Source organism: Hyaena hyaena, unplaced genomic scaffold (genome assembly GCF_003009895.1).
Source record: "Hyaena hyaena isolate Hyena2069 unplaced genomic scaffold, ASM300989v1 scaffold_884, whole genome shotgun sequence".
In the NCBI taxonomy this organism is placed as follows: domain Eukaryota; kingdom Metazoa; phylum Chordata; class Mammalia; order Carnivora; family Hyaenidae; genus Hyaena; species Hyaena hyaena.
The window spans coordinates 357,132-429,220 of record NW_024081519.1 but is presented as its reverse complement, the minus strand read 5'-3'; the positions used below and the strand labels follow the sequence as shown (position 1 = coordinate 429,220).

Genomic DNA, 72,089 nt, shown 5'->3' with positions numbered 1-72,089 from the left:
AACATTAAAAAATTTTTTAAATAAATTAAAAAAATTTAAAAAGAAAGAAACGCCCATGGATAAAATGCCTGGCACGAGTATCACTTAGATTTTTTTTTCTTTTAAATTTATTTCTAGGAGAGAGAGAGAGAGAGAGAGACAGCGTGAGCAGGGGAGGGTCAGAGAGAGAGGGGGAGATACAGACTCCGAAATAGTCAGCACAGAGCCCGATGCGGGGCTGGAACCCACCAACCACGAGATCATGACCTAAGCAAAAGTCGGACGCTTAACCGACTAAGCCACCCAGGCGCCCCACGAGTATCACTTAGAGTGCATTAGTTGCAGTGACAGAAACCCAACTCAAGCCAGTATATGCAACAGACGGACGGCATTGCCCCACGTAGCTGAAAACATAAGGCCACAGCTGACCTCAATGTGTCAGCATGAAGGGGTCCGATGGTATCGTTAAGAATATCATATGTTCTCCATCTCTCAGCTTTGCTTTTCTGTGTCTGGGCTTTATTCTCAAGCAAGCCCTCCCCATGTGGTGCAAAGATGGCAACCAGCAGTTTCAGCTCATATCATCCTTACAACGAACTGTCGTACAGGGAGGGCGCTCTGCCTCTTTCCCTGTTGCTTCTAAAGAAACTCACAGAGGACTCCTGAAGGTCTCGAGTGTTGCCCACCCCTGTTACTGCCAAGTGGAAGCATTAGTTCCATCAGAGAGGACATGAATGTTTTCCCAGAGGAGAGATGTTCTTTGCCACCAAAGGAGGTGGGAAAGGACAATGTGCTCAGAATATAACAAAAGCTGCAATGACTCCATCGCTGACTAAAAGTTTGTTAATCAGTCAAACCTCCAATACTGAAAAAAGAGAGAAGGAGAGAGATCCTTGCTGTTCCTAATGCAAGAATAGCAGGAGGAAGGGCTGGAAGCAGAGATATGATGGGTGACTGACACCTATGATTGTCTGAAGCAGTTAGTACTCATAGGTCAAGGAGAATAAAGAAATAATGAAAGTAATGTTTGCAGCCTTTATCCTTCTACCTGATGTAAGGGGGAAACCCTTGTGGAGGAAAACCTCCATAAATAATTAGGCATCACGAGGGCACCTGGATGGCTCAGTCACTTAAGTGGCCGACTTTGGCTCAGGTCATGATCTCACAGTTCGTGGGTTCAAGCCCTGTGTTGGGCTCTGTGCTGACAGCGCGGAACCTGGAGCCTGCTTTGGATTCTGTCTCCCTCTCTCTGTCCTCCCCCACTCATGCTCTGTGTGTCTCTCTCTCTTTCTCTCTCAAAAATAAATAAGCATTAAAAAAAACAAACAAACTAGGTGTAACAGAAAACAAAGTGGTCTCAGTGTCCCTCAGGTTAAGGTCACTAAGGACACTAACTGGAACTGGAAACATATCAATGTCATACAGAAGAGGGAACTGAAGTCAGATTTAAAACATCAAGTTCAAAAACATCACAGTCCTGTCCACACTCCTCCATAAGATGCCCCCACTCCCAAGAACACATAGCTTCAGGAAAGCTGCCTTCTCCTCATCGGGTGGTCATGTCTGTGGGAGATTTTTCTGAATGGAAGAATTTGATAATTATTAAGTGTTGCAAGCTTGAAACTCTTTGCTTTGGTGGAAAAAACATTTCCAGTGACCATTCATCCCTGAAATTAAACAAATAGCTTAGAATGATAGCTAGAAATGGGGGCTGGGAAGCAAGTGGAGGGAATGCCTTCCATCTTTTTTTTTTTTTTAATATTTTTTATTTATCTCTAGGAGAGAGAGAGAGACAGCATGAGCAGGGGAGGGTCAGAGAGAGAGGGAGCCACAGACTGAAACAGGCTCCAGGCTCTGAGCTGGCAGTCAGCACAGAGCCCAACGCGGGGCTCGAACCCACGAACCGCGAGATCATGACCTAAGCAAAAGTCGGACGCTCAACCGACTAAGCCACCCAGGCGCCCCGGGAATGCCTTCCATCTTGAAGGAAAGAGAAACTGAAATTCATGTAGAATCCAGATAAGTGGATCTGAGGTCTAATCCACAGATAACCCCTTTTAGGAGAGCAGGAAAGATGCCTGTGGCTTTTTTAATGGGAGCATTGCACAAAGAGGGAAAGTGTGGTGCCCCAGGAGAGTGCCCAGTGAAATGTGGACTCTCTCAGGTCTACCCCAAGTCTGCACCCTGGTCCTTCTAAGTTTTCCACAGTGTCCCTGACAATGAGAAGAGCTTGTCTCTTATGACATTTGGTGCACGTGGTCTCAAATGCCAGGCTAAGAGTAAGTAAATGTATGAAAAAATAACATGAGAAATATTATAGTTTATAATCAGAAGAATTATTTGTGTGCTTATGAAATGTAACAGAGGAAAACCTGGGTGAAATCATGTTTCAAGTTGTTCAGGACATTATTCAAGGAGACTTTATTCCCTTTTAAAGCTTGAATTCCTATAAAAAGAATAAAATTGCCTCTCTCTGATTTGTGTTTTTCTACAGATCCCATTTCACTTTTCCTGGGTTCTAGAGAAACTACCTTCACTCCAAATTTAAGAATAAAATGCGAGGGGGGGGGGGGAGGCGCACCTGGGTGGCTCATTTGGTTAAGCATCCAACTCTTGATTTTGGCTCAGGTCATGACCTCACATTTGTGACATCGAGCTCCATGTTGGGAGTTGAATGTGGAGACTGCTTGGGATTCTCTCTCTCTCTTTGCCCTCCCCCCAGTAAATAAAAATTAAATTAAAAAGAGTAAAAACAGGGAAAACCCAGAAAAAACTCACACTAAGGACATGGGGACCAGAGACCAACAATAAATCATTCTAGAATTAACATTTTACTGCAATAAGTCCCGGGGAGCCCCACCTGACCCAGACTCTGCATGGAATCACATTCAAAGGAAACAAAAATCAGAGCTTAGCAGCATTAAAGAAAAATGTTGTTTAAGAGGCGGCGCGAGTGCAGGGTTTTTTACACATCTCATTACTCAAAAAGCACCATAGAAATATCTTCAGACATTGTTTTTTATCTCCCGCTCTCATGCAAGCAGCTCTCACACCACCTGCTCTCTTTCCCTAGGCCCTTCTTCCCTCATAAGCACAGGGCACACATAGCCCTGGCACCTGACTTATGCTCCTACCGGGGCCTGCTGTTTGCAATACCTGGTCATGTTCTTTCAATCCAAGAGAGGCTGAAGGAGCCAGAAGTGTCACACCTCCCTCATCTACCTTCCCTCCCCACGGGAAAGCCACTGGATTACCCTTTGTAGTGCATTCTTCTCTTGCTCTGAGCACCTTGGGGGAGACCCTTAGGAAGCATTCCCCCCTCATTACAATCAATGCTCCTTCTCCATCCTCCCAGAAGCACACAACGAAAAGGAAATTGAGAGACAACAGTTCCACAAATAAAAGTCACCAAAAAAAAAAAAAAAGCCCTCCAAAAATTGAGGGGAGTGAAGGGAGAAGGCTAACTAGTCCAGGTGAAAGAATATAGACCATCTTTGTAGAACAGAAATTCCTGTTGGCCACCCTCGACAGAGACTGGCTGGGTAGAGAGTAGAAAAATCTGCCATGTTGTTGTTCTCTGGATGGGAGAAAGGCAGGGTAGACTCAGGAGATGGGACTTCATTCAAAAATGATATGGTTGGTTTGTACACTGATGTTGATAGCAGCATAATTCACAACAGCCAAAAGGCAGAAGCTGCCACCCAGGTGTCCATCAACAGATGAATGGATAAGCAAAAGGTGGTGTATCCAGACAACGGAGTATTACCCACCCTTAAAAAAGAAGGACATCCTGTTATATGCAACAACACACATGAACGTTGAGGACATTGCGCTAAGAGAAATAAGCTAGTTGGTCACAAAAAGACCGTATGATTCCACTTATGTGAGAATCATACAATGAGAATCAGTGGTTGCCAGGGGCTGGGGAAAGGAGAGACAGGAAGTTGTTGCTTAATGGGTGCACAGCTTCAATTGTGAAAGATAAAAAAGGTTCTGGAGATTGGTGGCCAACAACGTGAAAATACTTAACACAACTGAACGGTACACGTAGAAATGGTTAAGTTGGTAAATTTTATGGTACGTGTATTTTTAATACAATTAAACATTTTTTTAGCTTGCTTTTTTAAAATGACATGGTCAGGAAGACCAAAAGAATATGACCATATAACCAATATGTATTGGATGAGGAGAAGATAGAGGTGGACAGTATATAACTCTCCAGTCCCTCAGCCACTCAGTCAGGAGCCCCAGTGCCACTGCATGTCATTCTCCTGGCACCGCTGGGGTCAAGATCTAGCTAGTCATGTGACCAGAGAGAGGCCCTGTCACATGGCCAATTCCCATAGGAAAAAAAAAAAAGGAATAGAACTATGAAAGGAAGCCATTCTGGACACTAAGCCACACCAGGCTCCATGCCACCTCTGCAGGTAAAGGAAGGCGGGTGTATGCAGGGGCCCCATTTGAAGACCACTGCAAGTCTGGGCTGTCCGTCGATCTAAAAGATGAGAACTTTTTTTTGTTGTTTTTAAGTTTATTTATTTTGAGAGAGGAAAAGAGAGCTCAAGTAGGGTAGGGAAAGAGAATTCCAAGCAGGCTCCATGCTGTCAGCGCAGAAATTCACAAACCAGGAGATCGTGATCTGAACTGAAACCAAGAGTTAGATGCTTCACCATCTGAGCCACCTAGGTGCCCCAAAATGAGAACTTTTAAACAACATCCCACTTTACCTCTGGAAGCTGCCCACATATTGTCTGCTCCTAAACTTTACTAGCCTGCTGCAGAACAGTTGAATAAGATTGTTATATGTCCCATTCATATGTCCTCACCTATTTCCATTTATTCTTACCACCCTCACTATCTCTCCATCTGTTCACACAGCCACCAAAGACAGCTTTCCAGAATACAAATCTCATAAGGTTATTCCCTGCTTAAAGCTCTGTCAAAGACTCCCCAAAGGACACAGGATAAATTCCAAGCTATTCAGCCCAGGTCACAACCCAGCACACCCCCTTCAGTTCAGCTTTGCCTTTGACCAAAACTTTCTCAGCCTGGAACATTCTCCCACCTTCCCCAATGCCAGTCATCCTTACCTAATAAACAATGACACATCCAGTTAGCATAAGTCAGCCTCCGCTGGGAAGTTGTCTCTGGCCCTATCCCACCCAAGTGGGATTGGGTTCTTCCAACTTCTCCCATGGCTCCTGATTCCTATCTTGCCCAGAGCACTTGCCAAGGAACTGGATTGATACATAAGAATGCTCAATGTTTTCTAAATGAATGAATGAATGAATGAATGAATGAATGAATGAATGAAAGATAAGCAGACAGGACAGGGAACAGCAGGACTGAATATTTGGGCCTTACTCAGTCCTCTGCTCGATACCATTCTAACTAAAAGAGCCTACTCTGCCCATGTGTTAGAATTTCCCAGTTATGATGAAGGTAAATCTGGCTTTGTATTTGGATTCTTTGTGCCTACGTGCAGTTGAGGCCACAGTGGTATATCTGCTTGTGATCCATCTAATGCACAGATAGCATCAGCTCAGCTTCGAGTGCTTAGGACGGCATAATTGAGAACCAGAAAGTCTCTACATGCATCCCTTTTCATCCGCATCCAAACTTGCACATGCTGTCCCTATGAGTAAAAGCTTTGTCTCATCTCAAGCACTGTATAGAGTGAGCTGGGATATAAGTAAAGAGTCATCCAAACCCAAAACACCGAAACAGCCATGTTCCCAAACAACAAAATCATGCCCGTTGTCTTCCAGCAATGAACTGACGCATCCACAAAGGAAGCCCAGCCCAGCCTCCCTCAAGGTACTGATTTACTCCCACCCTTATCTCAGAGCCTGGGTAGAGACCAAAGCTTGACCAGTCAATGTCAAAGACGTGATCAGGTAGAATATTGCCTCCAAGAACCTTAAAATTTAGTGAGTAAAACTATAACTAAACAAATAACTGGCAACACGTGATAAGCATAACAAAAATTTTCATTGTGTCCTGCTCAGTCTCCATATCCTCATTTTACAGATGAAACTAGAAATTTCAAAGTAATTTGCGCTAAGGTTATGCAATTATTTGGAGTTCTGTTGCTGGAATGTAATTTGTTAGCATGGGAAATTTGTGTACATTATAAAGTAAAAAAAAAAAAGAATTATATTAAAAGCTAATCCAGGGGCGCCTAGGTGGCTCAGCTGGTTAAGCGTCTAACTCTTAGTTTTGTCTCAGGTCATGATCTCTCAGTTTTGAGAATTTGAGCCCCACAAAGCCAAAGCCTGCCTAAGATTCCCTCTACCCCTTCCCTGCTCATGTTGTCTCTGTCTCTCTCAAAAAATAAACTAAAAATAAAATAAAATAAAAGTTAATATCAACAAAATTTTAAAAATAAATTAAGGTATATACTACTTGTAGACAACTTTCTATGCTTTGAGTTTCAGAAGCAAAATGCCAAAACCTTAGTTTCAACCACATTCTATATTTAAAAAAAAATTCTCTAAAATATTTCTTGCTAGAGGAGCCATTAGCAAACTAGCACCTTCATATCAGCCATGACTGGGTGTGCGGTCGTTTGTACACAAGAAGGTACTAGTCAAGGTACTAGTCAGGGTACTAGTCAGCTTGGGCTACTGTAACAAACACCATGGACTGTGTGGCTTGGACAACAGGTATTTTGTTTTCTCACAGTTCTGGAGGTTGGAAGCCCAAGGTTAAAGTGCTTGCATATTCTATTCTCTTCCTGGTCTGTAGAGAGCCACTCTCTTGTTGTGTCCACACATGACAGAGAGAGTGAAAGCTTTCTGGTATCTTCCTAGAAAGGCACAAATCTTGTCATGGGGCCCCCACCCTCACAACCTCATCTAAACCTTCCAAGGGTCTCATCTTCAAATAACACTACATTCTTAGGGGTTAGGGTCTCAACATGTCAATTTTGGAGCCACACAAACATTCAGTCCATAACAGTGCTCCATAAGTTTAATTCAAAAAGTGGCAAAAATTATCCTTGTCATAAAAAATGTTCCGAACCTTTTGAACAGACAAGAATCATTGTAGCAATTTTTGGTTAAGATGCTTTCCATTGAGATCGTAAAAAGGGGAAATTTTTTTTTTGAAAGAAACACATAATCTGAGTCCAAAAGCCCAGCTTCTGGAGTCAGCTAGCCAGGGCCCTAGGGAAGGTCATGGCCACTGCCCCCATCCTGTCCTCTTAGGGCTAGATATTCTGCTCTTCCTTCAGATCCTTGAGTCTCACTAGTGTTTTCTTTCTTTCTTTTCTTTTTTTCACTCACTCACTCACTTTTTTAAATTAAATTAAATTAAATTTTTAATAGTTTATTGTCAAGTCGGTTTCCATATAACACCCAGTGCTCATCCCCACAAGTGTCCTCCTCCGTGCCCATCACTCCCTTCCCCTCCCCGCCCCCACCCCCATCAGTCCTCAGTTTGTTCTCAGCATTCAAGAGTCTCTCATGGTTTGCCTCCCTCCCTCTCCCCCACTATTTTTCCCCTTCTTCTCCCCCATCTCTAGTGTTTTCTAGTGAATTCTCGCCTTTTGCTTAAGTTAGCTAGAAATTGTTTCTGTTGTTTGCAAAGACACAGGGGGTTTCTAATTCAAGTTTACGAAGGCTACTGAACCTTAGGACTGACTGAGCAGAACTGGAAAAATGAAGTGACACAGAAATGAGCTCTTGTCTCAAGAATGTCAAATTTGCTTTTCCTTGAGAAGTTATGTGTTAATATGTGATATTCATTTGTGAGCCTCAATTTCCCCATCTCCAAATGCTAAATGGTCTCCCGAATGCCTTCCAACTCCTACACCCTCTGAATTCTTGCGAGCCCAGAATGAGAAAATGCACATTTCTGTTTCAAGCCCCTGTACTAATTGGTCCCCCAAGAGCCTGCAAAACTGGCAAGGCTCAGGGCCACCCCCAGATTCTGCCAGAAACACAGCACAGGGAAGCAGTCCAGACACTTTCATTTGTTTATGTGCAAAACCAAAATGTCTATTTCCTTGAAGCATGCCTCTGCCTTTTGACCCATCTAATAAGACATCAATCTAACTGCAAAAACCTTGAAGGGTAATACTTAACTTTAGTGAAGGCTTTTTAAGAACTTAGAGGAATTACTCCAATATAACACACATCATTATGTCTTCTGCCCCCAAATTTGATAATCCAGACATTTCACTCTCCATGTGGAGCCCTCACCACCAAATGCCCCCCAGTCTCTGCCCTTCTGCATGCCACCCCCATCCCCAGCCATGCACTCTACTGGTCCCACCAAATCCTTTTCTATGATTAAGGATTTTCCCCAGGACGCCCTAACGTCCTTTGCTATCTACTTCTTGCTCTGACGTTCTTGCAAGATGAAGCTTCCTAGAATTTTGGCAAAAAGATTGCACTTTCATTTAACAAACATTTATTGGGCTTTCCTCCACCCCCATGTGTACATAACTCAGAGGAGGAAGGAATGCCACAGGGAATATGCAAGCTGCATTTCACACTCAGATGCCAGCCCCATTCCACATTTCAGTTCTAAGGTTTAATGATTAAAAAAAAATTAATTAATTTAAAAACCCTAGTCCATGTGGCAGTTACAAGTGGTCTCATTTAACCCAGACTGCATGTGACCCTCAGCTGAGCCACTGGTGTCAAAGCCTCAGCGCAAACAGGAAGCTACCTCAGGCAGAGGTCCCCAAGGTCAAGGACAGAGGAGGCTGCCACCAGTCCTGGAGACACTAGGCTATCTGGAGGGGGCCTTCCTTGGCTGCTGGGGGTACCGCCGCATAAAGATCTGAGGACACTGCTGGCAGAGCAACTTCCTGGCTCCTGCCACCCATGGGCATGGGGGGGCGGGGAGTGGGGGGAGCGGGGAGCGGAGCCCACAGAGGAATCGCAGGAGGCAGCCTTATGTAGCAGCAAAGCAGCGTCCTCAGGAAGATTCAAGTTAACTCATTTCATAAATTTCCTTGATCTGAGGAAGAAATGGGGCCCACATAACTGAACAGTCAGGTTACTCCCCTCGGAGGGGTGAATTTAATTATTTCAACATAAATTGATTGACTTTTTGTAAAGTGACCTATAACCCTCTGTTCTCAGCGGTTATCGGGCATACTAACAAGCTGGAGCTCTGAACTAGCACCGCCACACGCTCATGTTCTCCTCCCTTCCTGTTCTCCACACCATAAGACAACATGAAAACAGGATCATGTCATTCCTCTGTTTAAAGCCCTTAAATGGGGGCACCTGGGTGGCTCAGTTGGCTAAGCGTCTGAGTTCAGCTCAGGTCATGATCATGTGGTTCGTGAGTTCAAGCCCCATGTCAGGCTCTGTACTGACAGCTCAGGTTCTATATCTCCCTCTTTCTCTGCCCCTCCCCTGCACACACTTGCACTCTGTCTCTCTCTCTCTCTCTCTCAAAAATAAATAAACATTAAAAAAATAAAACTCTTAAACAACTTCCCATGTACTTGTGGGATCAAGACCAGAGCCCCTCGGTCGATCCGCCAGGCCCTGCGCGTTCTTCCCTGCCCCCACCCAGCCTCACTTACGCCCCCCTGTTCTGTGTGGCTGCCACCCCTGACTTGCCAAGGTTCCTTCAGCGCACTGGCTGCCTCTCACCAGGGCCTTTGCATGTGCTGTTCTCTCTGCCCTTTAGCTAGTTGGCATATATTTTTCCTTCAATGTCAAATTAGACCTCACTTCCTGTGGGAAAATTCTCATTTTATGTTCTCATGCCAGCATTTATCACAAATGCAGTTTCCACTTCTTCTTACAGCACTTTGATTAACGTCAGTCTTTTCCCCTAGAGTATAAGTTCATGAGACCAGGGGCTGAGACGTTGGGTTTGTTTGTTTTTTGTTTTATTTTGTCTTGTTTTGTTTTGCTTACTTTTATTTTCTTACTAAGTAGCACAAGACATGGGAAATATGGAAATTTGGAGAGCAGGAAGGCAGCAAGGAAGAAAGAAAAGGGGAAGGAGGGCTGATATGGGCAGCTCTGGGTCATGACATCCAGGCCTTTGGCTGGGGTGACTGCGTGGACAGTGCTGCCATTCCCAGAAGCCAACAGGACTGAAGGATCATCACCTTGGGAAGATGATGAGCTCAGTTTGGGACTTGACCTGGGAAATCCCAGTGGGGGTGTTCCATGGGAGAGTTCTTTGTCCCTCTGAAGCTCAGGGGAATGGGTACGGAAACAGAAATGTCTGCCTCAACCTCTGGTGTCGATGGGAAGAACATGGATTGCAAAGAGAGCTATGGGTCAAAGGTAAGCGTGCACAGAACCCACCTTTAAGTACTCGGCAGAGAGTGAACAACCCCTAAAGAAGACAGAGAAAGAACATTCAGAAGATTATAAAAATCCAGACAGCAGGGTCAAAGACAGCAAGGATAGTTCCAGAACCAGGAAAGGACCAAAGCTGCCCAGATAGATCAGTGTGGTGTGGACTCGAGTGTGCAATAGAGTGACTTTGGTGAGGGCAGTTCCAGGAGGCTGATATGAGGTGCGAGAAGGCACCCGACCACAGGATCTGGAAGTACAGGTACCGGAGGAGATGGAAGGCTCGAGTCAGACAATTCTTTAGAAGCCTGGCTCAGAAGTCTAGAGTAAAGTGATAAAAGGAAGGGGGTGGAAAAGGATGGGAATATTTTGGGCATTTTTATAGGACTGAACAGTGAGGAAAAGAGGAGGCATTAGTGACGGGCAAGGGGGTGAAAGATGGATGGAAGTCCTGAAGGAAGGTGGAAGGTCCAGCATTGAAGACCACGGAACGGCTACTCCCCAGTGCCCAGTGTTGGGATAATGGGTAAATAGAATGAATGAATGAACAACAAGCAAATGGAAAGACAGGTGAAGAGGCTGGCTTTGAGAAAGGCTGACTTTCCTAGTCAGTCAGAGAAGGACATGTATCATATATTTTCACTCGTATGTGGATGTTGAGAAACTTAGAAGACCACGGGGGGAAGGCAAGGCTAAAAAAAATAATTACAAACAGAGAGGGAGGGAGGCAAAGCATAAGAGACTCTTAAATACAGAACACACTGAGGGTGGATGGGGGAGTGGGAAAGTGGGTGATGGGCATTGAGGAGGGCACTTGTTGGGATGAGCACTTGGTGTGGCATGTAAGCGATGAACCACAGGAATCTACCCCAAAACCAAGAGCACACTGTATACATTGGATGTTAGCTAATTTGACAATAAACTATATTTAAAAAAGAAAAAAAAAGAGAGAAAGGTTGACTTTCCTAGCTGGAAAGAAAGCAGAATGGGTGCAGATATAAATAAATTGCTACAGATTGTGACTAGTATTACAGCAAATGCTTTCATTTTGAACGAACACTTACCTCAGAAGCTATTTGGTGGTACCTGGGGGGCTCAGTCAGTTAAGTGACCGACTGTTGATTTTAGCTCGGGTCATGATCTCATGGTTTGTGGGTTTGAGCCCCATGTCGGGTTCTGTGCTGACAGTGTGGAGCCTGCTTGGAATTATCGGTCTCCCTTTCTCTCAGCCCCTCCTCCACTTGCTCTCTTGCTTTCTCTCTCTCTCAAAAGAAATAAACATTTAAAAAAAGAAGCTATTTAGAGATAAAGACTGTGGAGAGGTTGAGGCACTTGTTGCAGAGGGACCCCCAAATAAGACCTCCCAGTTTTTCCAGGTCCCTTAGCTGTCATGGATGCCACTGAGTGAATGGAGGGTGTAATGGCACGGGGAACGTGGCCTTTGAGTCAGGAAGACAGTTTTTAATCCTGTTTAAACCTAATACTTATTTGATTTGGGGAAAATCATCTAGCCCCTCTTTACCTGAGTTTGTTCTTTGTGGAATGCTGCTAACATTTATCCTTTAATCATGAGATTGTGTAAGAATGAGTATAACGAGGGGCGCTTGGGTGGCTTAGTCGGTTAAGCGTCCGACTTTCGCTTAGGTCATGATCTCACGGTTCGTGGGTTCGAGCCCCGCGTCGGGCTCTGTGCTGACTGCCAGCTCAGAGCCTGGAGCCTATTTCAATCTGTGACTCCCTCTCTCTCTGACCCTCCCCTGCTCACGCTGTCTCTCTCTCTCTCTCTCCTAGAAATAAATAAAATATTATTTTAAATTACAATAAAATTTAAATTAAAAAAAAAAAAAAAAGAATGAGTATAACGTGGTGAACACAATGCCTGGCACAGAAATGCTCCAGACATGAAGGTATCGTTGTTATCATTGCTTGTGTTGTTGATGACACTGTTTTGCAGCAAAGAAGCAAGCCCTCTTGTGCCTAAATATTTCATTTAGCAGAAACCTGAGAATCCTTCGTAAAATGATTGCCCTGACTATGCGTGCACAGTGTCCCATCAGCAAACTGACAAGCCAGCCAGTGACTTCTGGAAACCACTAACCACACATAAAGTAGCCCAAGACCTGATCCACAGTCAGGAGAGGCAAAGGCCCCAGAGCCAGCTCCACAGGCAGGACAGCTGATCCGGTGAGCCAGACACATATGCCAATGAGAAAAACCAGACTAGGTCATCAGTCAGGGTGGGTGTAGGGCGACAGACAATGCAGGGTATCCCATTCTCCCAGACAGCACCTGTCCATATGGGGATTGGGATTCCACAAAACTGAGATGGAGCAGCCAGGAACAGCGTGCTGCAGGGCAGTGGTGGGAGAGGGGGGTGACGGGGTGGAGCCTGAGCCAAAGTCCTGAGAGAGTAGTGGGGACAGAGCTAGGTGAACAAGCCACACAGCAGGAGCAGCAGTGCAGGAGGATCCAAGTCAAGAGTCAGGGCGGAAGCCGAAGGGGAGCTGATCACAAGCAAAGCAGGGGAAGCCAGATGACTACAGAAAACCATGTTCAAGGTCTTCAGCTTGCCCTTGCAGGTGTTCATGCATGTGAGATAAAGGTCAGGACAGATTCCAAGAGCCACTCGCTGTGCGCAGAAACCCCACACTTAGTATCTCGCTCTATTTAATTTTTCTTCCACTAACTCTCTTTTGTTCTTTCTCATTATTAGTAACTTCCCGATATTTAAGTTTATAAGTTAAAGTCCTTTGGGGAAGCAGTCAGGGCACGAATGCATATACTGCAGTTATTTTAATTCTGTCATGACGGGTCTTTGTAAACTACTTTAAAACCCTCCACTAAAAAGTGGGAGCACATATAATTAAATAATACATATTTTAAATTTTGTAACTAGGCAGGGTTTCCCACTTATTTTATGCTTGCCACCTTTTCGTCATCTAATCCATTCTTTTTTTTTTTTTTTTAGAAGCCTTTTCTTGGGAACTTTTATTTTTTTATTTTATTTATTTATTTATTTATTTATTTATTTATTTATTTATTTATTTTAACAAACAGTTTATTGTAAGAATTCATTCTTCTCATGTTTCTCGTCTTTCTTTCAGAGAGTTCTGATCAAAATTGGTGGCTGGGGTCAGAGCATGTTCTCTGTATGCTTCCCCAATATTTTGGTGGTGGATGAGGTGGGGTGTTATTACATAAGTAAACAAATAAATAAATGGATATGACCTGTATCTATACTAACAATCGATACCATTTATAGAGCACTTGCTGTTCACTAGGTAAGGTGCCTAGTGCTTTTCACATAACCCTCCCAATAACTAAATTGGATGGACTTCATCATCTCCATGTGACTGATGGGGAAACTGAAAGTGGACGTAGTTACACAGGTCACTCAGCTAGTACGTGATCTGAATCCAGGATTACCAAACCCCCTCCCCACCAAATTCTGGCTTTTTTCTAGAACATGCAAAATGTGTACCTGTGTGCCTACAGACACTCTATAGAATAGCAAAAAGTAGAAAACACCAGAATGTGACAGCAATTGTAACCAGTTGCCCTGACTTCTTCAGGGAAGTCCTCGTGTTCAAAGTCTCCTTCCTGGAACTCAGGCATGGGGAAAATGGCTTTCTGCTGCTCCATGGCCCATCTCAAGGCCATTTCCCAGCTCGGAACCACCAATTGACTGAATTGCACATCTCTTGAGAATTCACAGACAGAAATGATGAATGCCCACAGAGACCTCAAACACACTTCATGCCTCAGAAAGGGGTGGCAGTCACACCTCATGTCCTTCCAGACTTCAGACTCACAAAAACTAAGCCACCACGGGAAAATAAACTTGTCTATAGCCTTCTCTGGTAATGCTTGTTTTCTCAAAACTGGCCCAAGGTTTGGATGTATGGGTCATTTTCCTTCATCATGACCGTGAAAGCTGGCTGAGACTATCAGCAAGCAGAATCCACTTTCATGCCAATAGACAGAACAGAGAGGGATGGCACTGTGGTGTGCAGATATTATGTGCTTCTCTGGCCAACTGCCTGCAGTCCCACAATCCATGATTCTTTCAGGGAAGGAGGTCTCAAGCCTCTTGGGTCTTTATGAGGCTTCTCTGAAAATCAAAATGCCCTTGGAAGGACAGAAGGTTAGGCTGAGCGGGATTCATCCCTGCCCCCATTTTCCTTTAATCCTAATTTTTAGCTTTGACTAATCTCCTATGAGAAAGGGGTAAATGATAGGATGGGAAGTGTGCCAGATGATAAGATAGGGAGGAGTTGGAGGAGACAGTCTGTGCCCAGAGCCAGCCCCACCTTCTGACCTCTTATTCAAGCCCGCGTGCAGTAGAGATGACGAGGCCATGATCTGCTAAGCACTCACCATCAGGGTCCTGACACAGAGATCCAAAGATTCCTTTGTTCATAGAATCAATTGTTTTCCTTCACTCATTGGACAAATATCCACTGAGGACCTATTACCCACTCTTTAAAAACCCACAGTCTAGTGGAGAAAGAGAAACTTACATACACATTTTATAATGTGATGGGAGTAAATACAGCAAGATATAGATAAATGATAGATGATGGATGAGAGGGAAGAAGAAATCCATTTAGGAGCATTAAGTTTAGTTCTTTTATTTTCAAGGATGAGGAGGTTAATTCTTGAGCTGAATCATAAAGGATGAATAGGAGTAAACCAGTAAGATATTGGGAGAGAAATCTTTCCAGAGAGAGAGAGGAGTGTTAAGCAAAGACATGGAAAGTCAGTACTCTGTGTGTGAGTGTGTGTGTGTGTGTGTGTGTGTGTGTGTGTGAACATCATTTTTAGTGGGAAGGTGAAGCAGAAGTGGCAGAAGTCATGTGAGTAGAGTTATGGAGTCAGAACTTCACTCTTGGACAAAGGGTACAAGCGATGGACTGAGAGCGATACCGACACCAACAAAGAGAGGAAAGTCAGTGAGGACTGGGAGAAGGAAGATGAGAAGCCTGTGTCATGATGGTACAGATAGGAGATGTCAACAATTACTCAACAAATCTGGATAAACTGTGGCCACATCACCAATTTTCTTCAAAACAAAATCCACTCATGTTCTCAACTCTCCATTAAGTGTGTAAGTAAGCAAAGTCTCTCCATTTTTTACTATGATATTGACTGAAATTCTGATCTCTACATCTGCAGGTCATAAGTATTCATACCCTAAAGAAATGGAGAGGAAAAATCAATAAACAATAACCAGACAGTTTGGAGAGTTGCCTGTGGCACATGACTAGTAAACAACTGAGCCATGATTGGAACCCAGACTGTATAGCAAGTCAGTGCCATTTATGGTGGAGTACCTCGCCTCAGCTCTGACACAGCATAAAATGTTCACCCTTATTTCACTCTTCAATGACTTCTGACTTAGAGAAATCTCTCCTGATCCAAAAGGACTTCTATACCCACCCCCCCAGCTCTCAGTGACTTTTCTTTCCAAGAGGCCCTTTATATTTGCAGTCCAGACTATGCGATCCCCATATATTAGTCTGATATTATTTCATGACTGTTATGCATAACCCCACATTGAAATTCTAGATTCGTGAGAGTACAGAGACCTTTTGGGAGACAATTCATGCTCACAAGATAAGAAACACAAGAAACCCATGAGTTATCTTCATTCTGAACTACTTTTTCAAGGATGTTTGTAGAGCAAACAGCCTTGGAAGATAGAGTGTCCCCAGATATTGCTTTCCAGAACAAGGGGCAGAACGCTTACTGTTCAGTATAATAAAGGTCATATCAGCCTCTAGAGTGAAGGACAGATATGCTTGCTTCCCATTATAAAAGATCAGTGTTCCCTCAGCTCAGGTGTCCCCTTCAGGCCCATTTTGCATCACCATATGGTGAAAGGCTCAGGGAGGAGGTATAAAAGCCGATTATCAAGTTATTACCATTGCTGCGACTGATAACTGCCCTTTGTCTCCGGCCCACGAATCACGTGTCCTCAGCTAGCATCCATGAATCTACGGCAGACTAACTTGTTACCATGCAAGCAGGGTAAATTTCAGACCCTTCACAATTGTCAACATGATCATGTGGAAAATTTCTCCAGTCTTCTCCCGGATACACAAGTGTCTTCATCGCAGAGCAGGGCCCCAACAATAACAGCAATGTTGAGAAGTAAGAAGCAAACAATTCTCGGCACTCAAATTTGGAAGTCATACTGTTGTATGTTTTTAAATTCAGCCACTTGAGGGGCGCCTGGGTGGCTTAGTCGGTTAAGCGTCCGACTTTCGCTTAGGTCATGATCTCGCAGTTCGTGGGTTCGAGCCCCGCGTCGGGCTCTGTGCTGACTGCCAGCTCAGAGCCTGGAGCCTGTTTCAGCCTGTGACTCCCTCTCTCTCTGACCCTCCCCTGCTCACGCTGTCTCTCTCTCTCCTAAAAATAAATAAAACATTAAAAAAAAAAAATTTTAAATTCAGCCACTTGAGATTCTCAAAATCTTGTCAGTTAAATTTCTAAATAACTATTAGTCATGGGACTTAAATTAGTCATGAGTCAGTGTACTATAGTCATTGAGAGCATGAATTCTGAGGTCAAACCAGGTGCCTGGATTCAAATCCTAGCTCCCTACTTATTAGCTGTGTGACTTTGGGCACGACTTAGAACCCCTCTGTTTTTTAGTTTTCTCAATGGTAAAATGAGGATGATAGCAGCACCCTACCTCATGGGGTTGTCATAAAGATTAAGTGGGTGAATTCATATAAGGCACCAATGCCAAGCACATGTGTAATATTATCATTGTACAGCTGCCATTCCAAATACAGCAGCATTTTTCAATGGCAGCTAAACATCTTTTAAAACTCCAGCTTTATTAGATCCGCTGATTGTACACATTTCCTGAGACAGGCTGAAACATTTAACCATCAGAAATGAAGGACACACTGGTACAGCTCTATTGTAGAAGTCTGATGCTCAGTGAGGGATAGAAACCTTTGACGAAACTTTCATGGACCATGGTGATGACTGTCAGCACTCAAATACTGCATTCATGAAACAGTTATTTTAGGCCCATATTGTTGTTAGAATCCCCCGTTGTTTGCAGACAATATTGGATTCACGAAGGTCAAGTTGCTTAAAATCTCCCAAGGCTCAGGTGTCTCCTGCCTCGTGATGCATATGATCATCAGAGAAAGATGAAAAGGTCTGTACCAGCAATCAGTCAGGGACTCAAGAGGCTGATCTTGACCTCAGAGCGGCATTGGCATTTAATATCACACTGATGGACCACTATGAGTTTATTATCAGGCAAAGCACAAGGTGGAGAGCAAGGAGATTGTACATCTGAATCATCTGGTTTACTATTCATGCTACTCAGATTCACTAAATAGTTATCAAGGCTTTGGTTCATCTTATATAATGAACACTTAGCCAAGAGTGCCATATTAGGGAACAGAAAGAGGAGGAAACTAATTTACTGAGCACCTACTATGTGTCCTTAATATGCATTATCTCAACCTGTTTGGGCTGTATTAGCCCTCTTTGAATAGTTGAGAAAAGAGAGGTTTCAGAGAGGTTAAGTAACCTGACCATAATCAAAGAGAAGTAGATGGTGAGGACAGCCCCTGAACCAGGCTCTGTACTCCAAGGCCTATGCTCTTTCCCTACCCTCTCTTGGGCACCCTAGCCCCAGATGTCCATTGTATCACACCACGAGCTTCCTGTGTGAGCAAGAGAGCTGTGTCCTTTCCACCCATATATCTCCGATACACATATATCTCAATATGCCTTTAATAATTTTTTTGTTGAAAAAAAATTGGGCATCTGGAAAAATCATAATAAAAAATCGGGTTTCTGGAGGGAAATTACCATGAATAAGTGCTCAGGGATCTTTTCTACCATGCTGGGAAGCTGCCACAAATATAAGGGGCTTCATGGACTTGTGTAGAGTCCACAAAGTCCTTTGTAGACAAGTATCTGATCAGGAGGGAGGGCAATTATACTGGAGGAACCAAGAATGCACAAAAGAAGGTGGTCTGTTTAAAGTCCTGTTATACACCATGCAACCTAGCCCATATCTTAGGTTTGACATGGGCTCCCAGTGCTAGCTGAGAACTCTCGCTATGAGATCTGGAATGAAGTCTGATCAGGCCTACATTGATCACCCAAGCTCATGGACTTCAACAGTCTGAAATGTCCAGGGGTCTCCTTGCAGGGCTTGGAGCAGGTGAGGTTGAACCAGATGGCTGGTGTTTGGGGTTGCCCTAAGAGGTTGGTGGGGATAGACATTAAACATGGTCTGAAATGAGGAGACACATAGACTGAGGGTGTGAGGGCAAACTGGAGTAAACAACAGAGAGATCATTTGCTGAGACCCAAGGGCAGATGGCGGACAAAAGTGAAAGCTGAGAATCAGCAGCCAGATCATACCCAGCAACTGGAAGTTGGAAGGGAGCAGTGAAGAGGACCTGGGTCCCTGGTTGCCAACACCTTGAAGGGCTGGCCACTCACTTCAATGGCCGGAGGAGGTGGTCAATCTCCCCCAGAGGTAAAGAGTATAGCCAATATGAACCTTTCTTGCCTCCATCTCCAACAAAGCCAAGCTACCCCCTTGAGAGTCTAGAAAGGACTCAAAAGTGCTGATCTCTACAGCACCCCCAGCAGCTGGGGGAAGACATGCTTGAGATGGCTCTGAATGCTCTCTCTGGCAAGGCAGTAGGAGAGATCAAAGTGAGACCTGAGGGTCCTAAGCTCATCTTCCATGTGACACCATGCACCGGACACCTGGACACCTGGACTCTCCCTTGGCTTCTGCAATCTGCTGGGGTTGGCCAGGGATGGATAGGGCAAGCATCTGACCCAGAGCATTATACTCTATTCAGTGCATGATTAGCAGTGCACGTGCTAGAGTCATCACCATCTACGGAGAGAATCCCTCGTGGCAACAGATTTGCTGACAGAATTTATGAATCCATCATTAGCTGTTCAGAACCGATGCGGCTATTTCTTGCCAGCACTCAGGAATGAATGCATGTGCTGTGCATGCTGACAAACAGCTTTTACAGTTTATAAATACCATAGCACGTGCTCCCTACTCCAATGGGAATATATCCGGTTTGGCTGCTGCAGACAAGGCACAATTTCATCGGATAATTACTACTGGAAAAGGAGCCCTGTATGTGCTTCATACATCTGGCCTTACAGCACCATGGAACTTTTCCATAAAATGTATATTCACGTTGGTACTTGGCAGGATTCATTTAGAAAGAAAGCTGTGTTCAAATAAAGCTACACAACGCTTCAGGAACCAAATGTTCTGTTCATTGATTTTCTTTTAATGATGCAGTAAAACTCATCGTAGACATGAGGGTGGTTGCCTCTTCTCTTTGTCTTTCCTCTCAAGGAAAGAGGGCCTCATGATAGCTTCTTCCTATGAAGTGTTTCTAGAACATATGCGAAGCAGTTTTATATCCTCACAACTATGATCTTGCTGTTCTCTTTTCATACACTGAGACCCTGAGGTTTAGAGAAGTCAGATGGCTTCCCCAAGCCCATTCAGAGAGAAATACACAGATCTGGGATGCAGACAAAGATATTCTGCCTCCAGGTCCTGTGCTGTTTCCTCTCTTTAAATCCATTGCGTCACAGTGATGTTTTCTATTTTCTGGAAACGTTTGCAATCCACTTAAAAGTTGCTCTCACATTAAATGTGATTCTTCTATTTTAGATTTATATTTCTTAATTTTGAATTAGCTTCATGTCTTTTCACACAATAATACTTCATAAATTACCCTTCTCCTGACACCTGTAAATATCTTGACAGTCATCAAATTCTGTCTACTTTCACTAGTGTACTGCAATCAGACAGAAGAATACTTGGTCCTACATGAGTACTACCTGAGATAAGCCTAAAGGAATCTTGCATTACAATTACATATGGAAGACCATTCATGGAGTGTGTACGGTATGCCAGGCGCTGCACCAGACATTGTACAGACAGAGCCAATTTAATCCTTACACTATCCCTGTAAGAAGGTCGTTTTCAACCCCAAATACAGATGACAAGACTGAGGGTCAGAGAGATTAAAGAGCTTGTCTATGATCACAGACAAAGCTAGGATTAGAATTCAATTCTGTTTGGGGCGCCTGGGTGGCTTAGTCGGTTAAGCGTCCGACTTTCGCTTAGGTCATGATCTCGCGGTTCGTGGGTTCGAGCCCCGCGTCGGGCTCTGTGCTGACTGCCGGCTCAGAGCCTGGAGCCTGTTTCAGTCTGTGACTCCCTCTCTCTCTGACCCTCCCCTGCTCATTCTGTCTCTCTCTCTATCTCCTAGAAATTAAAAAAAAAAAAAAAAAAAAAAAAAAGAATTCAATTCTGTTTGATGCCAAAACCCATGTTCTTATCCACTCTTCCTTTTTCCCAATCAATTCGATGCATTTGTATTAGCATGCCGTTAAAATTAAGGCTTCTTAGTAGCTGTGTGCCCTTGGTGAAGGAAGATGAATATTGATCCCTGAAGATATCCAGGTCCTAAACCCTGGAACCTGTGAAAGTCACCTTATATGGCAAAAGAGACTTTGCAGATATGATAAAATTGGAGATCTTGACCTGGGGACATTAACCCGGATCTTAAATGTAATCACACGTGCCTTTAGAGGGAGGCAGAGAGAAGTGTGACACAGAAGAGAAGGGGGCAATGTGACCACGGATGCAGGGACAGGAATGATGTGTCCGTAAGCCAAGAAATGTAGGCAGAGGCTGGAAGAAGCATGGGACGGACTCTATCCCCCAGAGCCTCCAGAAGTACAGAGTCCAACAGCACCTTATTTCAGCCCCTGGAACTCAGTTCAAACTCCTGCCTCCAGAACTGAGACAATAAACCGCTGTTGTCCCAAGCCACTGGGGGTTTGTGACACTATCTCAGTAGCCATAGGAAACTAATACTCAAGAATGTCATTTAAACCCTCTACTAAAACACCTACCTCACTTGGATGTTAGTAAACTTGGGTAACACCTAATAAATATCTTCCTTGCTTTCCTGGGAAAAACAAAAAGCAAATACAGGTCTCAAAGCTGGGATTCTTCAGAGCAAGAGAAGAGAGTACAGAATGGAAACCCACAGGTTTGAGGAGCACAGACATCCCTTGTTCTGGGGCAGATGGCAACTGCTTCTACCTTCTGTGAGCATGGAGAGAAGACAAATGAATTTTTAAGCACCGTTGGCAACACTTCGCTTAAAAGTAAACTGTAAGGTGTGTTCTCTCAGCCTCCAGAGATCTTTAAAAACTGAGGAAATAGTATTCTGTCTCAGCAAATTTGAGGGTCTCAGCAGAAATCATTTCCATTACTCCTTGAGGCTCCCTGCTTGTCTGTGAAGCTTTAATACATAATTTGTGGAATTCTTTTTACCTGAACTGGATATTCAGAAATGCCAAGTAACTGGAGCGTAGCAATTACGCAACAGCTTCTGAGACTAGATATTTGATACTATTAAGAAATTGCTGGGGTGCATGGGTGGCTCAGTTGGTTAAGCGTCCAATTTCAGCTCAGCTCATGATCTCACAGTTTGTAGGTTCGAGCTCCACATTGGGCTCTGTGCTGACAGTTCAGGGCCTGGAACCTCCTTCGGGTTCTGTGTCTCCCTCTCTGTCCGTCCCCCCCTCCCCACACTCATACTCTATCTCTCTCTTTCAAAAATATACATTACAAAAAATATTTTAAAAGAAATTGTTAATTTGGGGCCACCTGGATGGCTGTTGGTAGAGCATGCGACTCTTGATCTCGGGGTTATAATTTCAAACCCCATGTTGGGCATAGAGTTTACTTAAAAAAAAAAAACTTGGGACACCTGGGTGGCTCAGTCAGTTAAGCTTCCGACTTCGGCTCAGGTCATGATCTCACAGCTCATGTCAGCTATGCTGACAGCTCAGAGCCTGGAGTCTGCTTCAGATTCTGTGTCTCCTCTCTCTGCCCCTCCCCTGCTCATGTTCTGTCTCTCTTTCTCAAAAATAAATAAACCTTTAAAAAAAAAAAAACTTCAAGAAAGATTGTTAAACATCGTTAGTTTAATTAATGGTATTGGATTTGTGTTTAGAAGGATTTTTTTTTTTTTAAAGATGCTTACTGGACTACTTCTAGATTAAATGATACACCAGACATTTGCTTGCAAAATAAACTGGAGAGGAAATGAGTTGAGCAAGAGAGGAAATGAGCTTCTAATGAGTTGAAAATGTTCACATGTGACAGGCATGTGTAGTTCCGTGATGCTATGCTTGTAACTTTTGTATATGTTTGAAATATTTCTAATAAAATATAGGCAGGGAAGGAGGCAGGGAGGGAGGAATGCACTGGGCTTGTGGTCCAGCCTGGCTTTAGTCTCTCTCTCTATGCCTCTAGCTGCATGGCCTTGGGTGAGTCACTCCTCTTTCTTACTTGTTAAGTGGGGAGGTGGACCAGATGACCTCCCAGGTGCTTCTGAGCTGTCACACTCCTGGCTTTAAGCACTGCTTAGCCATCCTGCGTGATTTCTCTCTCTCCTTTCACTCCTCCATTCCCCCGTGTTCCTAAATGCTTTGGCATTCTTCCTGAGAAGGGCAAATTAACAGATGCCAAAAATGACCAAACGTTAAGCCTCTGGGTAATTTTTAAGCAAATCAATTTCATGTCAATTCAATTCAAATCAATTTCAAAATCACTGATGTCCAAGAGAACTTTTACCCACTTCACCGTCCAGCGATTTTAGGGGCTTTTACTCCTCATCACCAGATAAAGCAAAAGAAATTACTCTGTAAATGTCTTTAATAACCTGAATTTTAGAGCAAGCCAATTCCCTGTGACCTCAACAACAGTAAGACCTCATTGGCTAGGACTCCACTGACAGAGAAGAAGACCAATTCATTGGCAGGTTAAAATCTGATTTTGCTATGTAAATTTACAACGTAAACAAAGAGGGGAACTAGCCAATTTGCAGAAAGAAAGTAGATTATATAAATGTCAGCGATAGAAAGGATTCTGGTGATTATTACACTTAAATCCAACCTAAGAAAAGAAGCTCAGAGAATGGCCAAGCTGCCTGGCCTCCTGACCATGCAGCTCATTAGCCCTGGTGCTGATACCGAATCCCCAAGCTTCCTGATGCCCACTTCCTTAAAGTAGACATGCAGAGAGGACCAGTCACAAATTTGCCTAAGAACGTAAGAAATACCTTTTTGCTAACATAAGGCAAACCCTCAATATCACATTGAATCATATGGAAGCTGCTATTATTCTACAGTTTTTTAAAAAAATGACAGAATAATGACAATGTCATATGGTACAAAACATCCTTTTCTGAATGTTAGGAAAAGCTTTTCCAATATTAACCAGAGCACAGAAACCCCAAGACAATGGCACAGCAAGACCCTCTAGATGGGGACAGTACCAACTGCCCCCCAAATTCTAAGTTAAATGTAAAATCAACACATGGGGACAAGCTCAGGCATATACAAAAGCAACTGTGACTAACACAGGCATGGTTAAGCCTCCACAGGAGAGAAAGGGGTGGGGAGACAATCACATCCAAAGGTGGAAGATCCTCTAACTAAAGACGGATGGTGGTTGGCGGGGGGGGGGGGGGGGGGGGGGGGGGGGGGGGGGGGGGGGGGGGGGGGGGGGGGGGGGGGGGGGGGGGGGGGGGAAGAAGAAGCCCCAAAGGCAGAGATTAGCACTGTCTGTGGCTGGGACTCATCTAGTAGCAGTGAGTGAAGGTTTTTTTCTTAAAACTGAACCAAACTCACCAGGATCTCAGACTTATGTTCCCAAACAGCTCAGGTATCACCTCCTTCAGGAAGCCCTTCCTCTCGCACACACATACACATACATGGTAGCTGTAGCCCAAAGTCTCCCTGAAGGAGAGACTTTTATTTTACTCCCAGTGCCTGCCCTGAGCACATGTCCCAGTAAGAACTCAGGGAATGCCAAGTGTTAGCATGGGCAAGTTGAGACAGTAAAACAAATCTGGGGACATGGAAGAGACAAGGGATTTGAAAGAATTAAAAGACAAAACTCTCTCAAAGTGGCCTGGTATCACTCAAAGGGACCCCAACGCCCAGGCCTGATCACACAGCGACAGGCAGTGCCAGAGGTAGGTCGATCGGGTTGACTGGCTCCCTCCTCCGCCCTTCAGTCCCCACTCACTGGCCAGCAAACCTGTGCAGTGGCTGTTTAGCGGCCAACTCAACCCTGCGGCAAGAAGGAACCCGCCATCTCACCACCCGGGATGAAAACAGGTGACCTGTATGGACTGTGGGAACACTAAGAGGCACAGACCCGAAAACGCACTGCAGCTTTGTGTCTCTAGAGGCCCAGTGACAAGGCAGGGGTTTTGACTGAAGAGTGTGGCAGGAACTGAGGTGAGAAGGTTCCGGGAGAGAGGCTTCCAGCCAGTGAGCCCAGAGGGAGGCTGCTATCACCACTCACGGCACACGCTGCTGAGTGCCCCGGTAAGCCACCATCAGGGAATTAATTCGAGTTATAGGCAGAAACACAACTCCTATTCTGCTCTGACCAGAAAAGCTCAGGTAGAAAGGTAGAAGATTCTAGCTCTCCTTCAGTACCCATCAGCTAAGACATTCCTGAACTCTTGTGCAACCACGGGCTTCCTGCCTGCCAATCAGGCCCAGGGAGCACCCTCGCTGTCTGCTCCGGCTTCAAGGACATTCTAGAAAACTCTGCTCTGCAAACAAATGTGCCTGCTTTGTGGGTCAGGAGAGGACAGGTACATAGCCAGCATTTTCCCCTTTCAACTCACATACTCAGAAAAAGCGAAGTCTGACAGTCTGTGGCTTTGTCTCTTCAGATGAACTCTGTCTTGATGTGTCCTTAAATCTACTCCCCGACACAGTGGAGCCAGAGGCAGTATGGTGCAGTGTTCAAAACACAGGCCCTGGGGTGGCTGGGTGGCTCAGTTGGTTAAGGGTCCGACTTCGGCTCAGGTCATGATCTCACCGTTCGTGGGTTTGAGCCCCGCATTGGGCTCTGTGCTGACAGCCAGCTCAGAGCCTGGAGCCTGTTTCAGATTCTTTGTTTCCCTCTCTCTCTCTGACCCTCCCCTGCTCATGCTCTCACTCTCTCTCTCTCCCTCTCAGAAATAAATAAAACATTAAAAAAATAAAAAAATAAATAAAAAACACAGGCCCTGGAACCTTCCTCAGCACAACTCCATTATTCACTGTGTGCGCTGTGCTTTTCTTGCAAACCTTGGTTTCCTCATCTTAAAATGCAGACAGAAATAAACCCTTGCTGATAGCGATGTAAGCAATCAGTGAGATTATACAGGCGGGGCGCTTACGTAACAGCTGGTTATCATTATTGCTATTATTACTATTATCATTACCATTACCAATGCCATTGCTGTTACTATTACTATCATTACTAGTACTATTGCTGTTACCATTACTAATTACTATTACTATTACTATACAAGCAGCCTTCAGCTACTTCACCACTAATTGGGAAATCTCTAATAAAACCGGATCCCAAATTCTATTGCTATACTTCAAAACTATATTTATGCCAACATCAAAAGGCATTTTGGGGAAAAGAAAGATTTTTCAAACGGGCAGAGGTGACACACATAAATGAATAAACCTCCAGATTCAAAAGTGGCTGTAAACCCTCCTCAGTTATATCTGTCTCAGAAGCCACAGCAACGTTAAGAGAAGGGATGAGTCAGAGTTATCTTCATCAGATAACCTACAGGTAACGTCCTTCTTTCAATGAAATGTGTCTACAGACATAGGAAGTAGGATAATAAATCCAGGCGGCTTTTCCATTCAAAAAGATCTCAGGGAAAGGACTCTGTCTGACAGCATGAGTTAGAATCACCATATATCTCCAAAATTAAGATTTTCACTAAATTCTCTCCACATGGGACGGAATTGCTCTGTCACTGCTCTGGAAATGAGTATGTACGCCTTCCTTCATTGTGAGGGGCTTTTACAGAAGATGCAGACAGTACCGTCTCGAAGGCTATTTTTAAATGGTGGTTCATTTTATAGCTCCTGGCGTAGCTTTTTCCGGTGATTAAGGTTTCACCCCTCAGGCCATAATGAATCACATCCGTGTGTGTGGGTACCATTTCTCCTTTCTTCCTCTCATGGAGTGTATCTCTGCCTGTGAATGTGGAGGTTTACTCTGCTCTGCATCATTTTCAGGTGATGAGGTTTTATCTGAACAGGAGAAATTATAAAACACAAAATATACACTGGAACATATCTGTAAGGGCACATGCTTCATTATATATGCCAACTTGAGGATGTCCCAAATCTGTACACATTTCAGGAATATTCACTGGACGGCATGGTCTCATCATGGACATGATCCTTCTGCCTGCCACCTACCATCAATGTACTGAACAAAAGAACTAGCCCAGTGTAGATGTATATCCAACATTCAGAAACTAACAGAAAGGACTCTTGATCTCCAAAAAGAGCAGTTCCCTTCCAAACCAAGTTTGAACATCCTGCAGTACATTTACTTGACATAAAAACATACAACCAAGACATTCTCCATACTGAATTAGGCAAGTTTATTAGGCTCCTAATTTCCATGTCTAGAACGTGAACATGGATTTACATGCATTGTCTCGTTTTGTGGATCTTACATGCATGTAGTCTTCAGTCAGCTGGGCCTCTGATTCTACTTGTCAGTAATTTACAGTTAGCTCAATGTGAGTAGATGACAAACACAGGATGATACATAAGCCGTAGCAATAAATCCCACCCAATCCCATTTACCTTTTTTTTTTCCAAAATCATATCACAACTTTCTCTTGTAAAAAATAAATTTCAGAACAAGGCATTTAACTCACTTTACTGAGAAAAATAAAGAAGATTCTATCATTTGGAGCAATGAATGTCCAACTATGGCTGAAAGGTACACCCTGAGAATTAAATTATTTTAACGAACCCATTGAGGTTTATAAAGCTGTGTTAACCTAACATCAGGAAGGGATACAAGATACAGGCACAAATGTCCCTGCTCATTTTGCGCTGCAATTCTCTAAGGACGCCGTGTTATAAACATCCTCGTTGTCTTCAATGCTTGAAGCATCTGTAGAATCTGGATCGCTCACCACAATTCCCACAGAAGATAGACTGGTAATGAAGGCGTGCATCCGCTGGGCATAAATATCCCTAATGTTAAAGTAAGGTAGCTCATGACACTTCTCTGGTGGGTCTTCACTGCACTGGTCCACATCAATGTCCTTCTGCTTCTGGTAGTACTTGGAAAACTTGTTGAAGATAATGGTGATAGGGAGGGCCACCACCAAGATGCCACAGATGATGCACGTGCTGGCGATAAGCTTCCCGGCCAAGGTGACTGGGTGCGTGTCTCCATAGCCCACAGTAGTCATGCTGATGGTGGCCCACCACCAGCAGATGGGGATGCTGGTCAGGCTGGACGTGTGCTCGTCTTTCTCCACAGAGTAGATAAGCACAGAAAAGATGGAAATGCCCACAGAGAGAAAGAGAAGCAGCAGCCCAACTTCATGATAGCTGTGTCTCAGGGTGGCACCTAGGGACCGAAGTCCTACTGAGTGCCGGGCAAGCTTGAGGATTCGGAAAATCCTCATAAGCCTGAGGATCTGGACCACCTTGCCCATGTTCTCAATGTCCTCACTCTCTTCCTCCTTGGTGTCTACAGCCAAGGTGGCATAGAAGGGGATAATGGAGACGAAGTCAATTATGTTCAGAGGGTTCTTCCAGAATTTCTTTTGACAGGGAGCAGCAACCAGCCGGATGGCAAGCTCGCCAGTGAACCAAGCAATGCACGCGATCTCCACACCTTCCAGCACAGGGTCATCCACCTCCCCCTCCTCGTTCTGGAACTCCGACATGCTGTGCACACACATGGCCACAATGGAGGCCAGCACCACGCTCAAGGACGAGATGGCAATGAGCTTGGCAGACAGGCAGTAGGCTGGGTTTTCCATTCGAATCCAGATCTTCTTCCGGAGCTGACCAAATCGTAGCTTGTCAAACTTCTCTAGCTCCTTCTCAAACAGGGACGACTCTTCAAAGGAGGTGTCGGTACTCACGTCATTGCTCTTCTGGTCCCAGTCTTTCTCATGGTTTTCCTCCTTGCGTTCCTGGTAGCGATTACTGCAGCAGGAATCGATGAAGAGCTCATTAATACCCCAGTACTCGATCTCCTGGCAGAACGAGAATACACACAGTTCCTCCATGACATGCAGCTTCCCCGTGTAATAAAAATTCAGAACATATCTGAACAAAGAGGGGTTCCGATCAAAGTAGTACTCCTTATCGGCCACACTATAGTCATCGCACAGCTCCAGGATGGCCTCTTCTGAGTGGCAGGTGAGCAGTTTCCCGAGTCTGGTGTGAGGAAACCGCAGGAGGGTGCTTTGGTCGACGGACTGCTTAAAGCCCCCCACGTTCAAGTTGACAAGTTCCTCGTCTTGTCCAGGGCGATGGAAAAACTCACCAAACACCATGGTGGATATAGGAGGCAGGGAGCTGGATGGGAAGGGAGATGAGGAAGTTCACGCTGCACCTGGAAAGAGCACAAGACGGCATTAGCGCTGCCCCGTCGTGCCGTGCCAAGCTTATTTTTAATCTGCCCTTTCCAGGATGATGGGCTACGTGAAGAGCAAAGCAGGAAATGGAATAAAAAGGAATACAGCATTATGCATTTTAACTAGAAGAAAATGAACACAAAACAGATTATTCTCCAAAAAATACAGTTAATAGATCCATTTTTTGGGAAAAAGAAGACTGACGTCTAATTTTGATGAAACTTCGTTCCTATTTCTCTATTTTTTTTTTTCTTTAGGATCCAAAATTCACCTACCAGCCCCCAAAAAGCAACGCATTGTGGATCACTTACACAATACAAGCATCTCCAGCCTCAACCACGAGGCTCCCGCATTTGGCGATGCTCAGTTCAGACACGATAGGCTGGCTGTAGTTCACCTCTTCCTGTGCCCAGGTCTCCGTCACACATCCTCACAAACAGTTCTCTCCTCTGCAATGACCCTCGCCCCCAACCCACACAAGACTGGGGGCTCGGCTCAGCTATTACAAAAGATGTAGCTTTCCCCTCCTGCTCCCATGTTTCACTCCTTTAAGAGAAAGCCCCATCCCTACATTTGGATGTGGACAATCAAGAGGATATAATTATCTTCCTGTCCTTAAGTTGTCCTTAAGTACCCTACATCTTAAAGATATAGTTACACTTCATGGGATAATGTTTCAGGTATATCCACAAGGAAGAAAGTGACTTGGGGAAACCTCTCTAGTTAATTGAACTATCAGTTTCCTGATACAAAAACACTCCTCTCTCTCCCCTGCTCCTGCCCCTCAGAGACAATTGCCCACACACTCCCAATCGCCCCCTACATACTCAGTCTATACTGGCCCAGCACATACTGCCTGTTTCTAGTTCTGACACTAATAAGGATGCACCAGGTCCATTTCTCAGGGAGAAAATAATAGATTTTGACTATTACCCAATACAATGATGCTTCTTCAGAGCAAACGGTGCAGATGAAAGAAAGGTAGGAGATTGTCATAAACTAAGTTCCTATGGGGCATTATTAGATGCTTTGATAGAAATGATGCCATTTAATCCTTCTAACACTTTACAGAAGATGTATAGAAAAATGGATATGCAGAGAGGTTGAGTCAAAGATCACAGAATAGGTAAATGGTAGAGCCAGGATTTAAACCCAGATTATATTAACCCAAATCCATGCTACTTCTACTATATATACCCTCTCCCCCACTTTCTTCCCAATTAAAATCCAATAATGCAATGTGGAAAATGCTATAACAGAAACGAGTCAAGCACCGTTGGGCTTATTGAGAAAAGAACAATGACCCTTGTCATTGGTTACATTTGGCTCAAACGTTAAAGGTTCAAGCAGAGTTGACCAGACAAGGAGAATGGGCATTCCCAACAGCGGGCACCGAGGGTTGAGCATAAGCAAGATTGGGAAGAATCTTGTATATCAGTCTACAGAGTCTGGACTTTACCTGTAAGCAACACCACAAAACAATCTTTTTTAAATTTATTTATTTATTATTTTATTAAGGTTTATTTATTTTGAGAGAGAGAAAGAGAAAGAATCCCAAGCAGGCTCTGCACTGTCAGCACACAGCTTGATGCGGGGCTCAAACCCCACAAACCATGAGATCATGACCTGAGCTGATATCAAGAGTCAGACACTTAACCAACTGAGCCACCTACACGCCCCTAAACAATCAGAATCAATGATTGGACATGGATGTCTTTGCCAGCGGTGACTTAGAAAGACCCCACTAACAGCGGCGTAGGAGTCTGCTTGGGGGTAATGTTCAGGGCCAAGGAGACAGGGCTGCAACAGAACAGGGGAGAGGAAGGGAGAAGACCCCAACTCACAAAGTGGTGGTGTGTGTAAAGAGGAAAGGAGAAAAATCAAAGGAGGTGTTGAATCAGCAGTACTTGGTGATTAGTTTGAAAAAAGAAAAGGAGGGGAAAGTTGAAAAGCAGAAAGAGGAGTGCCTGGGTGGCTCAGTCGGTCAAGCGTCCGACTTTGGCTCAGGTCACGATCTAACGGTTTGTAGGTTCGAGCCCTGCGACAGGTTCTGTGCTGACAGCTCAGAGCCTGGAGCCTGCTTCGGATTCTGTGTCTTCCTCTCTCTCTGACCCTCCCCTGCTCACGCCATCTCTCTCTCTCTCTCAGAAATAAATAAAAAACATTAAAATTTTTTTTAAAAAAAAGCAGAAAGAGAATGTGTCTTCTCCTCTGCAATAAGTGGGTGACATGGGGACAGTATTAGAGGAGGTAAAAAGCTCAGGAAGGAATTTCTTGCCCCTTATGTTTATGAAAAGCCAAGGCTGGAGGGGAGACACGGGACTCGTCCTTTGAAAAGGATGCACTGGAGAACACAGCCTTAAAGTCCGGCCCCTGTCCCCCAGGAGGAAGCCTACAGTCACAAAGCGTGCATGTGCATTTGCTCTCGAGAAGCTAACCGAATGTGCTCTCGTGAGCGTGTTCCCCTGAAACCAGAGACCACAGCAGAGCTTGACATACCACTTAATAGATTTGTTGACCTCTTCAAAATACTTGATTTTTTTCTGCCTCTACTTTCTATTTTTAGTTAGATATCTTCTTTGAAGGACCTAAATCAGAGCTCCTGGCTTGGTCCAAATATTTATGGAACTTCAGATCTCTAAAAGCAGGCTTGTGCTCATGGCAAGTACAGCAGTAAAACGTTTCGTTCCAAGGACCTAGTTTTGGCTAAGCTGGTACTAAGACTTTAATGGACATTTTATTCGGGTGGCTTACTTTTCATCTCTTTGGCTACTCTGGAAAGCCCCAGTGATAGAATGCCAGCATCTGCCTTCATGACACATGCATGTGTCGGGGGGTGTCATCCACTTCCCGATTATTTCACAGTCACTTTACTACAGAACTCTGTTATCGCCCTTTATCGCCCTTGATGCCAGTCTTCCCACTGTCCTCCTCATTTTGCATTTGCTCTGTGCCAATGAAAGAGAGCCCTTCGTGAGGCCCATTAATGCCTCTAAGTCTAATCAGTAAAGCAACACACATCATAAGAGAAGGGGCTCCTTGTTGGGGGCCTTCAGGAGAGAGGAAAAGGGAAGCATCCATGAATCAGGTCCAGTGCTCGAGCTCAGAGGGAGAACTGAGATCTTCTGGAGCACGGAGGCCAGAGGTCAGGGCTGGCTTCCTTGGCTGTGTCCAGCCCACAGCAGCCACCAGGGGCAGGGGAGAAGGAGCTCTCACCTTTACCTTCTGTAGCTACGTTCCCTGGCATGCGGATAGTCCCTTGCCAATCACAGACATCCCTTCTGCCATTTGTCCCTCACTACTACTCCAGCATTTTGCCAATGAGGAGGCAGATCAGAAGAGCTGGGTGGGCAGCATGCAACTATTAATGGTTAGAACAAAGGCACAAGCTGGGGCTCCTTACACCAATTCCAGGGCTTTCTACAGCTCGCTGCCTCACACATCTAAAGTGACATAAAGAAAGGAAGATACTGATCATCATTATTTCCAAGACTCCTATTTCCAGCATCTATTTAACAGCCATTCATTTACTCCTATCCAGAACACATTCACCAGATCGAAGGTATATTTACACATATCTATGTACATTTATGATTATATAGTTATACACTTATAATTTATACATGTAAATATATACATTTATTTATAGATGTAGACATATACACATTTATATATGTATTTATAAATATATAATTAAACTTTATTTTTTTTAAAGTATATGGAATTTTATTTTTTTTATTTTTTATTTTTTTTACAAATATTTTATTGTCAAATTAGTTTCTACATAACACTCAGTGCTCATCCCCAAAGTGCCCTCCTCCATGCCCATCCCCCCCTCCCCCCCCAAACTTTAAATACATTAAACACATTAAAGTATTTTCTTTATGCATGTTCATGTGATCTATAGTCCAAAAATTAGACTGCATCCTCTGTTAATGAGTCTGTGGGAAAGCAGTTTGGGGGGCAAAGCAGAATGAAGGAGAACCCTTTTGGAGGAGAATTTGACAAGATGTAGCAAAACTTCATAGACATTTACCCTTTGCCCCAGCAATCTCTCTTCCAGAAATCTCTCCCAAAGAGAGACAGACAAAAATTAAAAACACTTGCATAACTTGAAACAATCCAAACAGCCACGAATAGAAGATTGGCCAAATATATATACAGATATTTGCATATATATATATATATATATATATATATATATATATGCAATGGAGTGATTTCTAGGATATATTACTTAAGTAAAGGGAAAATATGTGTGTGTTCATACATATACATGCATATACATGTGAACACACACGCATGCATACATGCTTATGTAAAGCAAAAGAAACAGCAGAAGGATAAACCAAGAATGAACAAAGTGCCTCCCTAGATGAGGAGAGAGGGAACAGGAGATAGGGGACAGTGTTGGAAGCTGGACTTGGGAACTATGTAAATGTTACACATAATTATGAAACAAAAGTAAATTTAAAAAAAAGACCATCCTTAAAAATTTAAACTTACTCTATGTCAAATTGGTCATTAACCTCAGAGATATATTATTCCAAGGGTTTTATTTATTTATTTATTTATTTACACCTCAGAGATATATTGTTCCAAGGGTTTTATTTATTTATTTATTTATTTATTTACTTTTGACAGGATGAAAGCAAGGGAGGGACAGAGAGGGGGGACAGAGGATCCGAGGCGGGCTCTGTGCTGAGAGGATGACAGCAGAGAGCCTAATGTGGGGCTTGAAATCATCAACTGCAAGATCACAACCTGAGCCAAAGTCAGATGTTCAACCAACTGAGCCATCCACATGCCCCTGAAGGTTTTTTAAATTTAATTTAATTTCAAAAATCTGACTGTACATCCGTAGGGGTATATACCATAGGACAAAGTACAGGAATCTTTAAATATTTTTAGTGTTCATATTGAAATAATTATTCTGAGGGGCGCCTGGGTGGCTTAGTCGGTTAAGCNATGATCTTACGGTTCGTGGGTTCGAGCCCCACATAGGGCTCTGTGCTGACAGCTAGCTCAGAGCCTGGAGCCTGTCTCAGTCTCTGACCCTCCCCAGCTCACACTGTCTCTCTCTCTCTCAAAGAAATAAAAAAAAAAAAAAAAAAAAGTTAAAAAAAAAAAGAAAAGAAATAATTATTCTGAAACTTTTATGCACACATACATGGGTTAAAGCAAATAAATGATTACATCAATGTCATCAAGAACCCCCAAGATTTTGAGGGCAAAATAAAAGAAATACAAATATAAAATCAAAGAAATCTAATAAAAACCCAATGATCCTAAATCTGAACTGGAAATATCATTATGGACTGATAATTTAATTTTTCTTAAAAGACAATCTTATTTCTACTGAAAAAACCTAGAACAGAATGACTAACTCTAGTGGATGCTGTGAAGCATCACTTATATTTCCCCTTTAGAATTGAAACACTCATTCTCACACCTGCTGGAAGCATTAATAGCTAAGGGCTCTCAGTTAAGTCCCTTTTTGGGAATCACCCTCAGCCAAAGAAAGCTTCCTTGCCCAAGGTCACACTCTTTCCCCAGGCAAGTTCACATCCAGTGGCATGTGTATGGGGGAGCTACAAAAATCCAACATCTTTTTCTCAAGGTGAGGATCCCAGTTCCTGAGTTCCCATAGGATCAGCTAAGATTTCCGCCACAACTCTATCACAGTTCAACTCCCTCCTTGCCCAATCCTACTTCCTTCTATCCCTACTGGTACTGGTCCCAAGGGAGCCTCCCAACAAACTTCCTGCACATAAATCTCTGTCTCAGTCTATTTTCCTGGAACCCAACTGAAGACACCAAATCAAGAGCAAAGCACATCTTGAGTTTGTGCAGATTGAGGCATCAAAATACACCTTCTCACTAAAAGAACAAGGGCTCCTTAGAGAAGTAGCCAATCCCAGGTCTGGGGTAAGAAATACACAAAATAAGCCTGGACTATCTTGTTACATTAGAAAGCAAGGAAGGGAAGGACAAGGGAAGATTCTGGCCAAAGATCTGTACATCAGAAAGAAAAAATCTCCAATGAACTGGATCACATCAAGTATTAAAATCCTTGAGTTCATAATACTATTTTTTAAGAAAGAAAGAAAGAATACATTGCTCACCATTGAAGGGTACTAAAGTACCAACTCATTACTCTGGAATGTGAGAAAAAAAAGAAAATCAAACATTTATCTTGTTTTTCTGCATGAATTATACCTTAGGAGAACCAGATAGTAATTAAAGACAGATATTTTTCTTTATAAAAATATTCCAATAATTCAAAAACAATTGTAACAGAAACAATTAAAATAGGACACTAAAAAATATTTATTTAGATTGAAAAACACAGTTTGAAAGTAAAAGCATGAAAATAGTCACCCAAAGAAAGCAGGAATGGCTATCCTGATAACCACACAAAATAAAAATTTTAAGACAAAAATTGTTACCAAAGGAGCATTTTATAAAAATAAAAGTCAATTGATCAAGAAAACATAAAAATGATAAATATAGATGTACCCAGCAATAGAGTGCAAGAATATTATTTCTACTTGTAGATGACATGATCATGTATTTAGAAAATCTTATGGAATATACACAAAAAATGTTATTAGAACTAATAAATTCAGCAATATTGCAGAATATGAAATCAATATACAAAAATCCATTGTATTTCTGTACACTGGCAATGAGTAAACAGAAATATGAAATTTAAAGAATAATTCCATTTATAATTGCACCAAAAAGTTATTATTTAGGAATAACTTTAACAAAAGTGGTACAAATTTGTGCCAAAACTACAAAATATTGTTGAAAGAAATTAAAGGAAACATAAATAAATGTATAGACACCCCCAGATAGCAGTACTCCCCAAATTAATCTATAGATTCAACACAATTCCTCTCAAAATATTAGCAGCCGTTTCTTTTCAGAAATTGACAAGCGGATTCTAAAATTCATATGGAAGTGCAAGAGACCCAGAATAGACAAACAATCTTGAAAAAGAAGAACAAAGTCAAGAAACTCATACTTCATGATTTCAAAAGTTGTGACAAAGCTACAGTAATCGAGACAGGGTAAAATTGGCATAGGATAGAGAGGGAGATCAAGGGAACAGAATTAAGAATCCAGATACACTACTGTCAACTGATTTTCAACAAGGATGTCAAAAGAATTCAATGGGGGAAAAAACACTCTTTTCAATAAGTGTTATTGGGACAATTGTATAGCCACGTGCAAAAGAATACAATTGGGATGCCTACCTCACACTATATACAAAAGTTAATTTATCAGTGGATCAGAGACCTAAATATAGGTGCCAAAACTATAAAACACTCATAAGAAAATGCAGATATAAATCTTTGTGAGCTTGGATTAAAGTGACTTCTTAGCTACGACACCAAAATCATAATAAAATAAGAGGAAAAATAGATAAACTGACTTCAAAAGTAACAATTGTGTGCCTCAAAGGGCACTATCAAGTCAAAGGACAAGAATCAAGAAAATGAAAAGACAACCTACATGATGTGAAAATACATTCACAAATAAATTATCAATAATGGTCTAGTATCCAGAATAAAGAACTCTTACAACTTGATAATAAAAAGTCAAATAACCCACTTCCAAACAGGCAAAGGGTTTCTTCAACAGACATTTCTCTGAAGATATACAACATTTCTCTGAAGATATACAAATGGCCAAAACATCCATGAAAAGATGGAACATTGTTCGGCATTAGCGAAATGCCAATCAAAACCAAAAAATAACACTTTACACTACAAGGATGGCCAAAATCAAAAAGTAATAATAACATAAGCATTTTAGCATAATGCAAGTGTTAGTGAGATGTGGAGAAATGGAACCGGTAATGTAAAATGGTGCAGCCATTTTGGAAAAGAGTTTAGCACATTTCTGAAAAAGTTAAACACAGAATTACCATATGATTCAACAATTCCACTCCTAAGTATATTTCCAAGAGAACTGAAAACATATGTACAAAGGATACACACTAATGCCCATAGCAGCCTTTATGGATAAAAGCCAAAGAGGGAAAACTACCCAAATGTCCAGGTCCGTTAATTGATGAATGGATAAACAAAATGGTCTATCCATTCAATGGAATATTATTTGGCCATAAAAAGGAACGAATTATTGATAGGACAACATTTTTCATTGTAGATAACAATGTTTTGAAAAGATTATTCTAATGAAGAAGCCAAACCAACACAGGCCACACATTGTATGATTCCATTTATATGAAATACCCAGAGGAGGCGAACCCGTAGAGACAGAAAGTAGATTCGTGGTTTCCAGGGACGGGGAGAAGACTGGTAGGATGTGACTGCTAACAGGTATGTGTTTCTTTTGGGGATAATAACAATGTTCTAGAATTAGAGGACTGTACAACCTTAAGAAAATACTAAGAAGACCCCAATCGCACATTTTTAAAAAGGTAAATTGTATCATAAACGAAGTATATCTCAATAAAACTGTTCTTAAAAATAGGATTCCAGCTAATAGAGAAGGAATGATAGAATTAAAATGTCCCTATTTTGCAAGTCATCATGAAATGACAGATCTAGGGTGCTAACAACCCAGGTAAAAAGCTGATGGGAAACTTCACAACAGCTACATCAGAATAGCAATACCTGAGCTCACGGAACAAGCCTGCAGTAACAGAGAGAAACAAGACATAATATGCCTCTTGGTGGAAGTAAATACACAACTCCGCAGTATTTCGACAACAGCAACAACAACAAATCAGGCCTGAGTTTTACTGAGAGTCTAGATCTGCCACTTGAATCAAATGGAGATTTCAGAGGAACATGTGCAGTGAGTGACACAGCAAAATCCAGACTGTGGGAAACTGTGCGGGACAAACGGCACAGACCAGATAAGTGACATATCAAATAGATCCAATGTGTGGGCTTTGTATGACTCCTGATTTTAACAGGCCAAATGCTTAAAAACATATGAAAAACAGTAACATCTGAGTACCAACCTGATACGTGACAATATAAAAGAATGACTGTTACGTTTTCAATGTGCTGATGGTATTGTAAGTATGCTTTTTAAAAGAATCCTTATCTTTTGCGAATATATACTAAAATTTTATGGATAAAATTATACATTTGGGATTCAGTTCAAAGTAATCCATGGGGAGCGACAGAGTTGGGAGGTGGGGGATGGGGATGGGGGAGGTGTATCTTGCTCATACAAGAGATGGCCATGAACTGATCATTGTTGCAGTTGTGTGGCGGGTACAGGAGTTGAATGTACTATTCTCCCTATTTTGGTACATGTTAAAATTCTCCATCAAAAGTGTTTCAAGAAAAATTTACCAAGCACCTTTTTGGGCCATGTACTGTGTAGTAAGTGCTTTCATACACACCATTGGTTACCCTGGAATTCCCAGCAACCCATGCAGTAGGAGGCAATGAGGAACCACCAGTGAAGAAACTCCTTTAATTCTCTAACAGTCCTTAGTGGTAGATCTTATACCCCATGTTGCAAAGAGGGACACCTAAGGTGCAAGTTTGGTCAACATTACCCAGCTTTTATGTGGCCGACTCTTTTCACTATGCCTCAAACTATGAGTATTTAAGTGGGAGGCAGGAGGGACTGGCTGATCTTTAAATTCACATAGTTTTTCAACATCCTCATTAAAGAATGCTGTAGTCTGTAGCAGGGGATTTGGTATACGCATGCCGAGGACACGTGCAATCTCCAATCCGGCACATCTGGGAGTACAAAAGGCATTTGGCTGCAAAGTTGAAAAATCAACTGCTATTTTTGTTCTCTTTCTCAAGAAGAGCATGGCTCGCCAAATCGCTCCCCCAGCCTACTATCAACCCAAATTACTCATGGCGAGAACACTATCTACTGTATTTGGCTACCTTGTGCCTCTTGGTGTTTACAAGATTGAAAAGAAAGAAAAGATGTCAAAAATCCAAGATATTCACCGGCAGCCTAAAAGAGAAACTGCATTGATCTTCTCTCCAAGTGGCACCCTGTAAAAGGCTTTCCAAAGCCATTAACCTCTTACTCACCTCTTCTTAGTCCACTTCCCTCTCTTTTTGCTTTATGCTCTCAAACTCACTTAAAAAATACTCTCAGAGCAGTGTCTTTTCAAGGCTGACAAACACATACGCACACAAGTGAGCATGAGTGGCTCTGATAATGCTCTTGCTTGGGTCAGAAAAATAACAAAAGCAGAACAAACCCAAGCCGCTACTTTTATGGGGCAGAACCACTTTTTTCAATCAATTCCACAAATGTAAATAAACACCTAGATTCCTTCTGCCCTCTTACTTGCCCAAAATCTACCTTAATCCTCCTATCAAATTAAAACAATGCATTTTTCAGAATTAATACTGCCATCTCTTTGGAACATTTTTCTAAGAGCTGCATTTTGTCCCATTAAATATAAAAGAAAAATCACTAATTTTTAAAAATGTTTTTATTTATTTATTTATTTTGAGAGAGACAGAGAGAGCAGGGAAGGGGCAGAGAGAGAGGAAAAGGGAGAATCCCGAGCCGGCTCCGAACTTTCAGCGCAGAGCCGGATGTGGGGCTTGAGCTCACAAACTGTGAGATCATGACCTGAGCCAAAATCAACAGGCAGACACTTAAATGACTGAGCCACCCAGGAGCCCCAAAAATCACTACTGTTTTTTAAAAGGTTAGGTCACGCTAACTCATATTTCTGCCCATGGCATGTGAGAATATTCCAAATAAAACCAAGCAGATGTAAGCAGAATTAGAAATCTAAAGTCAATCCACACCCATGAATGGAGGCACCTTCCCTGACCTTCTCTCACAGCAAGCTCCCCATGCACTGGTGTGGGTAACGTGTAAGGAAAAGACAATCGGTAACTGATGATGGGCCAGAGAAGACAAGAAGGCGGGGGGAAATGTCAGGGGCACCGCACAGCGCACCCTGTGTGGAACTGGGAATGGAGACGCCAGCGTTCCTTGGTTCAGGCCCTCGTGACACAGCGTTGTCAGAGCCGGCAAAATAGTGCACTTCTGAGAAACAAATAGCTACTTCCGAGACACCTAGAAGGTCATGCCCAGAGCCAGCGTATAGAATACATGAAATTTCAAAGAGCTTTCTGGAAGAGAGGCGGCTCCCTCCACCTGAACAGTCCTATCAGAACTGTGTTCGTTCCCTCCAGACCTCTAGTTAGTGTGGCTGCTCCTCTCCAGGGACCCTGTAATTCGTACAGCTCATCTCCAAGCAGAGGCCGCTCAGAAGGCTGAGTGATTTAGTGAGACACGTGGCCAGAGATCTGTCCTGTTTGTAAAAAGCAAAGAATCACAGGCGAAAGATTTTCCACCTGGACTGGGAAAAACGTGGGTCGGCAACAAGATGAGAGCCTACCACAAGGCACGTTATGTGGAGAAGCCCACACGTTAGTGGTTACGCTGGGGGGGGGGGGGTTCTGGAGTCCAGGGGAGGGGGTTTTAGAGAATCTGAACGCACCTGAGCCAACTTGATAGGTCCCCTCCACCCACTTTCTCACCCCCTCACCTCCTAACAGCCCGCGGTGCACTGTTATCTTAGCATCCACCGTAAGACAGTATAATGCTTTCCCAGCTCTCCTCACCGCCACAGGCCTGACCAGGGCTGTCACTAGCCCCTAAGCCCTTCCAGGGAAGGAACCACGCATCGCCACCTCTACAGTCTCAGCCGTTTCTGCTCATTTCTGCCCATGGTCTAGTGAAAGATACTCTTTTATGGGGAAGAAATAAAGGGCTATCACTGTTTTTGTCAAAGAGCTAGCAGAATGATCTAGACCAGACAAGGTGAAATGAAATGCTTCCAGCCGCCAAACAAGTAAGTTAAACAAATCAAGTGGGCTGGCTGGGACTCTGGTGAACTCTCCAGAGACAGAGACTACTGAGCACCAGAATCCTTTGTGGGAACAGAGGGCCAGGCTCCAGAAGAACCCGGAAATCCTGATTTTTATGTGGGATAGCTCAAGTTTAATTAGAGTTGATCCAGCATGTTCTCAACGTTACTTGGCTCCAACAACATGTGCCTCCATGCCAGCTCCTTCCGATAAGCCCCCAATCTGTGGCCTGAGCCAGACGTATCAACCCAGCTCCACAGCCCATTTTAAACCAGACTGACTTAAATGGACACAAATGTAATCTTATCATAATAACAGTAGTGCTACTTTCTGAAGTCTGAACTATCAATGACAAGAGGGGAGGTGGGCAATGTGGGCTACAGATTCTTCCAGAGCTGGCTTGATGCATCCCCCAAAAGAATCCAACCTATGTCCTCCCAGGCTGGCTCTCTCCCTTCCTCCTTCAGTCATGTGCCCCAGCTGCCAGTGAATTTGAGTCAGAATCGCCTCCCCGGTGTCTGACCTTCATTTCTGTCACTACACTGTAAGGCTCATTCTCCCCTCCCTTTGATAAGTAATGGGGCCAGAGAAAAGATCGGTGGCAGCTCTTACCTTTGTGGTGTCGATATCACACTCTCTGCCCTCATCCTGTCCAGTGGAATGTCCATCATCATCCAAGAAGCTCCGCCCTTCTTCCCTCGCAGGAATGTGTGGTGTACATAGGCATTTAGTGGCCAAAAAGAAAGGAAGAATCCTGTTCTCTGGTTGTATGGGCCAAAGCAATCACTGGGAAATCACTCTCACCTGCCGAAGAAACCATAGGTCAAGTTTTAGTTCCAAGGAAGAAACACACCAACATGTTCTATCTCAAACTCAGCAATCTGGGCATTTCACTGATTAGACCCATATCTTAGAGGCTCATCTCATCTTAGGAAGTGGGCGGTCTTCTCCCCGCCATGGGACCATCATCATTCCCACTGGAAGCATGGACAGAGAGGCGTCTTAGTCCCAGGACCAGACTCACAATTGCTCTCAGGCTCACAGAATCTCAGGTCTTGACTCTAGTGGACACTTGGGTTTCTTCACAGACCTCAAAACCAGTAAAACCTCCAAGGATAAAATGAGCCACTAGAGTTAGGGCTGCAGTCATTCACCTCCCACACATAATTTCTTCTAGGAGCATTATTTTCCTAGCTAATTCATCAAGGATATACTTATAAGCTTCTAAATGAATATATTTCAGCGACCAAGTTCTGAGTGTGACTGCTCTAATAGAATTAACAGTGCTGCTCTAATTTGAAATCAATTTCAAAGGCTGGCCAAATTCAATTTTGCTTTATTCGTCCATTGTTATATTTCACAGATCAGAAATGACTACACAAACTAGATCAGAGTCCTCTGGTTAAAATGTGTGTGTGCATGTGAATGTGAGTGTGAGTGAGTGTGTGTGTGTGTGTGTGTGTGTATGTGTGTGTGTAGGGGTGTTCTGTATCAAAACAAAAGGACAAATTTACATTTCTCTCTCTGAATAAATTAAGGAAACCACAAAAATTTCCAGTTCCCCACAAGGTAAACTGTGTCTCATGCTGATGCATTCCCACAGATTGATACTAGTATCTAAGCACCCATCCATTGATTTTCATGTTTTCAGATCAATGCTACTTCTTACAGGGGGCCAGAGGTGGGGTGGGGAGGAAGAAGAAAAGATGGAGTCCAAGCTCCAGAAAGAAAATGAAAGAAGTGCCTCCAGCTATGTCAGTCATTAAGCAAACATTCATTATAGTTTAAGATCTGCCTGGAATTATCCTAGGCATTGGGATTATGAACAAGATGCAGTGCCTGCCCTCTTCTCCCCGGCCCCTAGGAGCTCCCAGGCCCAGAACCAAATGTAATAAACAAGTAATGGTGTCCTACCAACATTAAAAGGGCAATGGTGAGGGAGCAAAGTAGGAGCACACCAGTCCCCACAATGGCCAGAGCAACTCTTCAGTGTGTTTCTACCTCTAATAAAGATAACAAGGAAAGACCCAGAAAAAAAAAATGCAGCTCTACCCACAGTGAATCTCTGAGATGGGGCTGTTAGCAGAAGAGGTCAAGAAATCTCAGCTGGGAGGGGCGCCTGGGTGGCTTAGTCAGTTAAGTGTCTGACTTTCGCTTAGGTCATGATCTCGCGGTTCGTGGGTTCGAGCCCCACGTCGGGCTCTGTGCTGACTGCCAGCTCAGAGCCTGGAGCCTGTTTCAGTCTGACTCCCTCTCTCTCTGACCCTCCCCTGCTCACACTGTCTCTCTCTCTCTCTCTCCTAGAAATAAATAAAACATTAAAAAAAAAAAAAGAAAGAAAGAAAGAAACCTCAACTGGGATGAGTAAAATCAATTCAGGAGCTAAAATCTCTCCTCCTCCTCCTCCTCCTCCTCCTCCTCCATATCCTCTTAGCAACACATCATTGGGTCAACCTTAGATACTTGTGTTCCACTAAAATGCAGAAATGGGTCTCTGCCTTTTTTAAAGGGTACAGCACACACATATAGTCTTTCCTTTGCCTACCAGATGCCTTTCCAAATGTAGCACATTTTAAGGGAAGGTAAGATTAATCTGGCTGGGAGATAATTAATTAACTGCAAACAGCTTTGACACGACTGTATTAATTACTGAAGAGAAAAAAATTAACAAAGTACTTAAGCTATTCAGCACTTCTAAAAAACCCCAAGCACTGCTGGGCTTTGGCTCATCACAGAAGGGCTGGCCCAGGGACAGACTGTGAGGTGAGCCAAGTGTATCTTTCTTACAGAAACTGGTACCTAGTGGGCCCTCCATCAATGTCTGATGAATTACTAACATCCCAGGCTGCCTTTCTCTTTCCTTCCCTGAACTCAGAATTCTAGTGTCCTGCCTCATTTCCCATCACTATGACTCCTGTACCCCACCCCCAAAAAACTGAATTTTTGGGAAAGATATACCAGAATACCTCTCGGTGTGAATTTATGCCAATTCACACTCCTCCTAGGGCATTCACATTCTATGGGTGACCTTTCCCTTGTAAAATGATAACCAGCACTTTCTGAATCCCTACAACATGCCAGGAACTTTCCAGGAGTTTCACACACATATCACTTCTACCTTCAACCACCGTAAATGTTAACTATTGTTACTCCCTTTTTATAGGTGGGTCATCGAGGCTCAGGGAAGCTATTTGTCCAAAGTCCAGTGAATGCCAGAGCTTCAGCTAAGTCTGCCTGATGTCAATCAGCACAGAAAATCAAGATCCACATTCAGTGGTCAGGGAAAACCAAGGAGTGGGAGAAGTGGGCAAAACATGGCCCAGACCACCAGAATTTGGGAAAGAAAAATGTGTGTACCCAACACATTCTCCCCTTCCTGCATACCAGTCCCACCCAATGGTTCTACTCTCCACGCTCCTACCATCTCTGTAAGAGTGTAACTGTTCAAAAGAAGAGAGTATCGTTTGTGATTTAGCACTGAAGCAGGTTTCTGACTTTGCTGAGTGATTCAGCAGGATTCTGGCAAAACACATCGAGCTCATTGAGGTATTGCTGGCCTCTGTAGAACCCTCTTCACAGTACAAAGGGAGATCTTCTCCAGCATCCTTGCGATAGACCCTCCAGCTCACCTATATTTCCTGGTGGGTTGACCACAGCGTTCAAAAATGTACAAAATGACTTCCTCCATTATTGAGAGGGAAAGGGTGAAGATCAGGTGGCAGACTGGACTCTTCTATCATCCCGATTGCTGACATCCATTCTTGGAACACAATGAGGAAGACCACATGGACAAGCAGACAATACACAGCAGTAATAATAACTCCCTATGCTCTTTTCTTAAGACTCAAGTTAAACTGTAAAACCAGTGCCTGAGAGAATAAAGCAGGCATTCCGGGTGTCACTGCTGCATAGGCCTGTGTCTTATGCACTTGCACAGAATCCTGAATGTACCTGTCACTGCCCTGCTCACATTCTTCTGAAATATTGGCACCTCCGTGCTACCCACTAGCCTGAGAAGCCTCCAGTTAAGGACAGTGTTAAAATATCAATCTTCATATTAATTATCCCTGTTATACAATAGTGCTTGACACATTTTTATTGAACCATTGCATGGCAATGAGACTAAACAGTAAATTAACTAAAAGAATCAATACGGATAATGAAAGGCAGTTGGTCAGCAAAGGAAGCAGAGGAGGAAAGTGTGAAAGATTAAAGTTGGTTGCCAAGACCCATCCCAGCACTTTCTAAAAGAAGTATAATCCTGAAGATGTGGCAGGTTCCAGCCCTGATGGACACATCTCAGGTGGATTTTTAAGCGTCTAGACCTAGAGTTCCAGGTATCATCAGATACCTACCTCCCCTTGTTCCGATTCTAGGCTCCCTGAGGCACCTCCTGGCAAGTTCAGTTCCCAGGCACCTCGCTATGTCCACCCTCTCTGCTAGTTTTATTTATTAGTAGAACATAATAAGATGAGAAGAGGTTTATTCACTCAGTCTTCTGTGAGTTCCTATGAGAGTCAATCTGCTAGAGTCTGGTACTCTGAAAGTGAGTTTCTGAAGTTGCCGGGCTGAGCGAGAGCTTGACCTTGACCTGTGATAAGGTCACCAGGTAGATGGCACCACGAAGCACCATCCTGACAGCCAGCCGGCTTTCCTTGGAGACACCCTGACCTTGCAAATTTCTACACGGAGTTTCTTCACCTTTCACACGACTGACAGCTTGAGGCCAGGGGATCCTCTCGTGGGGGGCTGTGCGATGCACTGTATGATGTATTGCAGCATCTCTGGCCTCTACCCGCTAGACACCAGGACTACATCTCTCTTCCCCCTAAGGTCGTGACACCCAAAATTGTCAAACGTCCCCCAGAAAGCAAACCCGTTGCCAGTTGTGAACCACTGCTCTGAAGTAGACCTCAGGCACCCGTCCGGGAGCTGAGAGTTCAGAAAGCTCGGAATGGCAGATGGTACTAATACTTCATCCGCTGACAGGGGCTGGGGAGAGTCCCCCAGACACTTGTTATTTTAGAATTCAGTCATGGCATTCCTGGTGTCAGACAAGCGAAACTTTGCAAGTGAGGAAAGATAAAAGGAAGGTTAACCTTTTGTTGAAACTCGAAGCATGCTTTGAGCAATTTGAGTCTAGAGTAAGGGTAAGTGATTTTCCTTGAAAATCTATCTGATATTTGCTCACATTTTCGATGGCAGAATTGACACACAGCGCAATGCATTAATACAGCTGGAAAGATGGCTTACTACAGCTCTCCACAGGTACAGGCCCTCCTGCTGACCAGACCCACTCTTTTCTCTTTTTATAATGTTTATTTATTTTTGAGAGAGAGAGAGAAAGAGATCAAGCACAGGAGAGGCAGAGAGGGCGGCAGGGGTTCGGAGCAGGCTCTGTGCTGACAACAGGAAGGGCGAGATCTCATGAAGGGCAAGATCATGACCGAGCCAAAGCTGGAAGCTGAACCAACTGACTCCCCCAGGCACCCATGACCAAACCCATCCCTGACCAAAGCTCCAATCTTGGAAACTCACTGATGTCCCAGGAAAAATGCAAGCATATGCCAGTTTTATAGTCTTGCCACTATTTATCAATCAAAGACTACTTTTCAATAAAATCTAAAAGTGATGAAATAATAGGAATAATAACAAAAGGTGAAATTTGACCCTACTTCTATCTTGATTACTAATGAGAGTTGTGGTATGGGGTTTCACTTAAATAAAATTAAGACATCACAATCAGTCTAAAATTGGATTTAGTGTCCCAGAAAAATGGTAGTTATATTTAAATCCTATAATCCAAAGCAATCAGAATCATACAATACTTGCCAGTTGATTCAGACAGGAGATTACTAAGAATATCCCTGAGTTACTTAGTTTTTCCAAATTATCAAAATTTAAAATGTACATTAATATAAGAAATCCTTGAATTAACAAACACTTTTTAAAAATTTCGCTGTGTCCCAGGAAGAGAATGAACACTCCTCAGGATCTAATACATTCAGGGATTAAAAGTAAATTTATGAAACATAATAATAAAGATAAATTTATTGACGTTCTAGTCTTCAGGGAGGAAACCAGTAAGCACCTTCCAAAGCAAAGACTCTAAATTATATTTGAAAAGTTGATATAAGTTATATTTTCTTGGCCATCAAGAAAGAGTAAATGCAATACCATCTCCAGCAATCCCTAAGGCTTGAAGCACGGGTAACTAAATACCACTTTCCTCTTCTTGGGCTCTCTGTTCCTAGACAACCCTCCCTGGGGGACAGAGGGAGACAGCAGGCTGCTGCTGAGTCACCGAGTCACCTCCAAAGGCAATCTGCAGAAAGGAGAGCAAGGAAAAGTCCTGTGGAAGGGTGTGCACCTCACAAGAGGGAGAGAAACCTCATGGTCACTGATCCCAGCAGGGTCATCCCCGTGTGTTAACAGGGCTCTGGGACCACCCTGAGTGGCCCATAAGGCTGCCACAATTCCACCAGTCCCAGAAAGGAACTGCCCTGCACCCCACACTTGCAGAAACCCTCTAAAGCATGACTGGCTGAAAATTGGGACTCAGGAAACAGGCAGGCAAATCAGCCCCCCCAGGGGCTTTGAACCCTGTGCTCTGTCTCATCAGTCCCCATGTTCTCGACAGTTGATGTATCAAGTGTCTGCACTAACACAGTGATAAAAAGAGCAACCGAAAGCAAACAGTTTTGTAGAGTAGAAGGGGAGGAACAGAGCATGCCAGGCTAATGGTGACTGGAAACCAGTAAAAGGAAACCTTCTGGAGGGCACTGGAGCAATGTGTATCACAAAATTGTCGTTCCACCTCTGAGAATGTATCCTGAGAGAATGGATTAGACAAGTGTGCAAGGATGGGTATCCAAGGATGTTTACTGCTTCCGCAGTTACTCAAAAGAGTAAAAAGTCAAAGGCAAGCTAAATGTCCATCAACAGGGAAATACTCAGATTAGGAGGTAGCCATGTAACGGAATACTGTGTGGCCATTAAAAACACTAAAATAATAATAATAGTAAGAGCTCCCATGTACCGAATCAGGTGTTTCAATACCTCTGAGTGTTTGCACGGCTCAACCCATTTAGTCCTCACAACACTTGAACAGGTGGTATTTTTATTGGATTTATTTCACAGATGGAGAAACTGGTAAATAGAGAAATTAACTAACTCTCCAGGGTCAACAGCTAAGTGATAGCCTCATGGTTTGGATTTGAACAATAATGCTCTAAAGCCATCTGCTTAACCACAATGCTCTACTACCTGTAGATTCATGAAAAGATCATCCCAATATGCTAAGCAAAATGAGAAAATAATTATAATACAATATATGGCATGCTCTGATCCTTATAAAATATGTCTAACTTTATAAAGTGGGAAAAAAAAATCTATAAGAATATACACTGAAATGTTAAATGCATTCTCTCTGGATGATAGAAGCCGGGTTGATTTTTGCTTTCTACTCCATACCTCTCAACCTTGTGTTACTTTCCTTGCAAGCATTAAGAAACACTCGTGTAAACAATCATTTCTATTTGGAAAAATAAACAGTCAAAAGTCGGCTCAGCCAGGGCTTGGGGAAAGGAGGGGGAATGGACATGAAGCGAACATACAGACTTGCGTGAGATGGGATGCTTTCCCGACCGGCTCCTTTGTCATCTGGAGAATCACAAGCTTCTGCGGTTGGTCGACGTCTGCTTTGTGGCAGGCACTGTCCCAGAACTGCGGAAATCAAAGGACAACATGAGTCCTGCCCTCAGGGCTTATAGTTGCAGAGAAGGGGTTATAGGAAGGTATGTAGGTAAACAAATAAGTGTAGTACAAGGCGGGAAGTGTCAGGTACCCTGAGGAGAGGCGCCGAGAGAGTGCCGTGGAAATTCGGAGGAGGTAATGGGTCCCTCAGGGATCCCAAAGTAGGGACGACGACGGGAACAGGAGGCCTGTGAGTTGAGCCTTGAGGGTCGGGTCGGACATAAACAAGTAAAGAAGAGAAGTAAGTAAGAAGGCCGTTCTCCAAGGAGGGGAAGGGACACACAAAGCCGTGGGGACTAGCAAGTCTGTGTTACGCACAGAGAGCAGAAAACAGTCGAGTCCGGCTGATGGAGCCCTATGACCTAGAGGTATTCATATAGAATATAAAGAACTCCACCTGCGTTATCCACACCTTTGTAAGCCAGGAATAACCGAGGTGAGTGATATCCCCTAGGAAAGAACAGATTACAGGTGGCCATTTGAACAATCTGCTGAAGCAGGGACCATAACTCGGGTCTCCTGAACTATTTAGCCACAAGGAACCAGTCAGAAAGACATTAAAAAAAAAAAAAAAAAAAAAAAAAAAAACACCTCTTGGAGTTATCGTTGTTCCCAGAACATCTCGCAAATGAGAGGCCAGTGTTGGGTAGAGCAACCCACCAGGAACTGCGGCGATCAAAGGTGGCCAACGGTGAACCCCAGTAGTGTCTACAGAAGCGCAGACTGACAAGGCCAGAAACGTGGGCAATAGCCCATGAATTCACCCCACTATTCTTCTGCACATCCACCTAACAGAGCAGGAAAGTAGGGGTCAGGAGGGAGAATTCGGGAGGTCCTTGGACTTAGACCGGGGCGAGGGGCCTAATCTCTAAATGAAGTTAGTAATCCACCCCCCTTAAAAATGCAGGCAGTGTCCCAGGGCAATAAGAGCAGTACCAGGGACTGTATTCCATTAGAAATTCCAGATAAGTTTATTATATCATACCAGAATTGTTGCAGGTCTCAGAAAATAGTTCATTGTTTCTTTGAAATCACAGTAGTTACTCTACTACTGTGAATAGATCACCCTTAAGGAGTTGATAAAGAAGCTCACATATTGCTAAGTCATAAGTTGGTTTAACTATTTTGGTAACTACACATTTCCATACAATTGGGTTCCTTTATATTCTGTGCCTCTTATTTTTTGTATCTGAAAGCACTATTCTGAAAAGCAGTCCCTAGGCTCCCAGACTGCCAAAGGGGTCCCTGGAGCAAAAATGATTAAGATCCATTAGCTAGAGATCTTTTAAAATGTAAGTCACACCATCTACTCCTATGTTTAACTCTTCAGTGACTTCCATTTTACTCAGAGGAAAAGCTCCCTTCCTCCCATTTTATTTATCTGATTTCCTCTCCTTCTCCTTTCTTTCTTTCATTCCCATCTGGCATACTGGTGTCCATGCTGTTCTTTAATCATTCCCACCTCAGGGCCTTTGCACTGGTTGATCTCTGTCTCTGGAACGCTCTGTCCACAGGGGATTGTATGGCTTGCTTCGCCACTCTCTTCAGGCCTGGACACAAATATCTTCTAAATAAGCCCCTCCTTGGTTACCCTACCTAAAATAGCCCCCAATGAGATTCCTATCCCCCCACTCCTTGCTTTATTTTTTCTCCTTAGGATTTATCACTCCCGAAAATAGACTTAAAGACTTAAAGTATATACTCTATTTCTTTATCATATTTATTATTTATTCCCACACTCAGATATGAGCTCAGTAAAAGCACAAATTTTTCTCTCTCTTAAGTACCACTGTAGCCCAATTGCTCATAAACGCATCTGAAACATAGTAGGTTCTTCAAAGTGATTTGCTAAATTCACTAGTTAATATCTGTCACATAGCTTGGCTACTGGCTGCTTCCATTCTATGTCACATTTTAAAGTCTGTCTGTCTAGTGTGTTATTGGGAGAAAAGAAAAATCACAGCAAATGTGCTTCTGAAATTGTGGTCACCACAGAAGAAAGGCAGCTGATTTCTCAGGCACTGCAGAAGGAGATGCATTTTCTTCCTTAATAAAAAGAGTTTTCATCAAAGGGGAGATAGACAAGTTCACACACACACACACACACACACACAAAGTTATTATAGCAAATTATATCATAAAACAAATATAAAAAAGGAAATGGGGAAATCGGCATATAGCATACAACCAACCAAAGGCCCATGAACCCAAGCTGCAATAGAAGTGATGCTAGTTGATAAGAGCATCTCATAGATTCCACCTGGAAAATGGCAAAAGGAAATGGATGGAATACAAACACATGAGGACATGCGGGTAGTAAGTCACGACACCGACACTGCTCAACTTAGCCTGCTCTGCTGAAATGCACACGGGCCCATTTTAGGGCACTGTTACTCAGACTAGCAAAAATGCACATAACACTGGGAAGATCTGAGTTGGCAGCACGGCCTTCAGAGGCACACAAAGAACCTCATTCCGTTCTATACCCTGGAGCACTCTGTTTTAATAAGAACAACGAAAGCAAAGACGGGATTCCTTGTAGTTACAGAATGTGAGTCAAGGACAAAGAAAGTACTATTTTATATCACATACATCCTTAGACAGGTATGCTCACATCACTCACATCTCCCAACCCCAACTGCTCTTCACAACACAGCTTCTTAGAATCATTGTTCACACTCACCCTTCCTTCCTCTTGTGTAATTCTTTCCCTAACACACTGCTAAGTATTTCTGCTAAGGGCACCTGAGGATGACTTCTGCACCAGACCTACTGTTTGTCACCGTCCACCTCCCAGCCCCTGGGGTTCGCTGATGCCACTTGTCTGACCACTCATTCTTGGTTTCCTGTGGCACACTGCTTCATCTTGCCAAACCTTCAGTCTGGGGTCACATAATAAACTACCTGCGGGGGCCAGGCAAGTGCCTGAAATGAAACAAAGAAGACATCCAGCCACTGTGACAAGCTGCAGAGCACTGGCCCTGCTGAAAGGGGACACATGTCCCTTATTTGTGCACATCAGGTGGTTGGATCGACCAATTTGGCAAGAACACCCACAAATCTTGTTTTTATATTAACTTTCCCAATTTTCTAAATGTTGGCAACTATTGGTTTCAATGTTTAACTACTTACTGTGAGCCAAATCAAACAAATCTGTAGCCTGGGTACAATCTGCAGGCCTCAGATCTGGGTCACTGCAGCCCAGGGGCTCCTCTGAACCCTCTGCTCCTCCCCCTGGGAGGTTCGTGATCTCCAGCCTGGTCTCCCTGCTACATTTCAGATTCCTCTAACTGCCTACTGGACATGACCATTTGAATGTCCCACTGGGACCTTAAAATAAACATGTCCACACTTTCCCTTCATCCTCTATTCCCCAACATTTCTCAAATTCCTTTCCTGTCCTGCCTCTGCTTTAATTCAGACACTCAGTACTTTTCCATGGTTTCTTACAATACACCTCTAAGCGTCTTCCCTGCCTTAGACCTAGCCCCATACCCTACCTTTCTGTCCATGCCAAGTTCATGCCACCTTCTAAAATGTGCAGGCTTAAAGTCCTCTGGTGGCTCCCTTGCCCTTCAGGATAAACTCTGAATCCAGACTGCTTGAGTCTGAATCCCAGCTTCAACACTACTAGCTGTGTGACCTTGGGCTAGTCACTAAAGGTCTCTGAGCCTCTGTTTTTTCATTTGTATAACATGGATACTAAGTATCACATACCACATAATGCTGTCATGAAGGTTTAAAATGAGAATAAGGGTGCCTGGGTTGCTCCGTTGGTTAAGCATCTGACTTCACCTCAGGTTATGATCTCACGGTTCATGGGCTCGAGCCCTGCATCGGGCTTTGTGCTGACAGCACAGAACCTGCTTTGGATTCTCTGCCTCCCTTCCTGGCTCATGCGTGCGTGCATGCTCTCTCTTTCTCTCTCTCTCAAAAATAAATACACATTTAAAAAAAGAAAGAAAATCTTTAAAAACAAGATAATAAAAATAAAGTTGTCTGTGCTTAGCACATAGTAAATGCTGAGACAAATGTTAGCTGTCATTATTATGTTTTCTCATCCATTATCCTCAGATTCCACAACCCAACTCAAACTCTAGGACTATCAAGAATTACCTGAAATTCTCCAAAAATACCTCTCACTTACTATCTGCTCAAAACGCCCTTCAAGACCTATATTCTCTAACCCTGACCCCAGACCTCTCCCTACCCTAAAACCAGCCCCTCCACCATTGCCTGCTTCCATCGAGTATTTAACTTGCTAACCTGCAGTAGAACAATTTCCCAGAAGCCTCCACCACAGCACTGTGAACCCCACAAAGTCAGGATCTATTTTTTCTTAACCTCTGCATCCTTCATGCCTAGCAAGGAACAATGAATGAGTGAATGAACTTCTTTAATCCCCAAACCAATCCAGAAAGGCAGGCATTATCATGATCCGCCATTTCTGGATAAGGTTCATGTTTAGCACACAGGAGGGGTAGTGAGCCCAGGGCCCAAGCCCAGCTTTCCCAGGGAGGCCTGTGTCAGGGAAGCTGCTCACGGTTTGCTCCTCTTGGCTGGGCTTTGCTGGCCATCTTTACACCCTAGGCTCATGTCCTTAAAACTAACTGTACTTGTATCTTATCTCCCTAAATGAGTGCGGGACAACATATATGTGTTTTCATCAACTCATGCTCTTTCCACAAAGAGCTTCAAAATATCTACAAAGTCCTTGTAGATATGAGCAATCAATAAAAGAGTCAAAATTTTTTTCTCTGCTTACCTCTATAAAGTATGTACACTCAGCCTTCTTTAGAGTGTCCATTACAAAAATAATCTCTAGTAAGCCCTTATATGCTGCTTACTTTGTATCAGGCACTGCTTTAAATACTGTTATCTCCCTTCAGGTAGATGCTTATCCCCACTCGGCAGATGGAGCAACTGAGGCCAGAAAGGTTAAAATAACTTTCCCATGGTAAGGGGCAGAGCTGAGATTCAAATTTGTAGGAAAGAGCAGATTCTGTGCCTGGCCTGCCAGGATTTGAATCTCAGTCCCGCCAACTTCTAGTTATATACTTGGACAAATTATTAAAATCTCTCAGATGTCTCCTTGTCTGTTGATTGATAGATACATGATAGATAGATACTTGATAATAGATAGATGATAGATAGATGATTGATAACAGATAGATAATAGTTAGATTGATAGATGATAGGTAGATAGATGATTGATTATAGATAGATAATAGGTGATAGATAAGATAGATGATAGACAAATAGATTATTGGTAGGTAGAGATGATATAGATAGATCAAGAAATATAATTTCACTTAGGATAAAATGACAATGCCTACCTTAAATTGCTATGAAACAAGCGAATATGTATACCACATTTAGAACAATGCTCAGCCACAATGCAAGTGCTACGTATTTACTATTATGACGATTGTCATGTAAGAACCAGAACTCTGCGTACACAGAAATTTTCCCGTCCATTTGATGCTCTTTTGACTTTGCCAGGCGGACCCAGCAGAACCACTTGCAACACAGGGAAGCCGGCGAAGGGCCCGGCTACAGGGCCTTGGTCTCCGGTGCCCCTTTCAGTATACCCTTGGCTCCATTTCAGCAAACGCCATCCTTGCATTCATCCCCCACCCAACTCCCCGTTCAAAACCAGCAGAAAAGGCTACAAGCTTAGTCTTTACACTCGGGTGTGAAATAAGGCCTTGGGCTGTTTCCCACATCTAGGGGGCAGGAGATAGTGGTGTTGGCTCCCTAAACAAACACAATTCTTGTCAGAAGGCAATCTGTGGCTCTCAGGGTCAAAGAGAAGTCTGAAAAGACACTGGAAACAAGCAGGAGCCAGGGATCTTCTGACCGTCTGCAAGCAGAAGAGGTCTGGTCAGGGAGCCACTCCAGAAGGGACACACTCAGCGGCCTCTCCCAACCGGGAGCGCCAGACACATTAGGGCTTTTCCAAAGGATTGTACAAAAGCGCTCTTTGCCGCTGGAAGTAGCAGAGTGCTTCTGGCAAATCATACATGCTCAGCACATTCACAGCAAACCCAGAGAGCCAGGGTCTACTGCTGTCATACGCTGCCACAGTGGCTGTTTCATGGGGTGAGAAAACAAAAGTGCATTTAACATTTTAAAAGATATAATCAAATAAATATGCTAGTTCCTATAACACCTAATCCATTATTTGGGAGGGAGAAAAAAATGTGTCACAAACATCCACATCCAGCTCCTAGAAGACATCCTGGGAAGTCTGTGTGTGTGTGTGTTTTTTTTTTTAATGCTTTCCGCAGGCCTATCTGCTGTGACTAATTCCTACTTCAACAACATGAAAAAAAATTATAAAGTAATGAGATTCCCCAGACAATGCAAGCCAAAAAGATTTGATTTGACTTATTAAAATTAGATTTCACACCTCTCTTTTTTCCAGTTTGTTTCCTAAGCGCAATCTCCTCCCTGAGTTTCCAAGTTCTCTATACAAGGAAGAGTGAGGTGGGGCAGAGGAGGGAGGAGAAGATTCTCTGAAGAGCACCGTATCCTCCAGAGAGCGCAGCTAAGGGCCCAGCCCCAGGAGAGAGCTCTGGGCACCACTCTGGGACAGGTGCAGGCTTTCCCCAGAGAAGCGGAAAGAAAGTCCTCACTCCACAGAAAACAGGAATAACACTTGGAAAAAGCAAATTCTGTGCACCTAGAAGGAAACATTGGCTTTCTTTACCTGATTTTCACACTCAAGATCTTCCACGTCTTGAGTTTCCTCCTCAAGTTCGTTTAGCAAAGGGAATTCAAAGTAGGTACACACTAGACCAATCTGGTAGCTTCTGAAAAAATTAACAATAGAATGGTGCAAACAGGGTTTTTTTGTTGCTTGTTACATAAACAAGAGAAAAATCGTGTGTGGTTTTTTTTTAAGGAACCACTTAGTTCTTTAATTTGAAATCACAGATAGGCAATGCATTGGATTGCTAAAGTTCAAGTTCAGATAACATTTGATGAAGAGGCTAAAACATAGAACATAACAAAAAATTAACTTGGCTACAGATTTGTTCTAGAGCAGTAGTTCTCTAAGTGTGGTCGGGGGACCCCTGGGTTCCTTAGTCCCTTTAAAGGGTCCATGAGATTAAAAAAAAACTGTTTTCATAATAAACGAAGATGTTATTTTCCTACTCATTCTCTCACATGTAGTCCAGGAGTTTTCTAGGGAATATATGATGCATGAGATCACAGACTAAAGACAGAAGCAAGTCTAAGAATCCTCCTGCCTTCCATTAAACCAGACAACAAATACATTTGTAAAAATATAAAACAATTTTACTCTTGTATTGTTTTTATCTTGAAAAAAATAACACGTTTTCATAAAGATATGCCATCTGTGTTAACATGTAATGAGATCATTGCTATTTTAAATGAATTAATAATTAATATTTTAAATTTTAACCTCTTTAAGATTTTATTTTATTTTAACGTTTTACTTTATTTTTTGAGAGACAGAGACAGAGCACGAGCCGGGGAGGGATAGAGAGAGGGAGACACAGGCTCCAGACTCTGAGCTGTCAGCGCAGAACCCCAAGTGGGCCTGGAACCCAAGGACATGAGATCATGACCTGAGCTGAAGTCAGATGCTCAACAAACTGAGCCACCCAGGTGCCCCAAGATTTTATTTTTTAAGTAATCTCTATACCCAACAGGGGGTTCGAACTCACAACCCTGAGATCAAGGGTCGCATGCTCCACTGAATGAGCCAGCCAGGTGCTGCTAAGGTGTGACTATTTTAATTTCTAACATATATATTGAGAAATGAGAGTACGCACTGCAGCAGCTGGAGTGATGTCAGAGCAGGCGTTTAGAGAGTTTCTTTCCCTCCTTGACCAACTTTTAGTTGAAAGGAGTGTATACAAAACTCTAACCAAAGGAGGCATGATGCTTCTAGAAAAATCTCAAGGAAAAAATACTGCAAGCAACAGTAGAAGCTGTTGGATGAAGCTCTAAAGGAAAGGGTGGAGAGATTCACCCAGTTAGAGTGGAAGTCGGACATCAAGTCCTTCTCCCAGAATATGGAGGCACCAAACTAGGTCTAGATGACAAAGACTATTTCTTATTTGGAGATGGTCACATTCTTGGAAAGTATTTAGACTAAAACACATTACTGAAATGGTATCGGGGCACCTGGGTGGCTCAGTTGGTTAAGCGTCTGACTTCAGCTCAGGTCATGAGCTCACGGTTCATGAGTTTGAGCCCTGTGTCAGGCTCTGTGCTGACAGTGTGGAGCATGCTTGGGATTCTCTGTCTCTGCCCCTGCCCCCACTTGTGCTCGCTAGCTCGCTCGCTCTCTCTCTCTCTCCCCAAATTAAAAAAAAAAAGGATTGGTATTATATGAAGCTGCCTATTCACAACTGAAGTTGTGAAATCTTTCATCTTTCATCATGTAAATAATTTCTATGTCTCTCTTTTATAATGAATGGTATCAAAAAATACTGATATAGATAGATAGATAGATGATAGATAAAACTCACATTAACAGGCACTTGGGGGGGGTTCAATAATTTTTAAGCATGTAAAGAATCTGAGACCAAAATATTTGAGAATGCTATTTTTCATAGCATTGGAATCTCAGTTTCTTTTTTTTTTTTCCTATTTTTTATTGTGAAAAAATACACAGGACATAAAATTTACCACCTTAACCATTTTTAAGGGTGCAGTGCAGTGGTATTAACAGCATTCCTAACCTGCAACCATCACTACCCTCTATCTCCCGAGCTCTTTGCATCTTGTCAAACTGAAACTCTACACCCAGTTAGTACTTTTCTGCGGTCTACTTGTGTGCCATCAGTTGAGCCGCCCATACCGGTGAGTGCACCATCCCCCGTGGGGCGTGTGTGTGTGTGCAGGGTGTGTGGAGCAGGGCCCTGTCTCCAGGGGAGAGAACGCGCACCCCTCTTCTACACCTCGCAATCCTGGAGTTCCACAACGCACCTTCTAGCTTCCAACTCTTTGCAACTCACCGCTGCACTTGTGGGCTTTCTGAAACCCACCGGCAGTCTAATGATGCTTAACTAGGATTTATTTCTGAGTTGCGAACACTACCTTATGAAGGAAGGGCTGGGAAACAGGGCTGGCTTGTGTGCTTTTAAATGATGTGGCTGGCAGACAGGAGGGACTGGCCGAAAGCAGCTAAAAGCAAGCCCATTCGTTTAGCACCACATTGCACAACTGCATCCTGTACTCTCTGCTTCTAAGCCCCATAAAAAAGGACGCCAGATGAGAAGGCAAAGTGCACTCTAGCATCCACACTTTAAGTCTGGGGGGCGCTGGGAGAGGAAAACTCAGTGCCCGTCACCACAGAGATGCACCACACTGACATCTGCTTTCTAATCAGATCAGAAGTCTGGGGAAACGGCATAAAAGGTGAAGTTCTCAGGTATCACATGAACTTCCATGAGGTTCCTATTTTTGCAATTCCAGGGAGCTATCTTGTAGATTTGTGATCTTAGGAGATGATGGGAAGAGATGAAGATATCAATACCCTTTTACTCTTTGACAAAGATGACGGATAGATGATCGATAAGATAGATGATAGATAAATGATAGATAGATAGATAGACAGACAGATAGATAGATAGATAAAGATTAGGTAGGTAGGACACTGCCACATAAAGATACTTTTCATTTACACAGTTAGCCTGAAGGAGGAGAAGATTCAACCCTGAAATAGCCCCAGGGCTAAATCATGGCCAGGCATTATCTAATCACCAAAAGGAGAAGGGTAGGCAGTGATTTGAGGTCGGCAGCCTTATGAGGGTACCACACTTAGGAAACTGGGATCTTAAAAACCCCCAAGAAAAACCTGGCACAGAAGGTATGATTTATTGACCTCAAAGACAAGAGTGCTGACATAACCTATGGCCAGAACCCAGGCGCCTCCTCTCAGTCCAGACCCACCAACCAAGGTCTGTAGCTACCAAGTCCTCCCACCTCTCTGGCTAATTAAATTCTTTACCTTAAGTAAATCCCAGGAAATGCTTTTAGGTTCACCTTGGCATGTCAGTCAGGGCTTAAGAAAGCCAGACCAGTCTACAGCAGAATGAAACTTAAAAAATGTGGGCATGTTGGGGTGCCTGGGTGTCAATCAGTTGAGCATCTGACTTTGGCTCAGGTTGTGATCTCACGGTTCGTGAGTTCGAGCCCTGCATCGGGCTTGCTGCTGTCATTCTGTCAGCACAAAGCCCGCTTCAGATCCTTTGTCCTGCTCTCTCTCTCTGATCCTCCCCAGCTCATGCTCTCTCTCTCTAAAAAACAAAAACAAACAAACAAAAAAAGGTGGGTGTGTTCAAACCCAAATTTTAGTCTGCTGGCATTCTTTGATCTCACCACATTAATTATTTCCCAGGAGTGATGTCAGCATTCCTGAAAGAAGTAGTCAGGAAGCATCGAATGTCTTAACTGATTTTGGGGTAGCTTTCAGTTCTATGGTCCTACCTATATTCTCATTCCACACAGCTACAATTGATCACTTTTTCAAGGCCCCATCAGGCTACCTGTGATGTTCATTCTTGATCTTTAGTCCAGCATATTCTGCTAGACATGGGTCCCCAGATGACAGACCAGATGTACCTCTCTTGCATCTTTTCATAAGATATCCGTAGGTAAGGAGGAAGAGTCCCACGTGATGAAGAGCAGGGGGAAGGGACTCCACTGAGACACAGAAAATTGGCTCAGCCATACCCAGGGCTCCCACCAGGCCTCGCCCCCCCCCCCCCCGCCAATATCTTGGCGGGGGTTGGCATCTCCTTACCACCAGGCTTATCACCGGTATCCCTCCATTTAAGGCAGTTGGAAACCAGCTTACTGGTAATCATCAAAGAGCAAATGCTTAGAATCTCACCATAAATGTTGCACATACCCACTCATACTTCTAGTTCAATTTATAAAAATGATCGAAATTAACACATATGAATGACACTACGGAAGAAAAGTTTCCGTAGACAGATTACCCATATTTTTAAATCATAAAATCACCAGGCTATGAGGAAAACAAGAAGAGAAACAGAAACAGAGAAGGGCAAGAGATAAGCTCAGATTTCCCCAGCTATTAGTGACAAAGCCAGAGCGAGGATTCAAATTACTAATCTTCTAGAAACGCAGGTGTCATAGAACTCCAAGCACAGAGATGTGGGCGTGGTGGTTCACCGAGGAGCCGGGTACCATTCCCTAACCCCAACCAGGGTGGCTTCCACATGCACGGCCATGGCCGCTCACCTCAACCTGTACCTGCTCGGTCTCTCCAATCCCTTTCGGAACCCACCTGCACAAATGTGGCCTCCACTTCCTCCCCTCCCATTCTTTTTCACTCAGTCCCATCTGACTATAGGTCCTAACTCTCCAACACTCCAGTTAATGAGGCGCCCAACTGCCATGTCCAAACCTCTCCGATCTGCTCTTCCTAGGCGATCCTGTAGAAATGTGTATTGGCTCCTGATATTCTCCTCCTACAAACCCACAGGCCCTGGGATAAACTCCGAGGTCCCTAATCTGGCATAAAGGGTGCGGCATGATCTGCTCTCGTCTTCCTCTCTGGCCTCGCCCACCCTACCTAGCTCTCCATCCTCCAAGACTCCGTGTGCATCCTTGCCTTCAAAGCCTCACACCCCTCCGCAGCCCAGAATTCTGTCTCCCACTTCTCATTTGATAAACTCCTGCCCATCCCTCAGAATGAAAAGTCTCTTCGTCAGAAAGGTCTTCCCAGCTCCTGCATCTTAACTAGTGCCTTCCCCATCCTTCCTCTCCCCTGGGAAGGGACCTGCCAATCCGTAAATGTCTGTACTTCTTTTTTTGTTCGTTTGTTTGTTTGAGAGAGAGAGAGACAGAGCATGGGCAGGGGAGGGGCAGAGAGAGAGGAAGACACAGAATCCGAAGCAGGTTCCAGGCTGTGAGCTAGCCATCAGCACAGAGCCTGACGCAGGGCTCGAACTCACAAACCACGAGATCATGACCTGAGCCGAAGTTGGATGCTTAACTGACTGAGCCAACCAGGCACCCCTGTATTTCTTTGTCTAATGTCTGTCTCCTCATCTACCTTCCACCCCTACACGTCTGTTTTCTTTACTGCAGCATACTAGCACCTAACAGTGCATACCATTGGGTAAGTACTCCAAGCCTTGTGGAATGAATGCTTATACATACGTATATGTAAAGAGGATATATATGATTAGATAAGTTCATCGTTAAGTCAACATTGATAAGCATCTGCTAGAGGCTCAGTTGAGCCTAGATGATCGGCTCAGGATGATGAGCAAGAGGCTTTCATTCACCAGGGACCTCAGCAAGCACACTGAAGCCAGCTGCTGTCAACATTAACTGCTTATCTGTAACATTATTAGCTAAAAGCAGATGTTAAGCCTTTATCATTCAACACGTGTGCAATTAAAGATAATTTTAAATCGTACCCACTTCAAGCAAAACAGGGTGCAAGGCGCTGCAGGATTCCAAGGAGACCAAGACCCCCTTGCCCACAAAGAAATGATAAGAGAAAGAAAAGTGATAAAGGAAGACAGGAATGGAAATTCATCTAAGTCAGATTCTACATTTGATTGCACATTCTCAACATCGTTATTGAATTCATAATTGGGATTTCTCTTCACGTTTCACATACCAGACTCCTGAATGCAAAAATAAAACAACAGCAATAAATATTTTCTCTTCCTTCCCTGCTCCTCCTGACTGGCCAAGAGCAGTGCTCAAAAGCCAGTGTCAGGATGAAATTCACAATCAGCCACCTCCAAAGCCCTCCACATCCACTACCTTACTTGAGATGCAGACAGACGATGGCTTTGGAGTCAGAAGATCCCTTGCTATGGGCAATTCCTAGTGGCTCACTGTGTCTTGTTTTCTTTATCTGCAACATGGGCTTCCAAACCACCACCCTGTTCATTGCTGATCACACTCTGTTACTAGAACTTAAATGAGATAACCCTGTGAAAGTTTCTGCAAACTATATGAGGCTATACAAATGTGACAGTTTGTGACTGTTACCAGGCAAATATTTAGCATCTTGTATTGATTGACCTGTCTAGCGCTTGCTAACCTTGAGTCTCCAGGTCCACTGTGTGTTCAGGCTCAAAGAACACTTCTTTTACTCTGCCAGCCCTTGGGGTCTGCAGTACTGGGCACAGGGTACCCACACAGTAAATTCTTGTAGGTTGGTTACTTGTTGGCTTTCTTGATGGATTGGACTCAGAGGACAAAGTGTTCTACGATTTTTCTGGATTTCTCATTGATAAGAAGCACTTTGTCTGGAAATAGCCATAATGTTTACCTAGCCCATGACCTTTATGATCAGTCTTCCTTTTTCCCGATTACATTGGAAAGATGACTTTTTTGGCAAAAGCCAAAAGAACACTTCTCTAGTGCAGTTTTCAAGGTTCCTTCTAAGAATGAGATAGAGGCCAAAAAGCCACTGCGTAATGGCAAGTCATATCTACTAAGCGTAGGGCACAGTGTTGAGGCTGTAGGGAGAAACGGAGAGTGCAGACTCTCACAGTGGCTCTGCAGCAAGTATGCCAGGGATAGAACCTGGCTTCACACAGTCCTACTCGTGTGATTTTGCACAAGTCATTTCGTTTCTCTCTCTCTCTCTCTTTTTTCTCTCATCTACAATAGGGTAATAATTGCTACACCTACCGTGGTGAGCACTGTGTGATGTATGGATTTGTCAAATCACTGTTGTCTATCTGAAACTAATATTGTATGTCAACTACACTGCAAATAAAAATAAACAAATAAAAACTTGAAAACTAAAATACGGTAATAATAGACCCCACCTCCAAAGGTTGCCATCAGGATGAAATGAGTCAATACATCGAGAGCTTTTAGCACAGTGCCTACTATAGGGTAGTAACAAATATTAGACATCTAGATCCTTGTAGCTAAACAGACTGAGACTCAAGAGATGCAAAGTGACTTAAGTCAAGGAGACATAAAGAGATTGGAGACAGGGCTGGATGGCATGTCCTTGTGCATATTTCACACAAGTGCACTCTGGAGAATCCACCTTCCAGAAACTTGAGAAGCAAGGGACGTAAAGACACCCACCTTCCACTCAGCCTTGAGATACCCTGCGTAGCTGCCGTTGCCTGAGAGTGGGACCCTAAGCCCAGACCCCACTTCTGATCTTTCATGAGACTCCGAATACACCTGGGAACCCCTGTTACACCTACTGCTGGCTCCCCAGAAACACTGTGATGAAGAAGAGAAGTCTCACTCCCTCATGGGGTTGTTCTGAAGATTAAATGAGATAATGCCTGGAAAAGTGCCGAGAAGAGTAGCTGGCATATGGTATGCAGTCAATAAATGTTCTCGATTTAAAAAAAAAAAAAAAAAGGAGGAGGAGGAAAACCCTGTGGTGCCTGCTCTCAAGGCTGCACACATTCCAACCCCAAATGCCAGACACAGGGCAGATTGAGATCCCGGGTAGCACAGAGGGACGCAGAGTCCGTGAAGATTTACAGCGAAGGGCAAAATTCACTTAAGGCAGAGGAGGTGTCTGGAGCCCCCACTCTTCCCTGTCTTTCTTTTAAAAAAAATAAAATAAAATAAAATAAAGAAGAAGGAAAAATATTTAGCTGGTGCTTTGCAGGCAAACCCAAGTGTCAGAGCATTGAATTTTTAATATTTTAATATTTCTCAACAGAGCGAACACTGCCTCCACCCACCCCCCCCATTTGCTTTTATACACTTGACCAGCAAAAGCCTGGCTTTGCCGCACTCATGAATGAGCTTATTCAGGCTGGTTTTCCAGGTAAAGATGGCTCAGACACAGGGCGGAATTAAAACAGATCCCACAAATCCCCTTAGAATATTCACCACCTGCTTTGGATTCAAAGTTCTTAAGCCCTTCAGGATCACCTTCTCCTCCCTAGCCCAACACTGACACTCCACAGTTGTGAAAAAGACAAATTTAGTATTAAATCAGAAGGGAGGAATCTGGTGGAAAAAGGAAAAGGAAGAACAGGACTAGACTGACAGCAGAGGCTTCGAGTGCCTCCCCACAGCAGAGCCCAGGGCCTAGCCCAGGGGGAGCTGGCTGTAAACACAAAGTGATTGAATCCACGTCCTCACGGAGTTTACCACCCAGGCAAGGAGTGAAACCGACATATTACACCAAATTCAACCACAAAATCAACTCCACCCTCTGTGAGCCTGAACTATGTGAGGAAGAGAAGCAGTAAGGCATCTGCCTTTGGCAAAGGGGCAGGTGCTCAGGAAAATGCTTGCTTCCTGTTTACCTGGGCAAGGTATTTGCAAGTAGTCTGAAAAGGGGGGAGAGGGGGGCAAGTTCACGGTTCTGTGCAAATAGTTATGCAAATCACTTAAGCAAATACACGAAAAAGGGAGGGGAAGGTTTCCGACCTGGTCTTCCTCACCTGCCCCACTCTTCAGAGGGTAAGACGAAATACAAAATCCGGGAGCGGGACGAACCGCAAGTCCGCTCTCTCCGAAGCCCAGGCACAACCCCGCGGCACCCGCTCCCGCTGTGGCTTCACACCAGAGCCCCGGGTTATTCACGCGGGTGGAGCTGGCTCTTGCCTGGTCCTCCGCCCCTGCCGCGGGCTGCCCGAGTTAACACTACCGGCTCAGTCTCCCTGGTGGAAACGTGTGTGACAGCAAGGACGCAAAAGGTGCTCTTCTCCCAAAAAGGGATGGGGAGCGCCAGAGCGGGGAAGGCAGGGGGAGGGGGGCCGGGCGGCGAGACCGAGCGCTGCAATGCGAAAGGCGCCCGGCTTCCGCGGCCCCTGCCGTAAGGTCTGGCTCGCTCGCCAGCCCGTTCACATCTAGAGGTCCGGCAGCCACCCCGAGGGGCGCGGGAAAGGGAAGTTCCCGTCCCCCCCCCCCCAGCACCGCTGCAGAGCCGAGGAGTCGGCGGACGAGCCCCAGGCGCCCCCCACCCGGAGCGCCCCGGCAGCCCGTGGGCGCAGCGCCGCACCAGGACCAGGGCCCCGGGGTGCGCTCCTCCCTTCAACTGTCGCGGGGCGCCTCCGCCGCTGTGCGGCCGAGGGGAGGGGAGGACTGCCGGGGAGGAGGGCGGAGCAGGCGGCCCGGGAAGCACTTACATTCGCCAGGAAAGCGCCTCCTCTCGTGGAAGACAAGGAAAGGCTTCCCGGCGCAGGAAACGCCCCAGGGATGCCCTACGCGAAGTGCCGCCTTCACACACCCCCCGCCGCCCCACCCCCACCCCGCTCGCCGACTCCCCCGCCTCCGGCCCGTCCTCCGCCCCGCAGCCACCCGCCCCACGTCCCCGAGGCCCTCCGAGGGGCCCAGCCGCCGGCCCGCCACCCGCAGCCCGAGCAACAGGCGGGTCTTCAGGACTCCAGCGACGGCGGGCTCCGGGGAGCGGAGGATGAGGGGCGCCGCGAGGCAGGCGCGCAGCGGGACGCAAAGTCCCCCGCGGGCCTCGACCTGCGCGGTCTCGCCCCCGTGACCCGGCCCCCGGGGCTGCAGGGCGGCGAACGGTGGGGAAAGTTGCGGGGTCGCACGGGGAAGTCGGCGGAGTGCGCGCGGAGGCGGGCACACGAGCGGGTACCTGCAGGGGTCCGGGCGCCTCGAGCTCGCTCCGCCTCGCCACGCCGCCCGCCCGCGCTGCAGGGACCAGGCCTCGCGGCGCGGCCCCGCGCCCGCCGCGGCGGCGGCGAGGAGAGCCGGGGGGCCCGCCTCGCTCCGTCCGTCCGTCCCGCCCGGCGGGCGCGCCGCGCCTGGGAGCCGCGAGCGGGGCGGGGCGGGGCGGGGCCGGCCGCTCGGCCGCCGCCCCATTGGTCCGGCTCCGCCAGCCGCCTGGCTCCGCGCCCTCCGCCCGCGCTCCGCAGGCCGAGGGCCCCGCGCTCAGACGCGCGCGGTTGCGGGCTGCGGGGCTCGGGCCGTGCGACCCCGCGGGTGCCCGGAAGGCCAGCCGGGCGGCCTCGCGGAGCGCGCGCCCCCGCCCAGGCCCGAGTGCAGAGTCACCCGCGGAGCCGCGTGCCCTGTCCGGGTGGGACAGGAGCGCGCCCAGAGCCTCCTACCTGCGCGCCCTCCCGGCCGCAGCCCGCGACCCGGCGGGAGCCCGACCGCCTCCTTCCGCGGCCGCGGCGGCTCCGGCCACTGCCTCTCCAGAAGTCGCGACCCAAGCGACACTCTGTAAAATGTGCCGGGATTCCCTTAGGAAGTACCGAGGCCCCAACTTGTTTTAAAACAAAGTGCGAAGGGGAAAAACGGCCCCGATCCTGCCTGTTTACCACCAGCCCCGCGGCCCGGAGACTCGTGCACGATGCAGAACAGGATCGTTTCACGCGCCCCGTTCCTCGACTTACCTACCAAGTCACATGCACTGCGCGGAAGGGGGACGAGTCGGATCTCCTTCCCGAAGGACGGAAGAGAGGTCAGGGGGATGCCTTCGGCCGAGGTTGAGGAACAGAGCCGGGCGTCAGCGAGGGCGGCGTGTGGTCCGGAAGGCGTCGCGGGCCCCTCTGCAGTGAGCAAGAACTCCGTGAACCGCCCGGAGGAGAAATGGGACGCTCGGGGACCCACCCCCGCGCTCCCCCGCCCGCCCCCAAACTGCAGATTTTTAAGTTGTGCAGACTTGCAATAATTCCTCAGAGCCAGCTGCTCCAAGCCGTAGGCTCCCAGTGTTCCTGGGTTCCCGCCCCGCATCTCGCCATGGGGCAGCTGCCCCCACCCCAGCACCTGCTGACCCCTGGCCTCTGCCTAGTACCTAGTAGGACCACACAGAGTGAAGTTCCAGGCCCCGATCCAGACACATGGCAGAGGACAGGGGCAAGGGATGGACGGAAAAAGTGAAAGACACTTTCTTTGACCTCATCCAAGTACCAGATGCTGTCTTTGGATTTTCTCCTTGTTTTTGTTCGGTCAAAAGCCACCGTAGGAATCAAAGAGGAGCAATGTTTACAGTGCCTGGTAGGCTAAAAGGGGGGTGAAATCTGCCCCTCGCAAGGATAAGGGTAGTAGCAAACAGGAATGGCAGAGGAGAAGGGAAAGCGCAACACAGTCTTTCCTCAGACACTAGCATTTTCATCTGGCTCATGGAAGGCAAGGTGGGGTCACAAGTGACTGGAGAACAGGTACTGGGGGCCCTCTGTCCCTAATCCCATTGTTCTTTGGCTCCCCCAAGCCTGTCCCCTCTCTTATGGAAGAGGATCCAAAGCATTTGTCTACATCGCTGTTTGCAAGCCTCTGAAGAAGGTAATTTGCATATGCAATCATCATGTTTAGGGTAAGATCTAAGATTATTCTAAAAATACGTTTATATTTTATCAGCACCTAAGAAGAATGCTTCCAAATCTCTCCCAGCAGTTAGCTCTTTAATCATTTTAAATCACTAAGTTATCCAAAAAGTCCAGCACTGTTTACTTGAGAATGAAATATGTTCAGAATCTTCCAAGCACTGCAGAAGGCATCTGCAGTGCAGAAGAGTCAGGAAGCGAGGTCCTTCCCCTGGGTCTGGAAGGCACCTGTGAGTTGGAGGAAAGCATGGAGGACCTCCATGTGGCATCTGTGAAAGCCCTCCATGGGCTCAGAAAGGACAGGCTTCCACTGTGGGCATATGGGGGTGGGGTGTGGAAGGGGCACAGATTTAAGAGACAGACTGCGGTTCCCATCATTCAATACTCTAAGGGGAGCCCCAAGAGCAAGTCACTTAGTGGTTCAACATGGTGTTTCTTTTTTTATAAGAAAAATTCCTCCCTTACAGGGTAGTCATACGAAGCAAATAGCATAATAAACAGGAAAGCATTGCATGGACCATAAAATACCATGTCTATTCCCCAAAAGTTCACCCCTGACAGTTTACCACGATCAGGCCAGGCAAAGTGGCAACTGCATTCATACACACACACACACACACACACACACACACACACACACACACACCACATGTCTTCTCCACCCCACCCTACCCCCACTATGTCTAGGGCTTCTTCTGACCCCAGTCTCCATTGCCACAGTGCCTGCTCTGATCCACTTGACTGCCTCCTTCCTCCCACACACCCATCTCCTTCCTACACCATCTAAATGTCTTTATGCCACATGATATTGCCCAATCCCCTTTTCATTAACCAGGGGCATAGAAAAGCATCTGGACACACTCCGTGGTTTCCAAAGGGACTCCCAGAGTCCTTGAGATGATAACATCTCAAGCAAATGTGGGCCCAGTGCAGTCTGTCTTCCAGGTTTCCATATTCTCCCTGCTCTGGACACTCCCTTTTTCAAGGTCTTTCTCTCTTACCCAGTTACCCTCTGTCCATGTTCTCCCTCTCCTCTTCCCTCCCAAACCTTTTCCTGACCCTTAATTGTCTCGAAAGCCCAAATGACAGAAACCCAACTGAATGTCACAGCTGGAGGTAAGGGAAGTACTAATCTGCTTTTTAAATGGAAAAAGGTCTATGTGTGAAAATGAAGGTGTGCTCACCTCTGGCAGGAAGACGGTGGATAAGTATTAGTAATAGTGGCTAACATTGATTTCATTGGTTCCGCTTATTGGCTTCTCTTTAAACAGCAGCTTGAATGTCACTCCATCCAATCTGAGGACATGAAACTGCAGTTTCCCCAAAGTGCGAGCCTTTTTCACGTCTCCCTCTGCCTGGAATATGCTTCCCAACCTGCAGCCTTCTTTGCTCAAGCAACTCACTCGCTCTTCGGAGACCATTCAGCTTCTAATCACTACCCTCTGGAAAGCACCCCCATCCCCCATCCAGGGTTGTGTACCGCCTCTCCATGCCCCCTCATCGTCTTTTGCTTCTCGCTTAGGTAGCACCCACCATATTGGATTTTCATTGTCTATCTTCAACCAGGCGATGAGCTCCTTGAAGGCTGAATTTCTAGGACCTTTCATAGGGTCTGTGTCTTTGTGCAGTGAATTCCTGAAGGCTCCGTCATAGGGCTGCTCAGCTCCATGCACGTCTGATGGGATGTGATAGACTTTTTCTTCCATCAGGTAAAGAGAAAACATATACACCATCACATGGTCTCTGCTTGTATGCCAGGCAGGTCAAGACTTATTCTATTGGGGTGCCTGAGGGGCTCAGTCAGCTGAGTGTCCAACTCTTGGTTTCAGCTCAGGTCAGGATCTCATGGTTTCAGGAGTTCAAGCCCTGCATCGGGCTCTGTAATGGCAGCAAAGAGCCTGCTTGAGATTCTCTGTCTCGGTCTCTCTGCAATCCCCACCCCCACTTGCACTGTCTCTGTCTCTCTTAAAATAAATAAATACACTTTAAAAAAATAAGAAAAAAAAGACAATCTAGTTAATTAGCTAGAATGCTTTTATTTCAGATAATGGTTACAATGATTTCTTTCACAAACTATTTGTAAGCCTACTTTAAATGTCCTGCTATATTATTTTTTATATTGAAAGTACCTTAAATATTTGTGGTCTTCAAGACCAAAGACTTGAATTCTAATCTCTCTGCCTCTGAACAGCTCTGTGATATCTCCTCTCAGGCTCTCTGTTTGGGTTTGGACAAGATGATCCCCAAGGTGTTTGCCAGTTCTAAAAGCCTTACAATTTTATAGATAAAAGGACAAAATTTATAAATTATTAAAAAAAAGAAAACCTCTGTAACAGAATATGGCTAAGTCCTCAGGCACAAAGAAATCCTCTTCTCAGGTAATCAGAGGTTTCTTCTGAGGACCCTTGAGCGTTTCCCAAGATGAGTTCCATAGAACACCTGTGTCATGGTCAGAAGACTTTGGGCGAAGCACGTACTATGCTCCACTTGTCAGTACTCATAATACACTTCAGCATAGTAAAGGCTCTGTCTGAGAAGTCAGGTCATAAAAACACTCCAAGGGATGGACTTCCAGAGTGCTCATAATCTGGCTGAAACCTACCTTTTTAGTCAGATTTCAAGCTCTTCACACTTTTCTTCCTGTCTCACTCATTCCCACAATCCTCCCCACCCCCCACTCTGATGCACACACAGTCCACTCTTACATTCCATCCTGACACGTTAGATCCATCTCTCCCCAGTGCTCATTGTGTGTCCTCTGAGCCTTGGCCTTGCCTGAATCCTGTTTCTATAATGTTCTATTCTCTGCCTGGCAAATGCCAAATTAACCTGCAATGCCATTGTCACTTATTCTTTGAAGCTTTCTTTGACCCACAAATCATATTTAGCTGTTCCTTCTGCTGAGTCCCATTATACTTTGTACAAATCTCTAGTTACAGTCATACTCTTATAATATCGTCACCTGTTTCTATTGAGTCTTCTCAATTAAACTGTGGGCTCTTTGAGGGCAAGCATGATGTATTTTTCATCTCAGTATCTTTTTTTTAATGTTTTATTTATTTCTGAGAGAGAGAGCGAGAGAGCAGGGGAGGGTCAGAGAGAGAAAGAGACACAGAATCTGAAACAGGCTCCAGGCTCTGAGCTAGCTGTCAGCACAGAGCCCAACGCAGGGCTCGAACCCATGAACTGTGAAATCATGACCTGAGCTGAAGTCAGACGCTTAGTGACTGAGCCACCCAGGTACCCTTTCATCTCAGCATCTTGAGAGCTGTGTGCATTACAAATGCTCACTACCTATTTTAAGAATAAAAAGGGAGGGATTCCTGGGTGGCTCAGTCAGTCAAACATCCAACTCTTGGTTTCAACTCAGGTCATGATCTCAGTTTCACGGGTCCCAGACATATGTTGTGCTCTGCACTGGCAACATGGAGCCTACTTGGAAGTCTCTCTCTCTCTCTCTCTCTCTCTCTCTCTCTCTCACTCTCACTCTCTTTCCCCCTCTGTCTCTCACTCTCTCTCCCCCTCCCCCACTCACACTGTCTCTGTCTCAAAATAAATAAACTTAAAAAATTTTTTAATTTATTTAAACATAAAAAGGTGGATGAATGGTGGATGGATGGATGGATGATAGATAGGTAGTTGGGTGGATAGGTGGATGAATAGATGATCGAACTAAAGCCTTCAGATTTCGGGGAGAGTACAAGAAAGCAAACCCAGAGGTACCAAAGAGCAAATGAGTCAACCTCATGGTTTTTCTTTCTTTTGGGGAGTTATGCACCTATTTTAATAATCCTTCGTACCTGCAATGGAACTTAGGGTCTAGACTTTATTTCCAACTGGAAGAGTGAACAGTTTCTCCATGGCAGAGACTGCTAGGCACAACCCCATGATCTTTTCTCTTCTGCTTCTTCAGTAATAACATCCCCAGTGGTTACCTGGATCATAAGGTGACCAACTCTTCCTGGTTTCCCTAGAATTGACCCACTTTTAAAAAACTTAAAGCCCAGTATCTCAGGAACCTGATCAGTCCAGACAAACCAGGATCTGGTCATCCTACTAGATACATTGATGCCCAGGATAAAGTTTACACGTCCAAGCCTGTAGGGGAGAACGTGCCACTAAGGGAGAGCACAAGACTGAGTTCTTTCTAATGGAGTGGTGGTGGAAGTGGGCTATTCAGTCTCTGGAACACAAGGAATTTTCTATTAAAATTTCCTTCGAAAAAAATCACAACATTTTACTACAACGATAGGGTGATGGAAAGGAACCAAAAGATCTTTCTGGAGGAGCAAGGTGGAAAGTCAATGCCCTGCTGCCTGCTGGGAGATCACTCTCTCAAATGCACCTGCTCTTCCTCTTTAAATGCAGCTGCAAATACTCTTGAATGTTGAGCAGCTGCACTGACTTCATGTTTCTTGCCTTTTTCTTTTTTTTGTCTTAGTCACAGAGGATTAAATCACTCACCGTCCTCAGGTATGGCATAGTGTCAGCAGCAGCACACACAAAACCTCTCCCCTGTTTTTATTATTTCTTTATTCCTTTATTCCCCATTCCACACATGCATTGCCAGCCGACTCTCCACAGGCAGCCATTCTAATGTGCTTATTGATAACCTTCTGTTTCCATGTGTCCTTGTAGAAGGTTGTTTTGAGTGAATGCATTTTTAATTTATGCAAATGGAAATTTGTGCTTTATCTTAATTTTCTCCAGTGTTTCACTCCTCACTGTGGTGGTTTTGACCTCCATCCCTATTGCTCTGTGCACATCTGGTCTGCTCCTCTCTTCCACTGTGCGCATGATCCCTTCCCCAGTGACAGGTGCCCAGAATGCCCCTACATTCTCCACCACCACCACATGCTCACAGGTGCCCCCTTATGGACCTGGGAAGAATGTGACAGGTGTATACATACCCAACAGCAGGATTGCTGGTCATAGGGCATGGACAGGGCTGATACAATTATTGAAATCTTTATGTACTCGTTGGTGAACAGGCATGCCCCAAAGCTCCCTGAGCATCGTTCCTGTGGTCTCAGCTCCTTCTCCAGGATCCCTCCAGAACTTCCCACCATCCTACAACTAAAGGGTCAATGCCTGGCCCAAAATTGACAGTCTTTCTAGCAGTCGTTAAATATTTTGACTATTGCTCCTGGATAGGCACATACTTGATTCAATTCCTATTTCCCATTGATTCCCATCCATTATTTCTTTTTTTTTTTTTTAATGTTTATTTATTTTTGAGAGCGAGAGCGAGAGAGAGAGAGACATAGAGCATGAGCAGGAGAGGGGCAGAGGGAGAGGGAGACACAGAATCCAAAGCAGCCTCCAAGCTCCAAGCTGTCAGCACAGCACAGCTGATGCTGGGCTCAAACTCGTGAACTGCGAGATCATGACCTGAGCCGGAGTCAGACACTGAAC

The 72,089-nt window shown here is 44.6% G+C and overlaps 1 protein-coding gene and 1 pseudogene across 1 annotated transcript; one reads left to right on the top strand and one right to left on the bottom strand.

Annotated features, from left to right (window-relative positions):
• Nucleotides 1–26,773: 26,773 nt before the first annotated feature.
• Nucleotides 26,774–65,072, bottom strand: KCNS3 (potassium voltage-gated channel modifier subfamily S member 3). Its single transcript, XM_039220340.1, has 4 exons — nucleotides 64,985–65,072; nucleotides 48,276–48,384; nucleotides 41,272–41,463; nucleotides 26,774–28,782 (listed from the first exon to the last, which is right to left on the bottom strand). Exon 4 carries the CDS (start codon nucleotides 28,721–28,723, stop codon nucleotides 27,248–27,250), a length of 1,476 nt encoding a protein of 491 aa, XP_039076271.1. The 5' UTR covers nucleotides 28,724–28,782; nucleotides 41,272–41,463; nucleotides 48,276–48,384; nucleotides 64,985–65,072; the 3' UTR covers nucleotides 26,774–27,247.
• Nucleotides 56,236–56,545, top strand: LOC120222498 (annotated as a pseudogene).
• Nucleotides 65,073–72,089: the final 7,017 nt, after the last annotated feature.

What these genes read in the sequence shown, in the direction of transcription:
- KCNS3 (XM_039220340.1), bottom strand. Translation starts at nt 28,723, where the DNA reads ATGGTGTTTGGTGAGTTTTTCCATCGCCCTGGACAAGACGAGGAACTT.